The sequence below is a fragment of the Gymnoscopelus braueri genome (assembly GCF_963280865.1).
Source record: "Gymnoscopelus braueri genome assembly, contig: SCAFFOLD_82, whole genome shotgun sequence".
Taxonomy (NCBI): Eukaryota; Metazoa; Chordata; class Actinopteri; order Myctophiformes; family Myctophidae; genus Gymnoscopelus; species Gymnoscopelus braueri.
Window position 1 is genome coordinate 12,094 of NW_027660740.1, and position 72,089 is coordinate 84,182.

Consider the following 72,089-nt stretch of genomic DNA (forward strand, 5'->3'; position numbering starts at 1 on the left):
ATAATTGCATAGTGGAGGAAAAGTACAATATTTGCCTCTGAGTTGTAGTGGAGTAGTAAAAGTACAGAACATTGGAAGTACTCCAGTAAAGTAAAAAATACCTCAAAATTGTACTTAAGTACAGTACTTAAGTAAATGTACTTAGTTACTTTACACCAGTGCTGCATATAGGCTAATTTCACCCGGCTCTCAACTTATTTTTATATAAACATAGTCTATACTAATTAAGTTATACTTAAGATGCATTCATTTTGTTGTATGTAAACTGAACACAACTTGACAATCTGGAATAGACTTGAGTCCAAAAGTAATCAAACATCAAAACATGAAGTATCATAGATGCATATGACTTGATTAACACAATTTAAATCACATTTTCTCATGATATTTTTAATAATAGGATAAAAGCATGTCATCACTAATATTGATTTAATCCCCTCGCATAAACATGTGATTATATGTTTGATGTCACATCGTCCTCTCTGAGCAACCTAAACATAAATAAATACAAATGAAGAAGCTAATAGCCTGATACAATTATATAAATCGTATCAGCTTAAAAAAAAACAAGTTAATTTAACTGTGAGGATGTCACATGACCCCAAATGGACCATTAGTGACACCTGATCAGAGTTAAATGAACCTTATATGAGAAACCCAGAGCTTAATACTCTTCGTCATGCAATAGGCCACCATTTCCCAAAAGTGGGACGGGGCCCATATGTGGGTCGCGGACCTATTTGTAAGGGTCGCGAGGAAAATACCCCTTTATTTTATTTTGTTACTACTTTTTTTGTTTTTCCCTATCATTTTTTCAAAAATATTTATCATTACAGTTAAAAACTAATTCAAACATGTTTTCAAAATAATTCTATAAAACAAAATGTAAAGAAAATCCAATAATTAGAGGGTGGGGGGATACTTTTAAGAAGAAGAAGTGAAAATAGCAGATCTACAAGCTCACAACACGTCGCATCGCGACATATTGTGAGCTTGTAGATCTGCTATTTTCACTAGTTTGGGTCCTGGGCAGACATATAGCCTGGGACCAGACGAATCTGCAGTGCAAAAAAAGAATTGCCCTCGGCGTGATATAGTCTGGCTACTGGAGGCTAGGGCCAACAAAAAGTATAGGCCCATATGTCAATTAAATGATCCCAAATCACCAATTATTACATTATATGACAAATGATTATTATACAGTATTATAACTAAATGCCATAGAGGAGAACATTCTCTCTATACTGCTACAACATAACATTAGATTATAGAATGGCAGTCAGTTCATGACTACCAGTGGAAAGTAACTAAGTACATTTACTCAAATACTGTACTTAAGTAGCCTATTTGAGGTACTTTTACTTTACTTGAATAATTATGCCAATTTTCAATACTTTAGTTTATAGGACGCTTTTATACCACAATGCAACTCAGAGGTAAATATCGTAGTCTATACGTTTTACTCCTCTATAATAACTTGACATCTTTAATTACTATTTACTTAGCGTTTCAATTTCAATTATACTTACAAACATACAAATTATATTATATGTAAACTATATTTTATACTTAATCGATACAATAACCGCCGATCTACAAGCTCACGTCATGATGCATAGTGAGCTTGTAGCTTAGTTATTATAACATACAAAAAATATATATATAATAATTGTGTAGCCTATATGTGTGTATGTTGATGACAATACCTCTACGCTACTTTTCTCAAGGCAAATGTTGAATACAGGCCTATTAGTAACACAGTGTACCAGTGGTGGAAAGTAACTAAGTACATGTACTCAAGTAAAGTTTTCAGGTAGGCCCCTACTTTTACTTTACTTCCGATTTTTTTTTACTTCTACTCCACTACATCGCAGAAGCAAAATATTGTACTTTTACTCCACTACAACTAAGAACTTTAGTAGTTACTAGTTACTTTGTAGATTTGGATTATTATTACAAAACATACATTAACTACTTCAGCCCTAATTCGACTTTATTTGAAAACAGCCGATCTACAAGCTCACAACACTTGAGCTTGTATCTGCTATTTTCAAAATATTTTTTATACATTTCAGACATAATGATAACTTGTGAAACGGGACATTCTGCACAAAGAGTACTTTTACTTTCGGTACTTTAAGTATATTTTGATGACAATACTTCTGCACTTTTACTCAAGTAAATGTTGAATTCCCAGACCTTTACTTGTAAACAAAAGTGTTTCTACCTTGCCGTATTGATACTTTTACTTAAGTAAGAAATGTGAGTACTTTCTTTCTTTTTTTTACCATATACTTTTACTTGAGTAAATCAAACCGCCGTCTCTCCTCCCCACGGCAGAGCCCTGCGCTCTGATTGGCTGCTGCTCTTCCAGGCTGATTAGGAGTCCATATAAACGTGGGGCCTGGTCTCTCCAGAGGGTCAAGTTTCTACTGCCTTAAACACCAGACCTATAGAACCAAACCAGAGGACTTACAGATCGTTCAGATCCGGACTGGAGTTATATTACCTTTTTTATTTCTTCTTCTTGGAGTTGCCACCAGAATGCCGACTTTGCAGAAAACGTGACCCATGTGTAGATCTGCTATTTCAATCTGAATACATTTGAATACATATATGATACCTTGTGAAATGGGACATATTATTATTATTGCATAATGAGTACTTTTACTTTTGGTGCTTTAAGTATATTTTGATGCCAATACTTTTTGTAGTTTTAAGTGCATTGTCCTCATCGGGGGATTTAATCGATGCATAATTATACATGCTGTATAATATAATATTTACATTATCGGATGACTGATAAAGAAAAAAGAAAAACGCGAGTGGCGGATGATTCTCTGCAGGATCAGTTCGTTTCTGGGGCGGAGAGACAGAGAGAGAGAAGCAGATCCATCCTATCCTCCTCTATTCAGGCTTCTTTGAGAACTTCTTATAAAGCAGGACCGGCCGGGATTGGAACTTAAAAAAAGAAAAAAAAAGCATCGATCGGATCACCACTTAAAAAGCATCGATCACCAATAATCAATCAAGTCAAAGCCGAGCAGTTTTTCTGGGGCTGAGAGAGAGAGAGAGAGAGAGAGAGAATTCCCATCTCTTCGGGCTTGCGGGAGAACTTCCTAAATACAAGGCAGAGGAGGACCGGCTTGGATTGGAACATTAACAGCATCGATCGCCATAAATAATCAATCAAATCGAAGCCAAAACGTATTATAAAGACAGGACCGGCTGGTATTGGAACTAAAAAAAAAAAAGCATCGATCGCCAATAATTAATCGATCAAATCAAAGCCAAGCAGTGAGAGAGAGAGAGAGAGAGAGAGAGAGAGAGAGAGAGAAGCCCGATCCATCCCGTCTCTTCAGGCATGGAGAAGTTCTTCTAACGCAGGGGAGGAGGACCGGCTTGGATTGGAACTTTAACAGCATCGATTGCCAATAAATAATCGATCAAATCAAAGCCAAACATATTATAAAGGCAGCAGACTCGGCCGGGATTGGAACTTAATCATCGATCACCAATACTAATAATAATCGAATCAAATCGAAATAATAATCGAATCGAAGCCAAAAACCATGAACCTGATCGGGAGCTACCAGCACCACCACCTCATGCACGACACCTTCCCGTTCGTGCAGGCCCGCTGCCACCCGGGGGCCGCCGGCCATCAGGACCACAGCCCGGCCTCCTACTTCCAGAGCTGGGTGGCGGTGTCCAACCAGACACAGGCCGACTTCCACCACCTCCAGGGGCCGGCCGGAGGAGCCTCCTACCCGGCCGAGTTCGGAGGAGGGGTCGGCGGAGCCCCGGGAGTGGGCGCGCAGCACGGTAAAGGCTGTGTGTGTGTGTGTGTGTGTGTGTGTGTGTGTGTGTGTGTGTGTGTGTGTGTGTGTGTGTGTGTGTGTGTGTGTGTGTGTGTGTGTGGTTCGAAAAACCTTTTCATGTCAAGGACCCCCAAAAAATGTATGTATTTGGGCCGCGGACCCCCATCTCAAAATATTTTGTTCCAGGAGCAAGAGGTTTGAGTTACAAATGTTCGCTTTAAACATATATATATTCAAAGATTTGCACAAAGTTTCAAGATTTTTTCAAAAATAGCAGATGTACAAGCTCATGAGCTCATGATTAAACTCCAATACATTTCTATAGGAAGGGACTCTTTGGACTCAAACCAGTCTAGTCTAGGTTTTTTTCAGAGGGTATACCGTAATTAGTATTGCGTCGTAAACTTACAAAAACATAACCATATAAATTAAGCTCTTTAAGCCATATATTTAAATAGTGAAAATAGATACTATAGATATAAAAGCTCACGACGCCTGAGCTTTTTAGATCTGCTGTTTTCACTATTCTTTTTTAAATTTCAATACAGCGATGCATGGCTATTAAAAAGTAAATGCTCTTGGCAATTTGTACCTTTGAATATAATCTATAGTGTTTACTTATGGGTATTATATTACTTTTGTCCAGCCACCATATATTTTTTCTTTTTTAATTTTCTTGTTCGTTTTTTTCTCTCCATTTTGACAGTTTTTCAGCTTTTCTTTGTTTTGTTAAAGGGTAGGCGAACCTTTTTGGTCAGAAATGTGGTTATTTTTTTGTACACTTGTTTTTATTTTATTTTTGTATATTATATGAAATTGTAACTATGTTACCACAAAATTGACTGAAATTAACTAAATTAAACTAAACTATACATAGGCTTGGACACGGATGATGCAAATGCAAATCATGATTTGGGGCTTTTTTTAAACGGGGCGGTGTTCTAAATCTCAATACAGCAATGCCTCACTAGTAAATGAAATGCACTTAGTAATGTGTACCTTTGAATAAATAGCATTTTCTTAGCCTATAACACTGTTTCCCAAAGAGTGGGTCGGGACCCATGTGTGGGTCACGGACCCATGTATGGGTCACAAGTAATTGGTCACTGTACAATTATGTGTTTTATTATTTAAAAATATTTCCTCAAAGAAAAAGAAATTCATAAAATACAAAGAAATGTCAAACATTTTTTCAAGAGAATTTCACAACAACAAAAATAACACAAACATAAATAAATAAATACACTTTTTAAGAAGTATAGTGAAAAAAATAGTAGATCGACAAGCTCACAGGCGTCGATCATCCGCCTATTAGAATGTCAGTCAGTTTATGATTACCAGTGGAAAGTAACTAAGTACACTTACTCAAATACTGTAGGCTACTTGTCTTAAGTACACATATTTATTATAATACTTGTGTCCAATGTCCATCCACCATATAGCCTAATATAGGCTTGGACGACGGGAAAGCATGTGTCATTTTAGATTTGAGCTAAAAAAGCATTATTTTACATGTGGCTATTCAAAAATAGCAGATATACAAGCTCTAGCTTGTAGATCTGCTATTTTTTGTGCATATCTTTGCAATTATTATTTTAATGCGAACATTTTTAAATCTTTGCTTCTGGAACAAAATAATGAGTGATCGGGGTCCACGGCCAAATACATATTGTTAGGGGTTCTTGACATAAAAACGTTTGAGCAGCAGCACTGATATAGCAACTTATGTGTAGAATCGGCCTCAGGTCCGAATGGGAGAGTCTGCTAAATGTTCAGATGGATGCAGCAGCACGGCGGTGGAACAACTGCTGTTTTCAATCTAAATTTCAATAAAGCACTGCATCAACACTAAAAGAAAAATGCACGTAGCAATTTGTACCTTTGAATATTTAGAATTTTCTCACTTGGGTATAGCCACTGTTTCCAAATGGTAAGGCTCGTGAGTAAATAGGACCTTTTTTCCCCCACGTTTCCTACATTTAAATAAGAAAATATATTATATAAATAAATAAAAAGTTTAAACCAAAACAAATGACAAATTTTTATCAATTAAAAACATTTCCTTCATTATTCAAAAGTATTTCATCATGAAATAAAATGAAAACATAATTTCCAAAAATAAATAAATACAAAGTTGAAGAGGGACTTTTATTGAAACAGAGTATACTTCCACATCGCAGTATTATGATACTTTCACTTAAGTAAAAAATGAATAGGTTTTCCACCACTGCCTAATATAATAAATAACACATGTGTGTCCATCCTCATCCATCCCATAATCACATCCAGGCATGGACGACGGGCTGTCCTCGCGGATGATGCACGGCGGTAACCACGGCAACAACAACAGCAACAACAACAACAACAAGCGTCGCTCGGCGTCCGGCGGGCCGAAGAAGGAGCGCAAGCGCACCGAGAGCATCAACACGGCGTTCAGCGAGCTGAGGGAGTGCATCCCCAACGTGCCCGCGGACACCAAGCTGTCCAAGATCAAGACCCTCCGCCTGGCCACCTCCTACATCTCCTACCTGATGGAGGTGCTGGCCAAGGACAGCACGGGGGACGGGGGTCTGTCCACCGAGGGCTTCAAGGCCGAGATCAAGAAGTACGACAACCGGGACATGAAGAGGAAAAGGGAGATGGTAAGAGGGGAGTTTACTAGACTTTTTTGTTCTTTCTTTAAAAAAAAAAAAAATTCTAATGATTTTGTTGATGGTAAAAGGACACTTTTTCATGCCAGGGACCCCCAAATTGATATATATTTGGCCGCGGACCCCCATCTGAAAATATGTTGTGCTAGGGACTCCCAGAAGCAAAAGATTTGTGTTAAAATGTTCGCTTTAAAATAAATGTATTCAAAGATTTGTACAAATCTTCAAGATTTTTCAAAAATAGCAGATCTACAAGCTCATAGCGCGGGACCGCGCAATGAGCTTGTATATCTGCTATTTTTGAATAGCCAAAGTATAAAAGGTTAAAATTATTGTGATGCTATAATCACACATTTTGCTGGGGACCCCCTGGAACCCCCTCAAGAACCCCTGGGGGTCCCGCCTGGACCCCACTCTGAGAACCAATGGTTTACTACATTGGTTCTCAGGGAATCCTTGAGCAGTGGTGGAAAAAAAGTACTCAAATGTTTTACTTAAGTAAAAGTATCAATACTGCGATGTTAAAGTACTCTGTCTCTGTTACAAGTAAAAAAAAAGTCCGTAATTCAAAGTTTACTTGAGTAAAAGTACAAAAGGATTGGTATCAACGTGTACGTATACCAAAAGTAAAAGTACTCAAATATTTGGGGAGAAAAATGGAAATTGGAAATACTCAAGTAAAATATAAATACCTCAAAATGGTACTTAAGTTCAGTACTTAATTAAATGTACTTAGTTACTTTCCACCACTGGTTCTCAAAGACTCCGGCGACCCCCCCCCCCCCCCCCAGGCAGTGGTGTGTTCTAGTTTTTTTTCCGGAGGTACGATGATAACGGTCTATACGGGGCTATACGCTTATATGCAAATGTTCTGCAGGTCACACTCACACTACGGTCCATTTGGTTCCATGTGTACTCTCTCTGAGCTATAAATGGATAGATTAACACTGAGGATTTTACTATAGATGTAAAAAAAAAAGAATATTTGAAAAATGGTGTTAAGTAATGTAATGTATATGATGTGATGTGAACATGCACTGTACATCATTATCACACTTCATTTTATCCTTCAACTTCGTGTTAATGCCCCCAACATGACTGGATACATTTTGTAGCAAATTGTAGAAATATTAGACGTTAATTGTCTAATGTTTAAGCATGTTCTAATCATGTTTACTGCAGGCCTTTTTTACTGTACTTAGGTTTACTAAAAAAAAACATTAATATAATAGCCCATTTTACACCGAGGTGCCCAGATGTCCCGTTTCCGATGTATTTGCCATAGATTGACTCGATACAACATTTATGATAGTCTTGATCCAAGGCTATTTGTTTACAGTCGTGGGAAAGAAACTGTTAGTCAATTTACTCAAGTAGGTTACTGGACGATTTTGAGGTGTATAGGGTGTATACTTTTACTTCATTTGAGTACTTCTACTCCACTACATCTCAGAGTGAAATGCTGCTTTTTACTCCCACATGCTGTCATTATTTGAACACTTTAATTACTCGTTACTTTGGCGGATTTAGATTATTATTATTATTATTATAACATGTAGCCACTTACCACTTAAGACTGGCCGTTCAAAATAGCCAGTCTACAAACTCAATACAATAACAGAGATATGAAAACGGTCTTTTGTTTAAACATTCATTCGTGTATTCCTTTATTTATATGATTTATTTCACTGTGTAGCTTCATGAGAAAACTGTGTATTCAAATACCGGTAGGCCTAATCTTAGTCATTATTAAGATAACCGTGATGCAGTCTTTGAAAAGTTTAAAATAAATATTATATATAAAACGAGTAACAATAAAAGTAAAATGAGATGAAATATTCTAGGTAAATAAATGTTACTGGAGGTTTTTATATTCAGAGCAGTGGATCAGTCATTTGGGAGCTCATTACCTTCATAAGAGAAGCATTTTAATCTGACACACTGCAAGAATCTATCATTTTAGGCTGATTAGATCATTTGATTAGCGATATGGCTTTAGGATAATATGGTTATAAACAGTAAATGACCGCATTAGCAATGTTTGGATGAAAACATGTCAATGTTGGTCTAAAAACAACTGTAATCGGCTATAGTTAAATCGTTTAAAAGTAGTAATTATAGCATATCCTTAAACTTCAGATACCTAAGAAAAAATATGACACATGGCATATTATTCTATTTGTATTTGACAATAATAATATAAATAGGACACTTTTGTTTAGTATATAGACTCATTGATGTTTACATTGATATTTATTTGGGTATATGTTTTTAATTTTCACTCTAATTCTGCATGATGTTGACAAACTGTATCATTTAAAAGAACGTGCAAAATGACACAAGCGTTGGTCCTACATATTTACAATTAGGTCTATAATAATATATGTTATATCGTACTTCCCGTGTAGAATGACCCATCAGGTAATATCACTATTATTAATGTGGTGAACATAGCTGACTGTAGTCAAATGAATGAATGAATAAATTTAAAAAAAAAATGATTATAAGTGATTATTTTAATAATGGGTCTCGAGCTGAAAACGTTTGTGAACCAATGGCTCGTATGTGTAACAATGATATTAATATTAATATTTAAAATATTAATATTAACAATTATCATTATTGTTATTTTTATTTGTATTTTTATACTTATTATTGTTATTGTTATATGTGATGTTTTTCCGTCCATGAGAGTGAAGGTTTATGTGTAATATTAATAATAGTAATAATATATAATGTGTAAGGGTTCACACCAGTGGTTCTCAAACTTTTTCATGTCAAGGACCCCCAAATTGACACTTATTAGCCCGCGGACCCCCATTTGAAAGATATGCCAGGGACCCCCATAAGAGAAGATTTTGACGGCTCATAGCCGTAAAAATCAATTGTATCAAGGACCCCCAGTTTGACATGCATTAGGCTACGGACCCCCATTTAATGGAATTTCTATCCCTGGGACCCCAATTTGTATAGTAAAATCAATGTTAATTTAACTCTGAGAGTGTACAAATGGAACCAAATGGACCCGTTAGGGTCCATTTGGTTCCTCAGAGTTACAGACCCATAAGGGTCCATTTGGTTCCTATCCATCATTTAGCTGGGGATCCCCTGGAACCCCCTCAAGTACCCCTGGGGGTCCCCGGACCCCACTTTGAGAACCAATGGTTTACACTACATCCATAATATTAATAATATTGTTCCATCCACAGAATGAAGGCCTACAGGAGTCTCTGGGGAACGAGAAGAAGTTTAAAGGACGGACAGGCTGGCCTCAGCAGGTCTGGGCTCTGGAGCTCAACCAATGAATGAAGAGGAAATAGATGTATATATTATATAAATATGTATGATAATAATAATAATAATAATAAAACCAAGCAACAAACATTCAGAGAATCTGTTGTTGTTGCTGCTGCCTGAGGAGGAATATAAAGATCTTTCTTTTTGAAAAAAACATTCTATATACGAAAAACGTGCAATTCCGCGCAGAGCGCATTTCCCCACATCGGAGCCGTTATAGAAGAAAGCGCTGGTCAGCGCCAGGACAGACAGGAGATCCTAGGAGCAGATGGTACCAGAGGTAGGTGAGCACTATGAGGGACATCTGGGCACCTTCATGTCAAACTGGCTATTTTGTCCGAAATGTTAAAAGATAAAATATTTGGAAAATGTATAAAGTAAAGTATACATGATTAGAGCATGCTTAAACATTCGACAATTAAAGGAGTAGTTCACCCAAAAAATGACTTGTTTTCTATCAAATTCACACCCAATGAAGCCTTGATTTCATGGAGATTTTTAGTTTTTGTCGCATTCCTGAGAAAATAATTTGATACATTTGAAATCTCCATGAATTCAAGTCTTCATGGGTTGTGTAATTGATAGAAAAGAAAATAGTACTTTTCATTCACATTTTTTTTTAGAAAATAAGTACTTTTTTTTTCTTTTTACATTGCTTAAGACCATTTTTTTAAATATTCTATTTTGTAACATTTTGGACAAAAATAGCCAATGTTACATGGAGATGCCCAGATGTCCCTATCAGTGCCCACCTATATCCTGTATATCCGACCAGATGGGAACCATTTATGGAGCAATGGACCCATGCAGGACCCCCGTGGACCCGTGGGAACGGCGTGGTGGGGGGGAGGGGGTCCGCCGTCCTCGGGAACTTTTGGAACGGTTATATGGACCGTTATCTGAACAAAGTTACAACGGAACCCTGAGACCAAGTATACTTAATATGGTTCTGGATGGCACACACACGCAAGCGCACACACACACACACACACACACACACACACACACACACACACACACACACACACACACACACACACACACACACACACACACACACACACACACACACACACACACACACACACACACACACACACACACACACACACACACACACACACACACACACACACACACACGCACCCACACAGCACACATGTCACTCACACAGATGCAAGGTGAAGTAATCCAAATGAATGTGTGTGTGTTTGTGTTGCTATACTTGTGAGGACTTCAACATTCGAGGACAGCGATTTTATGAATGGCATTTTTAATACACTTTACCATTTCTATCTGCCATTTTTTATAGCAGATCTATAGCTTGTAGATCTGCTATTTCTCGGTGCATAGACATGCACTGGCACGAAGCTATAAGCATAAATCATGTTTAACTGTAATTCCAAACCCCTAAACCTATACAACCTGAACTCATAATCTTAATCCTATAACCTGAATAGTTTATTTCTAATTGTAAACGTATCTCTAAAAATCTGTTTTAACCATGACACCATTTCTCTTGTGTTCCTCACAAGTACAGTAACTCACAGTGGCGGAAAAAAGTACTCAAATGTTTTGCTTAAGTAAAAGTATCAATACTGCAATGTAGAACAAGTAAAAGTCCGGAATTCTAAATTTACTTGAGTAAAAGTACAAAAGTATTGGTATCAAAATGTGATTAAAGTACCAAAAGTAGAAAGTACTGAGATGCTTGAGAATAGCAGATCTACAAGCTCACAAGGAGTCGCAACACATTGTGAGCTTGTAGATCTGCTATTTTCAAATTTCCTTGGTATAAAATAGGGCTAAATGGTTAATGTGTGTTTCATAATATAAACATTTATATCAGCAAAGAAAACTTGTAACTAAAGTTTTCAAATAATTGTAGTGGAGTAAAAGTACAATATTTGCCTCTGAGATGTAGTGGAGTAGAAGTAAAAGTACTGATAATTGGAATTACTCCAGGTAAAGTAAAAGTACTTTAGTGCATACTTGAGCAAATGTACTTTACACCGCTGGTAACACACACGCATACGCGCGCACACACACACACACACACACACACACACACACACACACACACACACACACAGTGTAGTGGTGTTTTGGTTGTATATTTGTTTGTTGTTTGTGTTTTTCTTCACATTGTCATGTCAGTTCGGCACTATACATGTTCCCCTCTCCGCTTATTAGAATAATTATTATATAATGTAGGGAAATTATATTACAAATCCAGATGTATACTTCGCCGCACGCCGGTGTCCTGGCCGCGCGACACCGTCCTACGGCAAAGCATTCGTCGGGTTTTGACGCTGAATCTACCTCAAGTGTTTGGTCACTGTTCTGTTTGAGATGAGAAATAAAATGAAACTTTAACCCCGTGTAAAGAATAAGATTATTATTATTATCATTATTATTATTATTATCATTATTATTTATCCTTAATATTATTATTATTATTAATAAAATTATTTATAATCAGTATTATTATTATTATTATTAATATTAGTATCATGATTATTATTATTATCATCATTATTATTATCATCATAATCATTATTATTATTTATAATCAGTATTATTATCATTATTACATATATTAGTATCATGATTATTATTATTATTATTATTATTATCATAATCAGTATTATTATTTATAATCAGTATTATCATTATTATTAATATTAGTATCATTATTATTATTATCATCATTATTATTATTATTATTATCCTCATCATCATCATGATGATCATCTTCAAGCCAAAGCACCCTGCAGTACTTGAGTACATGTACTTGGTTACTTTCCACCACTGCTAAAATGTAAATTGTGGGCTTTCATTTTTCACCCCAAAACAAATGAAACATCTTCCCTTGGTGTAGAAATGGTCCAACTGCGCCATCAAGTGGTAGATAGATGACACTACAACCTATTTAGTGGGAGGATTTCATGTTGTGCTTTATTTATTATTATGGACCCCAAAGGGTTATTATGGACCCCAAAGGGACTTTTAAATATACTGTAGGCTACACACAGCAGCAAAATCCATTTGTTGAGAAATATGTCTTAGCATTATGGTTTGTCTTGTATTTAAAAGGTAGGGTAAGTGATTTATGTTGTTAAAATAAGTGTTAAATACGTGTTAAATAGCTCTATATTCTGAGCATAATCATTGCTATAGACTAGAGTGTGTGTTCAGTAACAGAAGTCTCCATGTCTCTCCTGCTCTTTAGTAAACAGAAAATGCATCTACAGGTCGGGATACCCATTTGATCCAATCAGGAGAGAGAACTCTCCTACATGAATACATAAACAAGTGGAATTGTAAGTAATGACACCATTGGAAATGGAACACTATACAATTGAAGCTGATAAATGGGTCTCCTTCCTGATTGGCTGGATACAACATTTCAACCCAACATTTTCTGTTCATTAAAGAGCAGTGGTGGAAAAAGTACTCAAATTCTTTACTTAAGTAAAAGTATCAATACTGCAATATAGAAATACTCCTGTTACAAGTAAAAGTCCAGAATTCAAAATGTACTTGAGTAAAAGTACAAAAGTATTGGCATCAAAAAATACTTAAAGTACCAAAAGTGAAAGTACTAAAATGTTTGAAAATAGCAGATCTACAAGCTCACAAGATCGGCTATTTTCAAACAGCCTAGGTATAAATAATATAAAATAGGGCTAAAGTGGTTAATGTATGTTTTATAATGCAATAATGTATATCTGCAAAGTAACTAAAGTTTTCAAATAATTGTAGTGGAGTAAAAGTACAATATTTGCCTCTGAGATGTAGTGGAGTAGAAGTAAAAGTACAGCAAATTGGAAATACTCCAGTAAAGTAAAAGTAGGCTAAATCAAAAATTTACTTAAGTACAGTACTTGAGTAAATGTACTTAGTTACTTTACACCACTGGTTTTAACCAAATAAAATATCACTTACACTACCTTTAACTACTTTCAACCTGGACATTTATACCATCCGTATTTTGGTCAATTATACATTAAAAAAAATAGCAAATATAGGCTATACAGGAAATTCAAGTAGCAGATCTACAAGTATTTCTGAAATATATCAAATAAAACAGGGCTTCAGATGTTAGGCTATACAGGTGACAGTAGATGATAACTGGGCACTATAGGAAAGTCACAGTTTGATGCAAATGTTCTATGACTGCGTATGACACAGTAACCCTTACCTGCACCACTGGTATGATTCCCATCTAAGACAGTGTTGAGCGCCACACTATACCGGCTTTTGATTGGCTCCCACCACTATACTCTGGAGATTACTATACCTATACCAGTCTCACCAAAGTCCCTAAAATATACGTACAGTAAAATCCTCAGTGTTCATTTAACTCAAAGGGTGTACAAATGGAATCACATACAAATGCAGTAAACTATAGGATCACAGGCGAACCAAGAACCTAGCATCTGTCTAAACAAAACATCAAGAAATAATAATCTGCACATTGAAACTATCGGATGACAAGCTAATCAAATGAACCTGGAATCTGTCTAAATAACATGCTATGTGAATTACATTTGTATGAGGACTGCAAGGTCGTCAAGAGTATGTCAAATTCTATGGGCTAAGGTCAAGGTGGAGTCTCTAGAGTCAAGAGTTAGGTCTTTTGATAACGGCGGAAAGTTGGGAGTGAGTCTGCAGTTCTAACTGCAATAGACCATATTCACACGGCGGCCATGTTTCTATGAAGTCAATGAAAGTAGCCACCCCGGGTGGCGGCACTTTCAATGTTAAATTCCAATATGGCCGCCGTGTGAATATGGTCTATGGGGAGTTTTGTTCCACTGTTTGGGAGCCAGGAGGAGGGAGAAGAGTCTGGGACGTGTGGAGCGTTGTCCCATATGTTTTAGGGGAAGGTTCTCTACAAGATCTCAATGAGATCTTGCAGCATTGTGAGCTTGTAGATCGGTTCAAATAGCCGAAGAATGTGTATATATATATATATATATATATATATATATAGGGCTGAAGTGGTTAGGGTGCGTTTTGTAATAATAATCTAAATCTACAAAGTAACTGAAGTTTTCAAATAATTGTAGTGGAGTAAAATGTACTTAGTTACTTCTTTCACCACTGGATATGGGGGTGCAATGCCTTTGGTTGCTTTGTAGGCCAACATCAGTGTTTGTGTGAAATGTATGGGTAAAATGAAGCACATCTCAAACACGTCGCTCCTTGTACTTGTACGTTTATTAATAAGCAGCCATATTTAAATATGTATATTCTAGTACATCAATAAGGTTAATGCAGCATGGCCTAATATGGTAACAGAGGCGGGGTGTCTACATGGCACTAAAAAAAAATAATCTACAAGCAAAAACAAAGTGAACAGACTGCACTGATGATGGCGCATCAATAAAGGTCTGACAGACAGAAGTTACATTAAAACAACTCATACAAACAAAAACCAATCGACGAGAAAACGGAATAAAAACAACCTCGGTGGACAAATTCATGTCGCCGCCGCTAGAAAACACAGTCGTCGGCGTAAAGACCCAACAAATACCACTTTGTGATTGGTTGACAGAGCCAGAGGTCTCCTCCCATCGTCACCTACAGGTGTTGACCACTTCTACCCTGGCGTCATTTATAGGGGGGGGGGGGGGGGGCAAAAAGTTTCCAAATTCTCAAGCAGAAGAATAAAACGGTTTAAATAGTTGACGGTGCATTGATCCACATTAACGCCTTTGTATGGTTGTCTACAGGTCACAGGGGTGAATAAATCCATGACTTCCTCTCTTTGCCACTTTTAGTATTTTAAAAATACCAAGTGTTCTTTCGTTTCGTTTTGTTTGTTTTAAGAATAGCAGACCTAAAGATAAACAACTCTGTCCAAAACGGGTGTGGAAATAAAACTGTATCGTCCACAAACAAACAAACACGTCCCCAGCGGTCGGAGGGCGTTAAATTAGGACTCTCTGGTGGATGAAACAAAGTACATTAAATTATGACTCGACCGGTGAGACATGATTACCAAAAAGATTCAGATTTGTCTTTTTTTAAATGTATTCACATACAGGGCTTCTGAAAGGCAGGGTTTGAGGTCACACCGTCTGCTGTACTGTAGCAGAAAACACACACACCCAGGTCAGTGTGGTTCAACATGTTTACAACTAGAACCAAACACCTTTAAAATGCACTTACACTCTGAACGTTCTCAAGAGCTCAGTGACATGAACCACATGAATTAGCGGCCCTATTTTAGGGCCAACATCAAGACGAAAATAGCACATCTACAAGCTCACGTGTCACATTTTGCGATATATTGTGAGCTTGTAGATCTGTTTTTTTTTGTCAGATGTTCACACCAGAATGGGACGGAGGCTTAGAGTGGTGGTTTGACATGTTAAATTAATTCCTGAATCCTATTGATACCAATTCAGTCGCGTTGGGTTCTAAGTCACATTGTGACATGTGGAGCTGAAGTCAGGAGGGACAGCGGAAGGTCTACGGTTCGACTTCCAGCTCCTCCTCACATAGTAGTGCCCCTGAGCAAGACACTGCAGATCATTACAATATTTTAGAAGATTCTCCTTTAGTTAAACACACTATTGCACAGGAGGGGTGTTTGAAAAAGCAGGAATATTGAATTTATGATCCAAAGTTTATAATATAAAAATATGTAATATTGAAGTTATAATCCAAGTTTATAATATGATGAAAATATGGAATATTGAAGTTATAATCCAAGTTTATAACCTGAAGAAAACGTTTCTTGTTCATAACAAGAGGTTGTCAATTAATCCTCTGAATATGGAGATGATTTGAACCTTTTATTAATTGGTTGTGTCCCGCTTGTTGAAACACGACTCCTGTAGACAACACAACGTCACTGTCGGGTCAGGAAAGCTAAAATGTTTGCATGTATTTTGAGCAAAAGAAGTGGAAAAAAACGGAATCTACAAGCTCACAATGTGTGGCATCATTCCTCCATTCAGTGAGGGGCCCACTGCAAAAAAAACAGCTTCTCCTGCACTAATAGACGTACAAGACATACATGTATATATATATCATTGCTGTCGGGCAGAAACCGCTTAACTCCATATTATAACTTTGTGTTTTTTCGTAAATTAGTGCTCTACTTGATCACACAAAAATATCAGAAGTAGCAGATCTACAAAAAAATATGAATATTTCTTCCTGTATTGACATGCCCAGAATAGGGAGAGCAGGTTGAAAGTTGTTTAAGTCTGAGTTTCTTTTTTAGACAATTAAAAGTATTATGAGCTTGTGACTTATATTTTCCCGTTTCAAGAAAAGTAATGCTTGTGGACGTACATGGTTTCCACTTGACAGTGACGATGTTTAAAAAGCAGACCTGGTCTAAGAATCCACAGATCTGGCACTTCTACCGTTTAATGGAGGACCAAAGACATCTTAAATAATATCATTAAAATGGTGCTTTCACTTTTACAGCCTGCTAATACACTTTCATTTCAGTTTCAGACAATGAAAAGAAAATCATAAACAAAAAAACATTCTACAGACAACTTTCCTTTTACTGTACAGTAAAGGACAAACTAAAGACAATTCCAACAAAAAGCGGTAGAATATTGGACCGGTGAGAGCCAACAGTTGTAAAATCGATAGTGATGGACGACTAAATGTGGGTGTTTGCAGTTGAACCTGACTGGACGCTGTAGTTTACAGCTGCATATTTTGTGTGTGTGTGTGTGTGTGTGTGTGTGTGTGTGTGTGTGTGTGTGTGTGTGTGTGTGTGTGTGTGTGTGTCTCTCTCTCAAGGGTTTCAGGTAAGCTGACAAGGAATTCAAATCAGGAAGTGGTTTGCCTTTTCGAGTTGAAAACAGGCGACTGTCATTACAATAAATTATTGAGAATAATTGCCTTAAAAATGTGTGAATTATGATGAGTCATCTTTCACCACAAGGTTCTGATACTCGCCAGTTATTTAAAAATGAAAGGCTTTAGTATGCGTTTGTGTATATTAATATTAACAAGAGTTGTCATTTAAATTTCAAGCTGAAGTAAATGTACGTCTTAAACCCTGACGCCCCAGGTTTGATATTAGAGAACCTCTCCAAATAAGAGCCCAATTGGGGATAGTCTGTATATCAATTACCGTTGTTTTTGACATTTCATTAAAAAATAAGTTATTTTAGTTAGTCCTATTCAACAATTTCAACAATAGCCGATCTACAAGTGTGTAGATGTGTTATTTTCATGAAAGTTTTACAAAAGACATTAAAAACTTTTGAAAATGTTCGCCTATAAGCTGCCCACCATAGGGACACTATAATTGAAAGTGTCTCTCGGGACAAACCGCCTGCATGACTGCAGGTAAGCGATAGTCAAAAAATGAACGTCAAATAACGGCCGATATGGGAGGGGCTCTGCTCACAAACCGTTTTCAACAAGCCGCTCATTCAACGAGTAAAACAGAAATACAATCAATCCCCGTCTGGCATTCACAAACTGTGCTTTGGCACACGCATTCTCCTCCCCAAAACCAAACGGAACAGACGACTCTGCAAAGACCAAAAAAAATACGAAACTAAAGTAAACCTAAAAGTATCCACAGAAGAAAAAAAAGAAAAAGAAAAGTACATTTTCTTTTTCTTAAGGCAATCATCATACATTGCATTCGACCAGCTACTTACAGTAGATCATACATCTGATATATTTGTACATATGTGCACTCCGAGTGTGTGAGAGTCAACTCGTGGGTTGTGGACTGTCTTGAGGACTGGGTTGTGGACTGTCTTTAGGACTGGGTTGTGGACTGTCTTGAGGACTGGGTTGTGGACTGTCTTGAGGACTGGGTTGTGGACTGTCTTGAGGACTGGGTTGTGGACTGTCTTGAGGACTGGGTTGTGAACTGTCTTGAGGACTGGGTTGTGAACTGTCTTTAGGACTGGGTTGTGAACTGTCTTTAGGACTGGGTTGTGAACTGTCTTGAGGACTGGGTTGTGAACTGTCTTGAGGACTGGGTTGTGAACTGTCTTTAGGACTGGGTTGTGAACAGTCTTTAGGACTGGGTTGTGGACTGTCTTTAGGACTGGGTTGTGGACTGTCTTGAGGACTGGGTTGTGGACTGGGTTGTGGACTGTCTTGAGGACTGGGTTGTGGACTGTCTTGAGGACTGGGTTGTGGACTGTCTTGAGGACTGGGTTGTGGACTGTCTTTAGGACTGGGTTGTGAACCGTCTTTAGGACTGGGTTGTGGACTGTCTTGAGGACTGGGTTGTGGACTGTCTTTAGGACTGGGTTGTGGACTGTCTTGAGGACTGGGTTGTGGACTGTCTTGAGGACTGGGTTGTGGACTGTCTTGAGGACTGGGTTGTGGACTGTCTTGAGGACTGGGTTGTGGACTGTCTTTAGGACTGGGGTGTGGACTGTCTTGAGGACTGGGTTGTGGACTGTCTTTAGGACTGGGTTGTGGACTGGGTTGTGAACTGTCTTTAGGACTGGGTTGTGGACTGTCTTTAGGACTGGGTTGTGAACTGTCTTTAGGACTGGGTTGTGAACTGTCTTTAGGACTGGGTTGTGAACTGTCTTTAGGACTGGGTTGTGAACTGTCTTTAGGACTGGGTTGTGGACTGTCTTTAGGACTGGGTTGTGGACTGTCTTGAGGACTGGGTTGTGGACTGTCTTGAGGGGGGGGGGGTGGTTAGGGTTAGAGAAGAAACCGCCACAGAACTTAAAAAGGAGGTGTAGTAGGAAACACGTGCTTAACCGTGTGTTTTGACAAAGCAGTGCAACACGAGAGTTCACGTGGCGCGAGTACGACGCACACAGATGAATGCATCGCGACCCAAACGCTATAGCCTCCTGTGACACTTTTGTCCTCCCGAGTCACATGATGTGTCCCTGGGCTCCTGCTGTCAGACTGGTGGAGGAGGACAGCAGGGGGACAGGTGACCTCTTGTGGTGGTGGCTGTCGCATATTATTATTGTCATAGTTGTGTGGCTGCCGTTTGTCCGTAACTACTTTAAGCCTGGTGGCTCCATCTTTAAACCCTGGTGGCTCTATTCTGGGCGTGTTATAGGTGAAAAGAGCAAAACATTTCTTGGGGTTTTCTGAAGGAAAAGAAAATGGGGCATACGTGGATAATCACATGTGCCCTATGCACTCTGTTGAAACGACAAATATCCAAAACAATGCATGCCGTCGTGTTCTGCTTGTAGATCTGCTATTTAAAAACAATAATTTAGTTGAATGTTTGAAAGATATGTTTTCCTTTCTATGAAAGTGTTCACCTATAACGCCTAAAATAAGGGAGGTCAGTGTTAACGTGGTGAATTGACGATGGTTTTGTTTGTCAGATTGTGTCGGTGCGGTCCTTGTGGGGCTTTGTACAGGTGCAGTTTTTGGTTACTGTTGTGGTGGCTGGTGGGTGGGTGGGTGGGTGTTGTAGTTTTTTTTTGGTTACTGTCATGGGCGGAGGTTGTAGTTTTTTTGGTAGCTGTGGCGTTGGGAGGAGGAGGTCGTCTAGTCCAGCTGTTTGCTGCCGTCTGCTTTCTGGTCCAACCGGCTCTTGCTGCTCTTCACCATATAAATAAAATACGTCAGGGTCTCCTTCTCGTTCACCGGAATGTTCCTGAAATGACGACTCACCGTCTGAGAGAGAGAGAGAGAAAATAATGACTAATTAATGTCAATCTTTCAGAGGTCCGACATCTTTGTGTAGAACGTAGGGCTGGGTAATATGGGCAAAATCATTTTCTACCGACATTGTGATAACCTTTAGTTTTCCACTATTGTGTGATGCTTTTTACACACATTTCACTGCCAGGGGCTTTCTAATGCTGGCAGGTAGCTTCTGCCAGCATTTTTAAGCATTCTGACACATTTTTCAAGAACCACAAAATATTTATCTCCAGTATGATCGATCCCCTGATGGTCGCTAATCACGGAGGAAATCCAAAAAAATGTCATCGTGACCTCCCGTTCTCTCCCGTTCTCTTGTTATACCCACTTGAAAATGGCATGTTTCGCCAAAAATACATAGTAAAACACAGGAGCCGAGATACAGAATTTTAAAGTAATAAGTTAACCATGAAGTGAATGAAGTAGTAAATCTTCGGATCACGTTATCTTGGGTTCTAGACGTTTTTCCCCAAAGTCAATGGCGGTGAACGGGTGGATTTTAAATGCAATGCAATGTTACTTTATTCAAAATGAAAAATCACAAACAAATCCATGGTTAAGGTGGCCACCGATATTTATATTTAACGGCCAATTAAGATTTGAATGGGATAATGGGCGGTATGTAGAGGTGTGCATTGGCACTGCCCTCATGATTCAATTCAATTACGATTAACCAGGTAACGATTCGATTACAATTAACCTTGTAATAATTCGATTCGATTCGACGATGCATCGCGATGCATCACACTTTTCTATATTACTGCACAACATGGAAACTTTTTCATCAGTCAATACAAGCAGTCAGATATACTGAACGACATAATTCTGCCTGCTTCTCTGTGCAATTAGCAACATGATTAAAAAACAAAACAAATATATATATATAAAAATTAAATAAAAAAAAAAATTTTCTTTTTCAAAATCGATTATTCGATTAATCGACTATTGACATTTGTGAATCGATTCATAATTGTCCATGTCCGCATTGCAATTAATCGATTATTCGATTATTTTTGACACCACTAGCGGTATGTACCTGCTAACGGAAACCTTGGACTGAATACACAATCACATCTCCTGTGTGCACAGGGTCCTCTAACTGTCTAACAACAATAATCCACTGAGATGTCTCTTGTAGGCAGTGGTGTAAAGTATGAGTATTTCCAATTTCCTTTTACTTCTACTCCACCACGTCTCAGAGGCAAATATTGTACTTTTACTCCACTACAATTATTTGAAAACTTTAGTTACTAGTTACTTTTCAGATATAAATTATGATATTATAAAACATACATTAACCACTTCAGCCCTATTTTATACCTAGGCTATTTGAAAATAGCAGATCTACAAGCTCACAACGCGTCGCGATTCGACGCGTTGTGAGCTTGTAGATCTGCTATTTTCAAATATTTTAGTACTTTTACTTTTGGTACTTTAAGTATATTTTGATGCCAATACTTTTGCACTTTTACTTAAGTATTTTTTTTTATTCTGGACTTTTACTTGTAACAGAGTATTTCTATATTGCAGTATTTTCTACTTAAGTAAAGAATTTGAGTACTTTTTCCACCACTGCTTGTAGGTCAGCTGCACTATCCACTAATACAAGTAGACATTACGTTTCCTTGCAATGTGTGTGAACAAGCCAACATCAGAATGCTATTTGCAGCAACATGGGGTGTAGGGAAAAGACTTCAGACTGGAGTTGTGTGTGGTGTCTGTTAACACTACAGAAAGTATGCTCTAATGTTGCTGGCTCTTAAACCATACAGGTCTGTGCCTTATCATTGATATATACTGTAGCACTCGTCGCCTTAACCACTTAAAACACTGGTTTAAGCTGGTTTTAAATGCTGATTAATCTATAATGATGCCGTGGTCAAAATGTTAGGAGTAAGCCTGAGAACATTTAGGATATAATTACTAGTCAGGGAAACGAGTTAGAAGTGGCCTCCTGTTATAAATAGCCTGGCGTTTGGCTTGATGACCGCCTTTCCTTTCAACATCAGTTTAATCATCATCTTAAAAACGAAGAAGCTAGGGTTTTTAATTCAGAAACATGTCCCGTTTCTCCTTTGAGGCCTTGTTGTAACATTCATACTGGAAGGTGATTATGGTTGAACATTAGTTTATCTGCACATTGCATGAACATGTTAACCCATTCAATCCGGGGACGCATTTCTGTCATTTTAGATTTCTTTGGCTATTCAAAAATTGCAGATCTACAAGCTCATAGCGCGGCTATGAGCTTGTAGATCTGCTATTTATTTTAAACCGTGAACATTTGTGCAAATATTTGAATATATATATATACATTTTTTTAAAGGGAACATTTTTGACTCAAATCTTTGCTTCTGGGGGTCCACGGCCAAATACATATAATTTTGGGAGTCCTTGACATGAAAAAGCTTGAAAACCACTGATATAGAAACATACTTAAAAAGTAGAAGACATTTGTAGAACCCTCAGAAGCAAAGATCTGAGTTAAAAAAAAAATCATACGTTAAAAAGTATCTACAAGCTCGTATTGCGGCACTCGGTGCCGCAATATGAACTTGTAGATCTGCTATTTTTGAATAGCCAAAGAAATAAAAAATGACAGAGATGCGTCCCCGGATATAATGGGTTAAGATACTGCATGTCACACTTGGTCACACAGCACTGAGATCTATTTGTACTCTTGACTCCACGGCTGCTCATCCATGTCTGACATTTGCAAGAACATTGGTGCTTGTTAATTTATACAGCCACTCTACGTAAACTGAGATCATACCTTTGCATTTTGATTGCACAGAAATGTGACTGCAGTTATGCAGGGACTGCGGGTGGAAATTATCCTTAGGCCAAGTCCGGCATGTTTACATGAGATCATGTTCAGTTAGATTGAATTCACGTTCATGCATTGAATGTTCATTAACGTGCATTGTCCCGTCTAAATAAACTAATAAAGTTAAGTATAAACTGAGATCACAAGATGTAGTCTCGTCTCTTCCAAGTGTAAGAACCAAACTGGGAGCGTGAAGCTTCTATGTGCTTCGCTCTGCGAGACTTCAACACGACTTGAAACTAAGGAAAGTAGACTCTCTGCCTAGTTTTAAAATAAATGTAGGGAACACTTTGATCCCTTATTATTTTGAGTTTTCATGAACTGTGTACATACTGCTAACAAAAACTGCTCAAAAGAATTAACACATTGTGTGCCAAAAACGGTCCGGACCGTTTTTGAGAAGCTATGCGTTATGTGCCATAAACGGTCCGGACCGTTATTGGCCCATTTAAATATACTTTTCCCACGTGGGGCGCTCTAACGAAACTTTGGGATCATCCAAGGAGTCTCTAAGAAGGAGAGGCCGGATGTGGATCCATGTCAAAAATGCTTCCGTTCGTCCGCTCCAATGTTAACTCCTTGACTAAAAGCTTAATATCACCCATTTCTTCTTAACGTGGTGGAAGTGAGCCGTTTTCGATCGGCGATCACTCTGCAATGGAGGATCGCGTTAGAAATATTACTGTTCCAGGCGTTAGTCGGGACCCTCCGCCGTCTCGCACGCAGGCTTCGTTTACATGCACGTCCGCGTCGGGGCTTCTACAGCACGCAACATATCAGCGTAAGTGGATGGAAGATATGCTGGTAATAAACCTTTGGCACACAATGTGTTAAGTGGTTGATCAGACTAGTCATAAAATGTTTTGATTTTATGACAAGATTATTTGATTAGTAGAAAATGTTATTGATATAATTGCTCTTAAAATAAATGTCTAGTTGCGGCCCTAATGTGAATGTACACGGGGTTATAATCATTAAGTCATGGACACATTCATTCTCATGTGCAACTTTTAAATCAGTGTCTCAGTAGAACGGGAGTTTGTGGTCCCAATTATTTTTCAGTGCGCTTTTCCTAAAGATTACGCCGGGACCGTCGGGTCTATAATTCACGTTTTCCAAAGTGCATTTGGTCATTTTCCTGTGTGAGGTGTGGCCGGGCTCTTTTCAGCTCAGGCCCTTTGGTTCATAACTATCCCTTCGTTTACGGGCTGTGATATATTTGGTGTGGCGGGGGCCGGCCATTCTGCGGTAATTGGTCATGGGGGTGATCGTTAGGCGAAGCCACCTAATCGACAGGTGGGCTCAATGTAATCTCACAGCTGGCTCCCCCGGCCCCAACGCTCACAAATGCCCCTTCTATGCTGCGCTGCCAACACGGGACGGGACGGGGGGGTTGGTGGACGCTAACTAGAGTTGGGCTAGCTAGCCAGCTGGCTAAACGGTGGGAAATGAATGAAAGCGAGGCTGTAAGTTGAATGTTTCCCCAGGCTTTCAGGAGAGGTTCAGGCCCCCTATTAATGAGCCTTACACATCATTAATAAACCCACCAGTCAACAGCTTCCAACCAATTACCGCCGAGCGCCATTCAGTAGAGCTGCCAGCTCCTTAAGTAGAGGTGTGTGTGTTTCCTTCGTTCCCCCCTCCACGGTTGTTGTTATAAATCAAACGAGCCAGTGTTTGGGGTTCAGCTCGGGGTTATTAAATGTCTCCTCTGGGAGGATTCAGAGTGAGTCCAGTGCATTTAATGGTTCTCCGGGCGTAATCCCCTTTATCTCTTTATGTTGGTACAAGAGATGATGGAAGATTTGAGTCTGAGTGACTTCAGTTTTTTGCTCTTTGAGGTTGTTGAGAAGTTTGCGACGGGAACAAAGTGTGAAATGGAAGGGGAAAAACATGCTAAGTCCCTGTACGCAGATGATCTCTTACGTAGCCATAGGCTCAATGGAATTTCACGTGATACTTGTGAAGAATCTCTTCCCCAATTGTATGCTTTTAATGTATACCTTCAAGATGTACATTACACGTGTAAAAATAATAAAATCAAGTACCAACCGACGAATTCAATGCTATTTACACTGCTCAAAATAATTAAGGGAACACTTTGATCCCTTAAGCCCTAGTTGATACTTTGCACTATTTTATACTTTGCCGTACAAAAGGTGTTGCACAAAACTAGCGAGCCGATCTACAAACTGGTAAATGGTGCATTTATGTAGCACCTTTATCCAAAGCTGGAACGCAACTCTTGTCATTCCAGATTTCTTTGGCTATTCAAAAATAGTAGATCTACAAGCTCATAGAACGCTATGACCATTTTTGCTAATCTTTGAATATATATATATTTTTTAAAGCGAACATTTAAACTAAAATCTTTGCTTTCTGGGGGTCCCTGGAACAACATATTTTGAGATGGGGGTCAAATACATGTCATTTTGGGGGTCCTTGACATGAAAAGGTTTGAGCACCACTGATATAGCAACAATAGTTTTTTCAGAAACAATAAGACATTTGTTGAGACATTTGACAGTAACAAATGTTCACTTTAAAAATATATATATATTCAAAGACTCAAATTTTCACTTTTTTTTTTCAAAAATAGCAGATCTACAAGCTCATAGCACGTATGCTTGTATATATGCTATTTTTGAATAGCCAAAGAAATCCAAAATGACAGCGATGCGTTATCGGATTGAATGGGTTAAGTAAGAGTCTTGCTCAAGGACATCTCGACAGCAACACTAGGGGAAGTGGTCGCTCTACCTCCTGAGCCGTCAGAAAAACACACCACTATAACACAACGTAGTTCTGTGTTCCATGATATATGTGACACTATTAAAACCCATCATCATTATTTAAAGTTTTTATCATGATCTGACCATGTCAGTGTGGGTTCATTCCTGACAGCCTGATGGTGCTGCTGTGTGTCTCACAGCGCTGCAGTTATCCCATAGTTCAGCCTATTCTTCGTACCACGGTGTTGCGCGCTGAAAATATCAGACCTACAAGCTCACAACACGTCGCAACGCGACGCGTTGTGAGCTTGTATGTCTGCTATTTTCGATACGCAACACCACCGTCATACGGCGAAGCACAAATGAAGCTAAACACAGCTGCATCTCCTCCTAATCAGCGCTGCGTACGGGTGGTTCGCTCGGGTGTAATGATAAACAGAACCGGGGTCCCGAAGTGATAGAATATGAACCAAGCCGGACCCACTTGACGATAATAAAACCCGTCAAAACCAGAACTCGTATGGGTCGTGGATATTATACAAGCGAGCACAGTGACTGTCTGTCTGCAATGGATAAGTGGTAAAAGTTGGTGACACACATTGCAGGCAACTAAGGCAAGTAATCAACCTCCCTTGCGCCATCATTCATGTATAACATTAACAAAAACTAAACACAAGCTGTAGGTTTTGCATATTAAGGTTTGAAGAGATGTTAAGGCCAAAACATATATTAATTTGTTTAAACTGATGTGCGATGTAGGCTACGGCGTCGCGCAGCAGTTCACTCATGATTATCTTCTTTTTTTTCCACCGCGGGTCGAGTCGTTGATTTATATATCGTTTTGCGGCGCGGGTTGAGGCGGGTTCGGTTCCGTGGCGGGGTGGGTCAGGTCATGAAAAAACCTGACCGCGTATCAATACATTGAGATCTTACATAAATATTGAGGTATGCAAACGTTCTTTGCAAACCCAGTGCACGCACGCACACACGTGCACTTCCCTCCAGTAGCACGCCTAGACTATGCTTTGTCGATTTCTCTGATTAACGGTTGTACCCCTAGCCCACGTATGGGCAAAAAGTGGCCTGTCTTGTTGTCAGCTGTCCAGGTGGTGTTACCTCTGCAAGCTGGGCCTTGTTGAGACCAGGCCTGGTCTGAAGCTTGTAGTGTCTCTTATAACGCCTCAATGTGTTCACCTGCAACTGGAACAGATCCACCTGAAACACACACACACACACACACACACACACACACACACACAAATCAGTCACGTCGACAGCAACACAAAAGGCAGAATATAACAGATAGCAGGAATGGCTGCAAACCAATCAACAACTACATTAAAAACTCAAGACGCATGTTCTCCCTGTGTCCCCTCGGGTAGGTACCCTCACAAAAAACATGCAGTAATCCTGGTCTTATATACTGCCTCCCCCTGGTCAGCCGGGGTGCCTGATGGAGGGGAAAGGAAACTGGTTGGAATAACGCGTTCCTTCCACACGCTACGTCCTAACGGGGAAACTCCCCCCTGTCAGGTGATAATCACTACTCATGCATTGAAGGAAGCATGAGCTCAGTTTGGGGCTCCCCAAGGCTGGCAGAGGGAGAGTAGCGCCCATGATTACAGCTTAGCAATTGGGTGAAAAAATGGGTTACAAAAATCGTGGAAAAAACGAACAAAAAAACCTCAAAGACTCAATAAAAGCCCCTGCCCCTAGAAAAAGAAAAAAACTGAAGACGTTTCTCCCTGAGTAAGAAGCAGGAAGCACTGCCTTCCGTTTTTAATGTAGTTCTTGTTCTGATATATGTATACTGTATGCATACTATTAATGGTCAAATTATGAAATGAGTGATGTGACTTTTCTGCTCTAGTGGAGGACACTGTTCATGTTTATGTCGCAAATGAAGATGGACTGAATTAATGAATCTCAACCCTTTTCTGCATCTGTGGACAGTAACCACACTATGGCAGTGCTAATAGCTTTCGCAGCAACCAGAGGCAAAGGCATTTAGAGTTTGCCACAAAGTCGACGCATAGTTTTAACCACATGAGCCCTAGCGTCCCTATCCTGAGCATTGGCATCATAGTATAGGCGCTCATTCTGTGAAGAGATAAAGTGTGGAGGGAAAAAAGGAGGAGGACTTGAAGGCTGTGTGGATATATCTTTGCGCCTGATGGCAATGACTGAACACAAGTGGATCACAACGTCACAACGTCTTTTTGAGTTGTCGTTGGAAGCTGCTTACTGCATTAAGGACTTTTCAGATGGCGCCTAGTAATTTATTTGGAACAAGAGGCAACCCTGCAGGTAGGAGGAATGAGCAGCTACTGTCTGTATGGGAGAAGTGTGCGCACACACACACACACACACACCCCGACCGGCCGTGCCAAAGTTGTACTGTATTTTCAGCAACATATGCAAAGAGAGACAGGGGGGTGGTTTTTCTTTGGAACTGGCTAAAATAACGGGGATGTTTATACGCTGTTTTTTTTTCTGTAGCCTGCATCAGCTTTTGCAATGCTGTTGTCTGTCACTGAAACTAAAAGTAACTTCAACTGCATGGACCGTCTGAGAAGCCTGGTGACGCACTTACTGCCTTTAAATTCTCAGTGATTGACGGACCGACAGTCACGGCATTGACTAGGCTATAACGGGGTCATCCCTATGTTCCCCGGGTTCTATGTTCCCCCACTAAGGTTAGGGTTAGGGTTAGGTTTAGGTTAGGTCCTATGTTCCCTGCTCTCCCTAGGAAAGCTGGGAACATAGGACCCGGGGAACATAGGTACGGTCCCGCTATAACTGCACGCAGCATTATGAGTATAATATATTCCATAACATATATATTCGATATATGTATCCTTATATTTCAAAGGTAATCAGCACCATCTGTAGGCTGTCACTATAGGCTACTTGCTAATGTTTACCGAGTCGACTCGCACGACTTGATCATCGTGCTGTTGCTGCGCTGTGCCCATACAATTTGACCGGCATAAAAATCGGAATTTATGACAGTGACCGGCCGGTCACCGATGCGGCTGGTTTGATATAAAACCGGCTACTTTGATCGGCGGCCGATTGATCGGTGCATCTCTACTCAAAACGCTTTCTGACACGGACCCTAATTCTTGATTCATACTCAGACATAAAGATGGTGTCACTTCCTGAAAATAGCAGATCTACAATCTACATTACAATGTGTCACTGCTATACGGGTCACGACAAAGTATGAATAAGGCATTTATTTTGGTGGGGGCGTACCTCTGGAACCTCTACGTCGTGGTCAGGAGACTCTCCTCCATCGTCACTGGTCTTCCTCTTCCTCTTGTTGCGGACACTCTGGATGAAGTTCTTGTGGAAGTCACAGATGTACAGATGACGCACCTGCAACAACAACACACACAACAAACTAATCATACACCCATACATAAAAACACACCAAACTAATCATACACCCCTTCATAAAACACATCTTTGCTCAATGCATGTACAGTGAGACATGTACAGTGTATAACATTGGTTGATGAATGAATTGTACCCAGGTTATGTACTATAACATGTATTAAAGCTTCCAATTTCTCATTGTAGAGTTTTGCCTTGTATTTATGAGTCGCTTGACCTGAGACCCCTAACACCCAACTAGGTTCTTCACACAGACAGTGTCCGTAACGGCTGGAAGACCAGGTCAGACCCGATGCTGCAATGCTCCGTGTTGTGCTACTGAAGAGCACGACGACACCTGAGAGAGACCAACGCAAGGAACGTTCCGTGACCTTCTAATGGTCAACTTCAGAACCTACAAGCACGTGGGTTGATATGGACAGACCATAATACTCAACTGGACTTGGTCAGAACTGTGTATGCAAACATTACCGACACACACGACTGACAGAACAGAAGTGACAAGTATATACACTAACCCTCACAGACAGGGGCGCGCAAACCAAGGCCACAGATTCAGTGCAATAGGCTCTGTGTGCATGTGAGCCTGTCAACAGGCTGGACATAGAGAAAGAGAGATCAACCAGGTGTTCAAAGAAAGTTTAAAAAAACGTAGATTCGTGCTTCTAGGATCAACAGGAACCATGACTTGAAGGCTGGACATAGACTTTAATTTTCCAGTGAATCTACCATGTCTATATTTACCTGTGAATGTTAGTTGTGGACTATGTGGTTCAGGCTGACAAATACGTTGATAATCTGTTTGCACTTTATCAGTACAATGGGCTGACACTCTTTGCACCTTATGTCTGACCTCATGTACATATACCTGCTGCTAAGTGGACCTACCTTATGTCTAACCTCATGTACATATACCTGCTGCTATATGGACCTACCTTATGTCTAACCTCATGTACATATACCTGCTGCTATGTGGATCTACCTTATGTCTAACCTCATGTACATACTGCTGCTATATGGACCTACCTTATGTCTAAACTCATACATACCTGCTGCTATATGGACCACATGTTAAGTTCTCTTTTTCTCCTTGCTCTCCCTGCCCCTCTAACAAAAATGATGGAGCTTGCACAAAAACAATTTTCACCCTCTTCTTTACACCTGTAAACCTGTGATGTGACAATAAAGGTGGTTCCCATTGTGTGGTCCAGGGTTCTCAGAAGAAGGTGGCATTACCCATTTCAGGCTGTTCCAGTTTCTCACAGCCGAGTTTAATTGGCTCATATCAAGTTTCCAGTTCAAACCTGCTGCTGAGCCAATCAAACTTAAGCAACGGGAGAATGAACCGGAACCAGCTGGATATGCCACCTTCTACCTGGGACTGTGGTAATGCACAGTGCCGATTCTAACAGTACAACAGACTAGGACTATGCACCCCAAACTGCACCGGAGGTCGGAGCAGGCCTGTGCCTTTCATGGCTGCCTCTGCAGTCTGTGTGTGAGTGAATGAATGTGTTGATGTAATACATACATGCACGATAACAAGCTTTGTATATAGGGCCACGGCGCTATATAAACGCAGTAGCAACAGAAAGATCTGCACACAACAAAAGGCAAATTAAAAATCCTTTCACAGGCCATTTGGTGTGCTGATTTGTTTATTTTTCTATCGTCTTTATTGTCACGTCAGAGGTTTGCAGGTGTCAAGAAGTGTGCTGCTCCACCATTTGTAGTTTTCGTTGAGGAGAGAGAGGCTAAAGGTAGGATAGAGCAGGAGAGACACAGGCCAAACACAGGCCAAATAATCAAAGATACTGTATGTACTGTACACATATACAGATATATTCTAGGTCACTACTAAGTGTATTTGGATCCAACACCCAATCCGTTTGGCTTTGGGATATGCATGTCCGTTTTAATCGCAACATAAATGCAGGCCATTCACAAAGTAGAGCACTAGCGCATGAATCTGTCATGGTGACATCGCTACGGGCACATAAACGCTCCAGTACTGAAATCAAGTACAAAGCAGGCTGACACACACATGGTTCAGGGACAACACTGCCTCCTATTCAACACAACGGGCCGGTGCACTCACTGCTATTTTTAAAACTGCTACAGAGAATCAAACACTTCATTGCGACCTCAATTAACTCCTGATAGAACACGCTTCTTCAGCCGGTGGGGATTATCGCAGCCACACAACGTAGAAACCTCTCTGTGAGCCGTCTATTCTAATACCATCTGAAAGACTCATAATTAAGACCGTTGTGGGGGGCATTAGGACATACAATGTGCTCAACCTCTTCCAGTACGAGACGAGGAAACAAGACAAAGGGGGAAAAATGGGGGCAGTCATCATTTTACATCTGTAAGCTTTGTTTTAACCACTTTGCAAGCTTGTAGCTCTGCTATTTTCGGGGGAAGATTTTAGTTTCGTCCAAAATGTGGATGGCCGGGCTGAAAGTGGTTAAATGTATTTATTGCCATGAGATATATTCCAGGTCTCATGCACATCTAGCATCCGCTCAAAAAAAGCATTCCAGTAAATGTTGCATTTACAAATGTTATAAAAACATTCTTCCCTTCGCTTCCAACAAATGCACAACAGGGTTCCACGGTATCGCCAGCTGACAGCAGTGTTTTAAACCACCAGGATCTCTCTCTCTTTGCCTCCGAATCATTTCTCAGAACTCCTGCAGCCAGTCATGCTCTCTCTCTCACAATATGTGCACAATCACGTTGCATCTCTCTGGCACACAAGCAGGGACTGAAAGAAACACCATGTCAAACTGAGTGAACAACCACGATGACGGGACACAAAGTACAGCTCAGCACATATCTCACACACAAAGTTGTGTTTATTCAAGTGACAGTCGGTTACTTTTCCCCTCAACATCGAATCACCTTTGTTGGCTTCCTTGGCAACAGCCATTTTAAAGGGGGGCAGAGACTAGATCCCATGGCGCGGAAGAGCAGTCGAGCTGCTGCGATTGGCTGTCCCGGTTGTCGCAGCAACGCTGGAACCAACACGGAAGAGCTTCTCAAAAGTGATTCAAGAAAAGGCAAGCTAATGATTCTAAATGACTCGAGGTGTGTGTAAATGACCATTACATTAACCCAAACTCTACACGGTACGCGGTACACGGCTGCCTACAGAGTGGATTAATACACTTTTGGGGCATTGTTGTTGCATTGAGAGTCAACTAACCAATCACAGCGCACGTCACCCGTCCGGGCTATGGGATGTAGACTACCATTTTACCGACAACAGGCTCTTGCTTAACTGTAAACACACACACACACACACACACACAACACTACAAAACAAATACACACTACAACAACACACTTCAGCTCAGCGACAGACCGTCGTGTATTAAACCGTCCAGATATAAAAGTAAAAAAAAACGGCCACTACAGGTTTGTCTTCCTGGCCGTGTGGCTGACATGTTAGCTAGAGTTAACCAGCTGACTGCTGGAAGAAAGGAGAGAAATGTGTCCTTTTAGAGCAAAACGGTTTTCCATCTCATTTGTTTGGGAGAGGGGCGTTGAAACGCAACACACACACACACACACACACACACACACACGAATGTCAAACCTTCGATCCAACAACACATGCAAAAACAAAAAAGGATCAGAAGTAACTGTAACGCCAGGCTAGTAGCGAGTACTAGATAACCAAGGATTACATGTAGCGTCATGTTTATTAGTAACCAACCAGAAGACAATCTGATGAAGAACACTAACATCAACCAGTGTGTGTGTGTGTGTGTGTGTGTGTGAGAGAGAGACTGTGATCACTCCGTAGTGCGGACAGCGGCTCTCAGTGACAAAAGAGAAGCCGACCTGCTAAAGCACAAAGTGCGACGCCGTCGCTCGCCGTCAAAGAGCCGCCAACAACCCGCCGTGGTGGGACGCGATCATAGAGGCTCCCTTTCGGCGAGCGACACGATGTCGCTCGACCGAGAAGTCAAGATCAGAAGCTTACAACATTAGCAGCCCGGTGGTGACAGGTCCCGGGCTTGTCCTCTTTCCCCCTCCTCCCCCCTCCTCGGCCTGGTGTGATCAACATGACAATGCCCCCCCCCCCCCACACAGCCCCACAAGAAGATCTAACTGCTCTTTTGTGTTAGATCTCGTTAAAAATGTGCCCCCGGTTGTCGGCAAGCGACGGCCAATCGTTACGATAGCAGCAAACACCTTAGCTCCATAAAGAACCTCTCACTCCGCTATACAGCTCCGAGATGAGGTTCTATGTCGTTCTTATCCAGAATCGGGTGAACGTCCACCAAGGCTCCGCTGTTTACCCTTTTGTATACGTCGTATCCCAAAACTAATGGTAGATTCCAAGCCACACGGATGTTTAAGGTTTGGTTCGGCGCATAACATTTTAGGAACGGAGCGAAACTACCCGTTTAAATCGCTTATTTAGTCAGCCTGTGGCCATGTTTCCCATGTAGCCAAACCGGGAGCAGTACTGGCAGCGGACGTAGGGGGGTTTTCCGGGTTGAATGGGAAACATGGCCACAGGCTGACTAAATGAGCGATTTAAACGTGTAGTTTCGCTCCGTTCCTAAAATGTTATGCGCCGAACCAAACTTTAAACATCCGTGCGGCTTGGAATCTACCATTAGTTTTGGGATACGACGTATACAAAAGGGTAAACAGCGGAGCCTTGGCGGACGTTCACCCGATTCTGGAAGGTAACGACATAGAACCTCATCTCGGAGCTGTATAGCGGAGTGAGAGGTTCTTTATGGAGCTAGGCTCACACACACAAACACACAAACACACACACTAATAAAGACTCTTGTTTTCTCTCACGCTCTTGTCGATGTCCAGCTTGAGCTTCTTCTGGCTGATGCTCTTCTGGATCCTCTTGCTGAAGGAGGCGTTCCCCGCGGATCGGCCGCAGCGCTCGCCGTCCTCGATGAGGCAGCAGCTCTGGCCGTAGAACGGCGGCGGCGGACCCCCCCCCGACGGGGGTCCGCCGTCGTGGCTGTCCTCCTCCGTGCTGAACCCGTTGTTCATTATTATTTTATAGCCGATCTGATCTTATTATATATAACTAATCGATCGGAGCCGATATTGCACCGAATAACGACTCGATCAGAACCGTATCTTTACACCGAATCGATCAGAACCCGATCTTATGCCAGATATATAACTAATTCGAGTAAAATGGTTCAATCGGGAAGGTTTTCCTGGAGTTTTCCACCTTCCCAACCTGAACCCAAACCCAGCCCTCCTCCCTCGTTGTTGCTTCCTCCTCCTGGAAGACTTGGGTTCAACTTTAGCCTGTTTTTAGCAACTTTTAGCCGCGTTTCTACCGTAATTCAGCCCCGAGGCTTTCAGATTTCAGTAGATAAACGGACAAATAACTCGGTAATGAAGCACTTTTGTTGTTCTTTTCCTCTCCCACCCCGGTGTGAATCTGTGTCACATCATCCAACAAAACAGCATTCTTCTCCCCCCAGAGCCAAGACGGTGACTTGAGCTCGAGCTGCTTAGCTTCGATGCTAATGCTAACGCCGCCGCCGCAGTGATGAATTCCTATGGTGACACAAACACAACGTGCGTTTAAAACACTATAAAAAACACACACGTCCGCGTTACACTGGAAGAAGCACCGGCTTGGATAAAAGAACAGCGGTGTGAAGGTTATCTTTAAAAAATAACGAACAGTTTTAAAGGACGTTTTAAATGAAACGCAGCTCCTTCGTTGTTTGAAACAATCAGAACAGCTTGTACAATGAACGACCCGACCAGTGTTGCCAGGGTTGCGCGAGAGAAGCAAGCAACCGGGTCTATGAAAACATGAGCCAGCTTTGAAAATGTGATAATATTCACCTGTTTCCTAGGCTTTTCACTTCCTGTGTGGGTTCCACTTCCTGTCGATTTGATCCAATGAAACTGGTCAGATGACTAATGATATCCCGTGGTGGAAAAAGTACTCAAATTCTTTACTTAAGTAAAAGTACCAATACTGCAATATAAAAATACTCTGTTACAAGTAAAAGCCCAGAATTCAAAAATTACTTTGAGTAAAAGTACAAAAGTATTGGCATCAAAATGTACTTAAAGTACCAAAAGTAAAAGTACAAAATATTTGAAAATAGCAGATCTACAAGCTCACAACGCGTCGCTATGCGACGCGTTGTGAGCTTGTAGATCGGCTATTTTCAAATAGCCTAGGTATAAAATAGGGCTAAAGTGGTTAATGTATGTTTCATAATATCATAATTTATATCTGAAAAGTAACTAGTAACTTAAGTGTTCAAGTAAATGTAGTGGAGTAAAAGTACAATATTTGCCTCTGAGATGTAGTGGAGTAGAAGTAAAAGTATTGGAAATTGGAAATACTCAAGTAAAGTACAAATACCTAAAAATTGTACTTAAGTAAATGTACTTAGTTACTTTCCACCACTGAAAATGTGATAATATAAACAATAAAATATGGAATATTTGGGAACATTTTTTTTAAAACATTCTAACAACACAAATCTGGCATGCGGGGCTCCCTGGCACAAAACATGTTCAGATGGGGTTTAGCTGGGACAAGATCATTGTGAAACAATCCTAAATAAGCAACTATACTTAACAACACAAATCTTGTATGGGGGGTCGTTGGCACAAAATATTTTCAGATAAAGTTCCGTGGACAAATACATGTTAATCTGGGGGTCCTTGACATGAAAAAACAACATTAGAACCCAAATAAGCAAATGCACCCGCAACTGTCTACCAATATTTACAAGCAACTTTACAAGTTAGTGACACCCACAGCCACGAAACTAGAGGGAGTGTAAACAACAATCTGGTACCACCCACCCATAAAACAAACATGGGCAAATTCTCCTTCTATAGCACAGCCACCAAGGAATGGAATAGTCTAACCCCATCCCTCAAAAAATGCAGTTCGCTGGGCTCATTCAAAACAGCCCTAAAAACCCATCTTTCTGGAGGCCGAAAGAGGAGCTAGTACCAGTTTCCCTGTAGACAGACGACCCCCCCCCTCCTCTTTTTGTACATATTTTGTATTTCCTCATGCTTTTTTTGTATATAATTTTTGTTTTTCCATGCTTCCCCCCCCCTTTTTTTTGTACATAGTGGTACTTTTTCCGTATTATCTGTATTTTCATGTTGATTTTTGAACTGTTTGGTTGCTACTATATATGTCTATGAAATTAACTCAAGGACCCCAACGAAAACAAGTCCGCAAGGACTTTTTTGGCCGGACCTTTTAGACAAAAGCATTATAAATGTAACTGTGTTGTTTTACATTCTTTTGCCTAATACAAATTTCAATCAATCAAAAAACAGTAAAACAAGACCAACGCCGCTTATAAGTAAGCAGACATGGCAACACTTGGCTGCAACACAGTCCCTCCCCCCTTCAAAAGGCGGAAGCCTTAGCACACAGTCCCTGGTCGACCATTGGTAGGTGTTTGAAAGAAGGCGGGGCCCGTGTGCGCACCTCGAGTTGTGATTGGCTGGATGAGATGGCAATCTGACGTTTTTGTCGCTTCCTGGATCCCCTGCCCTGCCGTGACTTGGGTTGAAAGACGCCAAGGATGAGAGAGTGACGTCACGGTCAATCAGGAAGTGTGCGTACTATTTTGATTCACAACAAGACAAAAAAAAACACGTAAAAGTGTCGCTCTACATAAATGACGTCACTAGGGGAAAGGTGTTGGGTCGCGACGTTCTTGCCAGTAGAAAAAACTAACAACAAAAAAGACATTTTGTTGAATAAAAAAGCTCGCGCGGTAAAAACCCTTCCACTGGAAGGTGTGACGTCACCCTCGTATCCTTGGTATCTTTGGATCACGTTGCGTCATAGTTGTTTTGTGCCCAAAATAGTAGATCTAAAAGCCCACAATGCGTTGTAGACGTGCGGCGTTGTGAGCTAGTAGATCTGCTATCTGTCACGTCCAGAATTCCCATACTGTAGTTGTAGAGAGAACAGTGAAACAGGTATTTTCAAGATGGGTAAAAATAGAAATAAACACGCACTGTAAATGCGTGTTTATTTACAATACTGAAGTCATGCTGCCTGCAGCTGCTGTGTTGACTTACTACACACCAGTGGTGTAAAGTAACTAAGTACATTTACTCAAGTACTGTACTTAAGTACAATTCTGAGGTATTTTTTACTTTGCTGGAGTATTTCCATTTTTCTGTACTTTTACTTCTACTCTACATCTAACAAAAATATTATACTTTTACTCCACTATTTGAAAACTTTAGTTACTAGTTACTTTGTAGATTTTGATTATTAAAACATACATTAACCACATTTCGGCCATTTCCAAAATACTGGACCTACATTTGAAAACCTGTGAAATGGGACATTCTGCATAATGAGTACTTTTACTTGTACTTTAAGTATATTTTGATACCAATACCTTTGTACTTTTACTCAAGTAAATTCCGGACTTTTCTTGTAACACAGTATTTCTACATTGCAGTATTGATGATAGCCTACTTACTAAAGTAAAACATTTGAGTACTTTTTCCACCACTGCTACACATGTGATAAATGAAGCATAGGCCTAACTAGACTGCGGGTTACCAGGCCTAGCTGCTTAAAATAAGAAGACGTCCAGAGTCCATGTTCAGAATCATTATCTGGTTTATTCAGCATTCAGCAACAAGTACAAACAGCATCATAGCAGCTTGGAGCCCTCTCCTGGCTCCAGCCCTTTGGCTGGAGAGTGGGACCATATACTAACACATTTCAGCACCTTTATTTAAACACAGTACTTCACATTAAAATAAGAGGAGGTTCATGTGGGTGGGGGTCAGTGAGAATCCCCCCCACCTAGACGAAGATCAGGGAACATCTGTTGATTTGATTTGCAAGTGCCTGAAGGAAGGGAGTGGAGACAATGGCCCAGATTATTATTGTTTTCATTATTATTAGTAGTTGTATTACAATGATTATGATTGTAATTATTTAGTCCCCACATTATAATATTTGCACAGTGAAATTAGTCCTCACACACACACACACACACACACACACACACACACACGCACACACACACACACACACACACACACACACACACACACACACACACACACACACACACACACACACACACACACACACACACACACACACACACACACACACACACACACACACACACAGCAGTATTACATGGTGCTGCACTCTCCTGTCAATAAGTGATCATTCTAAACATATTATAGATTATGTCTTATTGTTGTACATTTACATTTTTATATTTGGTGAATTACTAACATAATATGTTGTGTTTATGAAAGCCATCAGGTTCATATGAGTTATCATCACTGTGTGTCTTATATAGAGACAGACAGTGAGGAAAACAAAATCCATTTCATAGGCTACAGCTGTTTAATTACTCAGTTAAACATTTGTGTTGGATCAATACATTGTGGAGTTTTTTTTGTTGTGTTTTTTTGTTCTTAGTTTTAATGTGGTCATTCCCTTCTGTGAGCAGTAGCCTAGATCAATGAATGTCTCCATCTAGTGGTGAAGTACATAATCTACATCTGCCTAGTACAGCCTACCTACAATATCCAATTTAGTATCTGTTTACCTAGCATATCTATTAGTCTACCAACCGTACCTATTTCCCTACAATATATATCCATGTATCTACTTATAAGCTGGTACGTTTTTCTATATGATCAAAGATTAAAGGTATATTGTGAGGGAGGAAGGTCAGCATAAGGAGGGATTTTGATGTTTGTCAACAGAGACTGGTGCCTGGAGCACTGTTGATTGTGTCGACTGAAACTATGACGAAAAATATTCCTCGAATACCTTTTTTCACTGATGAAAACTAAATAAAAACGACATAAAAACTAAGCTATGATGTCTAAAACTATATGACTAATATATTGACAATTTCATCAACAAATAAAAACTGGACTAAAATGTTAGTGAGGGACTAGTGGAGAAGAGATCCAGTAGAACCCTGGAACCCCCTCAAAGACCCCTAGGAGAACCGCAATGGCCTATGCTATGCTACCACACATCAGGTTCTGTGCGTGTGTGTATGATTGATTGATTGATTGATTGATTGATTAATTGAATACTTTATTTAGAAAGACATGGAAACAGTACATGGAAGTAGGCTACAATTCACAATACAAGGTCCTCTAAACTGGATCGCTCATAAAAGCACTTGGCTTATTTAAAATGAGATCCCCACGCACTCAAATCATGATGACATTTAAGAAGACCTACAGATATACACTACTATGCAGAACGTCATACAGTCAGCCTACAGGTTACTGGTATGAAAAACAAGAAATATGTACAATAGACAGTTTTAGGAGGAGGGGGGGGTTAGGTTAAGACTTTGACAGGGGCCAGTTTGGAATGTCAGCCTCCTGAAGGTGATTCTTTAGGGCAGTTTTGAAAGTGAGTAGGGTTTTACACTCCTTTACTCCTTTGGGTAGGGCATTCCACATTTTTGTTGTATAGCATGAGAAAGAGTTCATTCCCTTGTTTGTGCCAAATCTGGGTTGAACATGATCAGTGGAGCTGCCTCTGGTGTTATGATCGTGGACTTCATTTACGCTTTGGAAGTATTTTGACAAATACAGGGGGATCCCAATGTTGTGGTGTATCTTGTAAACCAGGCCCATAGCAAGTTGCTGTACTCTGTCCTCAACCCTGAGCCATCCAATCCTAGCAAAATGAGCAGAGGTTAGATGGGTTGTATGATTGAGGCCAAGAAGTAGCCTTACTAGTTTGGTTTTGGTTTGGGTTGTCTGGAGCCTTGTTTTTAAGGCCTTAGTGGTGTCGTGATACCATGAGAGGCATGCATAGTCGAAATGACCATTGTTTTGATCCTGACTGTGTGTGTGTGTGTGTGTGTGTGTGTGTGTGTGTGTGTGTGTGTGTGTGTGTGTGTGTGTGTGTGTGTGTGTGTGTGTGTGTGTGTGTGTGTGTGTGTGTAAAAAAAAGGTGCGTTGCTTCTCTAACAACAAAGCTTGGATGAACCAGAAATCTCTATCTGAGCTAGTGTTACGTAAATACACATTTTCACACGATTCATATCATATCACATTTTTTGGTGTAGATTTTGGTGTCTGTCTGTCTGTCTGTCTGTCTGTCTGTCTGTCTGTCTGCCTGTCTGTCTGTCTGTCTGTCTGTCTGTCTGTCTGTCTGTCTGTCTGTCTGTCTGTCTGTCTGTCTGTCTGTCTGTCTGTCTGTCTGTCTGTCTGTCTGTCTGTCTGTCTGTCTGCCTGTCTGCCTGCCTGCCTGCCTGCCTGCCTGCCTGCCTGCCTGTCTGACCAGGTTTCTCAATAGATCAGCTCAGGGCCTGATTCTGTCTAGTGCCCAGTTCTCTGGTTAACAGTTAATTTACTGCCTCAGTCTGGCCCTGTCTCTGTGTAAACTTGTAGGGTTTAATTGATTGACATTCATTCATTCATCCATTCATTGTTTCTCATGTATTTTATTCTTATTTGCATCATCAAGTAAACTAAAATAACAAGTATTTTTCAAAGCTTTGAATGTAACCACAAGAGGGCGACATGTATCACAACATAACACTGTGTGTGACATCTCTGGCCTTCATCCTCTCTGTCACACCAGCAGGCTCTGTACAGGATTCACTATTAGTCACTCGTTCACTAATGGTCACACATTTTCAAAAGCAAAATTAGCCGATCCACAAGCTCACCTTGCGATGCATTGTGAGCTTGTAGATCGGCTATCTTTGCTATTCATCGTATGTCAAAGTATAATACAGTATAGGGCTTAAATGGTTAATTCAGTACCCAGTGTCAGAGTGCATATCAGGGACCCCCTCTCAAAGAAATACAAAATAAATACTTTAAGTGCTATTTATCACCTTTTTTGACAGCTTCTATAACTTGAAAGCTGGAATTTCATCTTTTTAGTCCAATTAATTAGCCTTTGGTCTTGTAATTGTTTTGAGGTCACAATGGTCAAATGCCAGGACAACAAGGCTATCAAATAAAACAATGACATGAAGTCCACTGAAATACTTTAAGGGTTAAGAATGAATTTGTATTAAATACATATTATAACTAAAGGATTGGTATTGTGTCACGTACACAGTGTCTCAGAAGTCACACAGACTGTTGTCTTTGCTCCTGGTAGATGACCTTATATGTAAATACTTTTGATCATCCTCTTTGTCAGCCTTTTTGTCACCTTCTCAGCACGCTACGCTCTAATAAGGGCCTGGTTCAGTCCTTTCTGTCAGTGGTGGAAGAAGTACTCACATTTTTTACTTATAAGTAAAGTATCAATACTTTAATGTAGAAATATTCTGTTACAAGAAAAAGTCTGGTATTCCAAATTTACTTGAGTAAGAGTATAAAAGTATTCGCATCAAAATATACTTAAAGTACCAAGTAAAAGTACTCATTATGAATGTTTTGTATTAATAATCTAAATCTGCAAAGTAACTAGTAACTAAAGTTTTCAAATAATCGTAGTGGAGTAAAAAGTACAATATTTGCCTCTGAGATGGAGTAGAAGTAAAAGTACAGAAAATTTGAAATACTCCAGTAAAGTAAAGATACCTCAAAGTTGTACTTAAGTACAGTACTTGAGTGCATGTACTTAGTTATTTTCCACCACTGCTTTCTGTGAGCACAAGCGCTTCACGTCCGGTTCTACAGGAAGCAGGGTGTACGTAGTGTGTGAGTGAAGAATACAGGAAAGAGACAGAGGAGAAAATGATGAAATCAGCTGCATGGGGGCCAGTGGGCGGGGCATCAAAGCCACTGTGGCCTCAGAGTACTAATCCAGTGGTTCTCAAACTTTTTCATGTCAAGGACCCCCAAAATTATATGTATTTGGCCGCGGACCCCCATCTCAAATATGTTGTTCCAGGGACCCCCATGAAGCAAAGATCTGCTATTTTTGAATAGCCAAAGTATAAAAGATTAAAGTGGTTAAAGTTATTGTGATGCTATATTAACACATTTTGCTGGGGACCCCCTGGAACCCCCCACAGACCCCTGGGGGTCCCCGGACCCCACATTGAGAACCAATGTGCTAATCATCAACTCGATAACATTGGACCAGAGAGAGGCATATAGACCCTAATGATCAGGGTCTATGCCTCTCTGTGTTCCTACAATCAGCCCTGATGTGTCAAGTAGTATTTCCCCTCAAATCTATTAAACGGTAGTTTATGCTGTGGTGTCACCATTATCATCTTTAGGATGCTGTATTTTCAGTCACATGAATGAAAAACCAACAATTTCCTCCTTACATGTGAGGCTAACTTTCCCATCAGCATTATAAGGTCTGACCTGACTTGAGCTTTGACCATCCCAATGAGGGTTTTGTATTCTTTTTTAGTCATTTTTCCACCTGAAAGCAAAATACTAGAGCTAGCAGCTCTGTGTGTGTGTGTGTGTGTGTGTGTGTGTGTGTGTGTGTGTGTGTGTGTGTGTGTGTGTGTGTGTGTGTGTGTGTGTGTGTGTGTGTGTGTGTGTGTGTGTGTGTGTGTGTGTGGATGTATCTGTATGTGGTCATAGTAGCTTATAGATCAGCTCAAGTTTGAGGAAATGACAGGTGACACTTTCTAGCACTTTCTACACAACCCTCTGCCTTCCAAAGAACATGCCTTCTCTTTCTGCAAAAAGCCTGTCTCTGCAGGTCTCTGTGTAAACATAAACTGAACAAGTTTACAGATGCAAGATTTTTATTGTTGCATCTTATGCATATAATGAGTATATAAGAGTAAACATGAATTGCAATAATAAACCATAAAAAATAACTAAATACCATATGAAAGAATAATAAAAGAATAATTTCTGAAAACACATGACATGATGTGAAAGTGTGTATGTTGGCCCTCGCACACTTTGAGGTGCATGAATGCATGGTTCCTATTTCTAAAGAAGTTACATGTGTCAGTGTGTGTGCACTGTGTGGTAGTGGTTAGAACACACAAGCTGCCTCTGCACACAGGCAAGCAGTGTGTGTGTGTGTGTGTGTGTGTGTGTGTGTGTGTGTGTGTGTGTGTGTGTGTGTGTGTGTGTGTGTGTGTGTGTGTGTGTGTGTGTGTGTGTGTGTGTGTGTGTGTGTGTGTGTGTGTGTGTGTGTGTGTGTGTGTGTGTGTGTGTGTGTGTGGACCTTGTTTACGAGCCAAAGAACCACTTTTTGTGTATTTAGCAACATTTTAGTGTGAGATATCTACTGGGAAACACATGTCAATTGTCAACATGAAGTTGCTGATTCATTAACAGCTTCTGCAACTTGGTCATACTTCTGTTTTTATCTTTTATCATCAGTTTAGAGTGTGGGAAAAAGTGAATAGTGTCAAATATCAAACTGTCATGAAATAGTCTAGCATGTGCAGTACAACACTGTATGGCTTGTAAAACAGACATCATGCTGGGGCCCTGTAGTTATTGGTGGTAGGCTACTCACATGTTTTACCTAAGTAAAAGTATCAATACCACATAGAAATACTCTGTTACAAGTAAAAGTCCGGTATTCAACATTTACTTGAGTAAAAGTACAAAAGTTATGGCATCAAAATATACTTAAAGTACCAAAAGTAAAAGTACTCATTATGCAGAATGTCACATTTCACAGCTTTACAGCTTTAAAAATAATTTCAAAATAGCCAATCTGCAAGCTCACAACGCGTCGCACTGTGACGCGTTTTGAGCTTGTATATAATCTCGTTGTACTTTGTAGATAATCTCAATCTACAAAGTAACTAGTCTTCATATAATTATAGTGGGGTAAAAGTACAATATTTGCCTCTGAGATGTAGTGGAGTAGAAGTAAAAGTTATGAAAATTGGAAATACTCCAAAATTAATGTACAAAATTGTAATTATGTATTTGAGTAAATGTACTTAGTTAATTTACACCACTGCCTTTAGTTAGTATTCACTTGATACACCAATCGATCAGCTGATTGTGCTTTCACTACTCATTGTTTGATATAACAATAACCCATACATTATGCAGGCTTCCTTAATTTACATTCCCAGGCTGATCTTCTGACATGACCCGCCTGACCACTTCTCTAACTTAGTCATACTTCTCTCTTTCTTATCTATTGTCTCCACCAGGCCGAAGGCAAAACCTTTACTCCTACAGATTTTGTCCAAACATCACGCAAATCGGTACACAGTATGTCTCTATAGGCATGTGATCAACACAGATCTGTCAGATTTTTCATGTTCCATCCTGATTGGCTAAGTTTGCAGGAGTGGTCCGTTTTAAACAAAATGCCATATATCATGAACACAGCGTGCAATTTCCGGGAAATTTTGCACTTACATTCCCAGTAGGCATGGTTTTGGGCACTGGGGGTGTGTCTTCTCCTCTGCGTCATCAGCGCCCATACCCTAGGTGGGGTTGGCGAAAGGGCCTGCTCTGTGTGGAGTTTGCATGTTCTCCTCGTGTCTCCTAGGGTAGTTAATACCCTCACAAAAACATGTAGTAATCCTGGTCGCTATACCGCCTCCCCTATGACAGCCGGGGCGCCTGATGGAGGGGAAGGGAACTGGTTGGAATAACGTGTTCCTTCCACGCGCTACGTCCAACCAGGGAAACAATCCCCTGTCAGGTGACAAGAAGATCAGTTGGCTCTCATGCATTGAAGGAGGCATGCTCCGAGGAGCACCTTTTTCTAGATTGTCATCAGTTTCCTGTCATACAGTGAAAAGATCTTTAGTAGCCCTTTTAGTTTGTATTTATGTAATACCCTGACTGATCAGCTGATTGATATGCTTTCACTACTTTATTATTGTAATATATAATAATAACACATGGGGGCCACTGTAATTGAAAATTAGATTTGTTTTATTTATATAATTATGTTTTGGAGGGCTTTTCTGCCTTCATTGATAGTACCGTGGAGATTTGACGGGAAACGTGGAAAGAGTCGGGGAGTGACACGCATTAAAGGTTCGTCGGGTTCAGGAATCAAACGCGGGACTCTGTCAGGCTGCATCATAGTCTATATAAATGATATGCTACATGTGTGTTTTGTGTTTGAAGGTTTTTATTATTCAGTCAGATGTCACAACAGACCCAGTCACCCCACTGACATTAGTACATGCACATGTTATTAACATGTTATCAACACTCATACACATGTTATTAACATGTTATCAACACTCATACACATGTTATTAACATGTTATCAACACTCATACACATGTTATTAACATGTTATCAACACTCATACACATGTTATTAACACTATATGAACTTAGACATGTTTTATATTCTATATTATTATACTTTATATGAATGTGTTATTAATGTTGTTCTCAGGTAGCCTGTCCTCCAGACTCCACCTACCAGACTGTCAATCCACACTTCATGGATGACAGCACAACCTACTCTACTATTACACCTAGACACACTTAAATACACACACACGCGCGCGCACACACACACACACACACACACACACACACACACACACACACACACACACACACACACACACACACACACACACACACACACACACACACACACACACACACACACACACACACACCTCTGCTTTTGATATTTTTTACCTTCTATGTTTTTTTATTTTATCTTCACACTCTGCAAAAAAATATTTTAAGAAATAAAATACAAATAAATCTAACATTTTCCAGGATTGTAAATGTTTTGTGATTATTTCATGATGTATGTTCGTACGTTCGGGGCAAACACCACATTTCTCTTTTTGGGTCAAAGTTAACTGTAATTTTGAACTCTGTCTGATGACCTTATGTCCTGTAACTGTTGGCCCAACAGAGTGTGCATGATTAGTGCATCACGTTCAAGTTCAATTATTGCCACAATTTGAACACAGATAGAAATCAGTCTCCCCAATATTACCCCAGTGGAGTGACTGAGGTTTGAGTTGCAGGATATAGATTGGGAGAAGATCTTCAGGGCACACGGTGATGACATAGACAGATAGATCACAGATTACATCAGGTTCTATGAGAGCGTGTGTGTCCTTTTGTGCAGTGGTGGAAAAAGTACTCACATGTATTACTTAAGTAAAAGTATCAATACTGCAATATAGAAATACTCCAAGTAAAAGTCCGGAATTCAAATTGTACTTGAGTAAAAGTTAAAAAGTATTGGCATCAAAATGTACTTAAACTACCAAAAGTAAAAGTACTCATTTTGCAGAATGTCCCATTTCAAGTTTTCAAATGTATAAAAATCTTTTGAAAATAGCAGATCTACAAGCTCACAATGCGTCGCATCGCGACACATTGTTAGCTTGTAGATCGTCTATTTTCAAATGGCTGAAATGTATATAGGGCTGAAGTGGTTAATGTCTGTTTTGTAATAACAAATCAAAATCTTGAAAGTAACTAGTAAGTAACTAGTAACTAAAGTGTTCAAATAATTGTAACAATATTTGCCTCTGAGATGTAGTGGAAAAAAGTATTGGAAATTGGGGATTCAAGTAAAGTACAAATACCTCAACAGGTAGGGTAAGTGATATTTTTGCGGGTTTTTGTTTTTGTTAAAAGGTTAAAGTACTATATTGTGATAGTAATCATTGCTACAGAGCGTGTGTTCGGTCACAGGGGTTTCTCCAGCTCTTTAGTAAACACAATATAGTACATTTTCAGGTAGGTGACAAAATGTAAGCCAATCAGGAGAGAGCACTGAAATGCATTTTCTGTTTAATAAAGAGCTGGAGAGACATGGAGACTCCTTCTACTGAACAAACACTCTATAGTAATGATTACTACAATATAGAGCTATTTAACACTGTTACTGAACAAACACTATATATAGCAATGAGTACAGTCAGAATATAGAGCTATTTAACACTTATTTTAACCAAAGTAAATTTCTTACCCTACCTTTAAGTACAGTACTTAAAGGAGAAATTTGGACTAAGTTTTTCTTACCTTTTCTATGATGTTATGATATCTTAGGATGAATGGTACAGTAGAAAAATGTCAGAACTCCATCCCGGGTCCACCACAGCTTAAAAGGTGCGTGGATAGGCCTTGCGCTAGATCGCATATTTTAATAGGGTTTTTATTTTATTTTATTTTTTTTAGATCTGACGTTCATAGTGACAGAACACTATGAAAAAAAACAGAAGTCTCGCTAGACGAGATTGAAATCTCGAGATTTCAATCTCGAGATTTCAATCTCGTCTAGCGAGACTTCTGTTTGTTTTTTTTTGGACAGTGTTCTGTCACTATGAAAAAAAATTAAAAAATAGCTATTAAAATATGTGATCTAGCGCAAGGCTTTAAGCTGTGGTGGACCTGGGATGGAGTTATGAAATGTTTCTACTGTACCATTCATCCTAAGATGTCATAACATCATAGAAAAGGTAAGAAAAACTTAGTCCAAAATTCTCCTTTAAGGAAATGTACTTAGGTACTTTAAACCACAGCTTTTGTGTTGTGTGCTGTTTACCTAAAAAACTAACCCTGGGTGAACCAGAAATCTGTATCAGAGCGAGTGTTGCGTAAATATATTTTCACAATTGCATGATTCATATTAGTCTACATTTTTGGTGTACGACATTCACTGTTATTCATTCGTTTGGTAAAGTATGAACAACATCTGTCTGTCTGTCTGTCTGTCTGTCTGTCTGTCTGTCTGTCTGTCTGTCTGTTAGGATCCATTACGGAGAGTAAAACTCATCAGTAAATATAAATATAGATATAAATGTAAAAGTAGCTGCACTGAATGTTAACAATATACCTCATTGTTCATGAGAGATTAGAAATGGTTTCTAAAATGTAAAACAGGGAATGGGCCCAGTTCTCCTCCAAAACAGTTCCCAGTTCTCACACAAAAACAGGACCCATTTTCTCAAGTGCCCAGTTCTCTGGTTACCCAGTTCATTGACCGCCTCAGTCTGGCCCTGTCCCTGTGGAAAAAGTACTCACATTTTTACATAAGTAAAAGTATCAATACCGCAATGTAGAAATACTCTGTTACAAGTAAAAGTCCGGAATTCAAAATGTACTTAGGATATCGTCAATTCAATTGACTGACATTCATTCATTCATCCATTCATTGTTTCTCAAATACGTTATATATTTCATTCATCAAGTAGGCCTAAACTAAAACAGACAGTATTTTCCTCAAAGATTTGAATGTAACCACAAGGGGGCAACATGGTTATTCTATTTCAGTATCACAGAACATCACAAATTGTGTGTGACATCTCTGCCCACCATCATCCTCTCTGTTAATAAACCGATCTACAAGCTCACAACATGTCACGTCACAAAGCATTGTGAGCTTGTAGATCAGCTGTCAAAGTATATACAGTATAAGGGCTTAAGTGGTTAAAACAGTGTCAGAGTGCATATCAGGGCCGAATCCTGAGTCCATCTCCCTTGGTGCTTTAAACTATTAGAGGTTCCTCTAGGTTATAAGCCAAAGAAACACTTTAAGTGCTATTTATCACCTTTTTTGTTTAGTGTGGGATTATGATTTACTGGACAGCACATTTCAACATGAAGTTGCTGATGAAATTGACAGCTTCTATAACTTGGAAGCTGGAATTTCATCTTTTAGGGGCAAATCCAATTAGCCTTTGGTCTTGTAATTGTTTTGAGGTCAAAGGTCAAATGCCAGGACAACAAGGCCATCAAATAAAACAATGACATCAAGTCCACTGAAATACTTTAAGGGTTAAGAATGAATTTGTATTAAATACATATTATAACTCAGTGAAATAAATAAAGGATTGGTATTGTGTTTGTCACATACACAGTGTCTCAGAAGTCACATAGACTGTTGTCTTTGCTCCTGGTAGATGACCTTATATGTAAATACTTTTGATCATCCTCTTTGTCAGCCTTTTTGTCACCTTCTCAGCACGCTACGCTCTAATAAGGGCTTAGTTCAGTCCTTTTTGTCACCTTCTCAGCACGCTACGCTCTTATAAGGGCCTGGTTCAGTTCTATGTGTCAGTGGTGGAAGAAGTACTCACATGTTTTACTTAAGTAAAATTATCAATACCACAATGTAGAAATACTCTGTTACAAGTAAAAGTCCGGTATTCCAAATTGACTTACGTACAAAAGTATTGCCATCAAAATATACTTAAAGTACCAAGTAAAAGTACTCATTATGTATGTGTTGTAATAATAATCTCAATCTGCAAAGTAACTAAAGTTTTCAAATAATTGTAGTGGAGTAAAAGTACAATATTTGTCTCTGAGATGTAGTGGAGTAGAAGTCAAAGTACAGAAAATTTGAAATACTGCAGTAAAGTAAAGATACCTCAAAGTTGTACTTAAGTACAGTACTTGAGTGCATGTACTTAGTTATTTTCCACCACTGCTTTCTGTGAGCACAAGCGCTTCACGTCCGGTTCTACAGGAAGCAGGGTGTACGTAGTGTGTGAGTGAAGAATACAGGAAAGAGACAGAGGAGAAAATGATGAAATCAGCTGCATGGGGGCCAGTGGGCGGGGCATCAAAGCCACTGTGGCCTCAGAGTACTAATCCAGTGGTTCTCAAACTTTTTCATGTCAAGGACCCCCAAAATTATATGTATTTGGCCGCGGACCCCCATCTCAAATATGTTGTTCCAGGGACCCCCATGAAGCAAAGATCTGCTATTTTTGAATAGCCAAAGTATAAAAGATTAAAGTGGTTAAAGTTATTGTGATGCTATATTAACACATTTTGCTGGGGACCCCCTGGAAACCCCCACGGACCCCTGGGGGTCCCCGGACCCCACATTGAGAACCAATGTGCTAATCATCAACTCGATAACATTGGACCAGAGAGAGGCATATAGACCCTAATGATCAGGGTCTATGCCTCTCTGTGTTCCTACAATCAGCCCTGATGTGTCAAGTAGTATTTCCCCTCAAATCTATTAAACGGTAGTTTATGCTGTGGTGTCACCATTATCATCTTTAGGATGGTGTATTTTCAGTCACATGAATGAAAAACCAACAATTTCCTCCCCACATGTGAAGCTAACTTTCCCATCAGCATTATAAGGTCTGACCTGACTTGAGCTTTGACCATCCCAATGAGGTTTTGTATTCTTTTTTAGTCATTTTTCCACCTGAAAGCAAAATACTAGAGCTAGCAGCTCTGTGTGTGTGTGTGTGTGTGTGTGTGTGTGTGTGTGTGTGTGTGTGTGTGTGTGTGTGTGTGTGTGTGTGTGTGTGTGTGTGTGTGTGTGTGTGTGTGTGTGTGGATGTATCTGTATGTGGTCATAGTAGCTTATAGATCAGCTCATGTTTGAGGTAATGACAGGTGACACTTTCTAGCACTTTCTACACAACCCTCTGCCTTCCAAAGAACATGCCTTCTCTTTCTGCAAAAAGCCTGTCTCTGCAGGTCTCTGTGTAAACATAAACTGAACAAGTTTACAGATGCAAGATTTTTATTGTTGCATCTTATGCATATAATGAGTATATAAGAGTAAAAATGAATTGCAATAATAAACCATAAAAAATAACTAAATACCATATGAAAGAATAATAAAAGAATAATTTCTGAAAACACATGACATGATGTGAAAGTGTGTATGTTGGCCCTCGCACACTTTGAGGTGCATGAATGCATGGTTCCTATTTCTAAAGAAGTTACATGTGTCAGTGTGTGTGCACTGTGTGGTAGTGGTTAGAACACACAAGCTGCCTCTGCACACAGGCAAGCAGTGTGTGTGTGTGTGTGTGTGTGTGTGTGTGTGTGTGTGTGTGTGTGTGTGTGTGTGTGTGTGTGTGTGTGTGTGTGTGTGTGTGTGTGTGTGTGTGTGTGTGTGTGTGTGTGTGTGTGTGTGTGTGTGTGTGTGTGTGTGTGTGTGGACCTTGTTTACGAGCCAAAGAACCACTTTTTGTGTATTTAGCAACATTTTAGTGTGAGATATCTACTGGGAAACACATGTCAATTGTCAACATGAAGTTGCTGATTCATTAACAGCTTCTGCAACTTGGTCATACTTCTGTTTTTATCTTTTATCATCAGTTTAGAGTGTGGGAAAAAGTGAATAGTGTCAAATATCAAACTGTCATGAAATAGTCTAGCATGTGCAGTACAACACTGTATGGCTTGTAAAACAGACATCATGCTGGGGCCCTGTAGTTATTGGTGGTAGGCTACTCACATGTTTTACCTAAGTAAAAGTATCAATACCACATAGAAATACTCTGTTACAAGTAAAAGTCCGGTATTCAACATTTACTTGAGTAAAAGTACAAAAGTTATGGCATCAAAATATACTTAAAGTACCAAAAGTAAAAGTACTCATTATGCAGAATGTCACATTTCACAGCTTTACAGCTTTAAAAATAATTTCAAAATAGCCAATCTGCAAGCTCACAACGCGTCGCACTGTGACGCGTTTTGAGCTTGTATATAATCTCGTTGTACTTTGTAGATAATCTCAATCTACAAAGTAACTAGTCTTCATATAATTATAGTGGGGTAAAAGTACAATATTTGCCTCTGAGATGTAGTGGAGTAGAAGTAAAAGTTATGAAAATTGGAAATACTCCAAAATTAATGTACAAAATTGTAATTATGTATTTGAGTAAATGTACTTAGTTAATTTACACCACTGCCTTTAGTTAGTATTTACTTGATACACCAATCGATCAGCTGATTGTGCTTTCACTACTCATTGTTTGATATAACAATAACCCATACATTATGCAGGCTTCCTTAATTTACATTCCCAGGCTGATCTTCTGACATGACCCGCCTGACCACTTCTCTAACTTAGTAATACTTCTCTCTTTCTTATCTATTGTCTCCACCAGGCCGAAGGCAAAACCTTTACTCCTACAGATTTTGTCCAAACATCACGCAAATCGGTACACAGTATGTCTCTATAGGCATGTGATCAACACAGATCTGTCAGATTTTTCATGTTCCATCCTGATTGGCTAAGTTTGCAGGAGTGGTCCGTTTTAAACAAAATGCCATATATCATGAACACAGCGTGCAATTTCCGGGAAATTTTGCACTTACATTCCCAGTAGGCCTGGTTTTGGGCACTGGGGGTGTGTCTTCTCCTCTGCGTCATCAGCGCCCATACCCTAGGTGGGGTTGGCGAAAGGGCCTGCTCTGTGTGGAGTTTGCATGTTCTCCTCGTGTCTCCTAGGGTAGTTAATACCCTCACAAAAACATGTAGTAATCCTGGTCGCTATACCGCCTCCCCTATGACAGCCGGGGCGCCTGATGGAGGGGAAGGGAACTGGTTGGAATAACGTGTTCCTTCCACGCGCTACGTCCTACCGGGGAAACTCTCCCCTGTCAGGTGACAAGAAGATCAGTTGGCTCTCATGCATTGAAGGAGGCATGCTCCGAGGAGCACCTTTTTCTAGATTGTCATCAGTTTCCTGTCATACAGTGAAAAGATCTTTAGTAGCCCTTTTAGTTTGTATTTATGTAATACCCTGACTGATCAGCTGATTGATATGCTTTCACTACTTTATTATTGTAATATATAATAATAACACATGGGGGCCACTGTAATTGAAAATTAGATTTGTTTTATTTATATATGTTTTGGAGGGCTTTTCTGCCTTCATTGATAGTACCGTGGAGATTTGACGGGAAACGTGGAAAGAGTCGGGGAGTGACACGCATTAAAGGTTCGTCGGGTTCAGGAATCAAACGCGGGACTCTGTCAGGCTGCATCATAGTCTATATAAATGATATGCTACATGTGTGTTTTGTGTTTGAAGGTTTTTATTATTCAGTCAGATGTCACAACAGACCCAGTCACCCCACTGATGTTAGTACATGCACATGTTATTAACATGTTATCAACACCCATACACATGTTTCATACACATGTTATTAACATGTTATCAACACTCATACACATGTTATTAACACTATATGAACATAGACATGTTTTATATTCTATATTATTATACTTTATATGAATGTGTTATTAATGTTGTTCTCAGGTAGCCTGTCCTCCAGACTCCACCTACCAGACTGTCAATCCACACTTCATGGATGACAGCACAACCTACTCTACTATTACACCTAGACACACTTAAATACACACACGTGCGCGCACACACACACACACACACACACACACACACACACACACACACACACACACACACACACACACACACACACACACACACACACACACACACACACACACACACACACACACACACACACACACACACACACACACACACACACACCTCTGCTTTTGATATTTTTTCCCTTCAATGTTTTTTTATTTTATCTTCACACTCTGCAAAAAGAATATTTTAAGAAATAAAATACAAATAAATCTAACATTTTCCAGGATTGTAAATGTTTTGTGATTATTTCATGATGTATGTTCGTACGTTCGGGGCAAACACCACATTTCTCTTTTTGGGTCAAAGTTAACTGTAATTTTGAACTCTGTCTGATGACCTTATGTCCTGTAACTGTTGGCCCAACAGAGTGTGCATGATTAGTGCATCACGTTCGAGTTCAATTATTGCCACAATTTGAACACAGATAGAAATCAGTCTCCCCAATATTACCCCAGTGGAGTGACTGAGGTTTGAGTTGCAGGATATAGATTGGGAGAAGATCTTCAGGGCACACGGTGATGACATAGACAGATAGATCACAGATTACATCAGGTTCTATGAGAGCGTGTGTGTCCTTTTGTGCAGTGGTGGAAAAAGTACTCACATGTATTACTTAAGTAAAAGTATCAATACCGCAATATAGAAATACTCCAAGTAAAAGTCCGGAATTCAAATTGTACTTGAGTAAAAGTTAAAAAGTATTGGCATCAAAATGTACTTAAACTACCAAAAGTAAAAGTACTCATTTTGCAGAATGTCCCATTTCAAGTTTTCAAATGTATAAAAATCTTTTGAAAATAGCAGATCTACAAGCTCACATTGCGTCGCATCGCGACACATTGTTAGCTTGTAGATCGTCTATTTTCAAATGGCTGAAATGTATATAGGGCTGAAGTGGTTAATGTCTGTTTTGTAATAACAAATCAAAATCTTGAAAGTAACTAGTAAGTAACTAGTAACTAAAGTGTTCAAATAATTGTAACAATATTTGCCTCTGAGATGTAGTGGAAAAAAGTATTGGAAATTGGGGATTCAAGTAAAGTACAAATACCTCAACAGGTAGGGTAAGTGATATTTTTGCGGGTTTTTGTTTTTGTTAAAAGGTTAAAGTACTATATTGTGATAGTAATCATTGCTACAGAGCGTGTGTTCGGTCACAGGGGTTTCTCCAGCTCTTTAGTAAACACAATATAGTACATTTTCAGGTAGGTGACAAAATGTAAGCCAATCAGGAGAGAGCACTGAAATGCATTTTCTGTTTAATAAAGAGCTGGAGAGACATGGAGACTCCTTCTACTGAACAAACACTCTATAGTAATGATTACTACAATATAGAGCTATTTAACACTGTTACTGAACAAACACTATATATAGCAATGAGTACAGTCAGAATATAGAGCTATTTAACACTTATTACAGGGTTTTTTTTTTTTTTTTTTTTTTTTAGATCTGACGTTCATAGTGACAGAACACTATGAAAAAAAAACAGAAGTCTCGCTAGACGAGATTGAAATCTCGAGATTTCAATCTCGTCTAGCGAGACTTCTGTTTTTTTTTTTTGGGACAGTGTTCTGTCACTATGAAAAAAAATTAAAAAATAGCTATTAAAATATGTGATCTAGCGCAAGGCTTTAAGCTGTGGTGGACCTGGGATGGAGTTATGAAATGTTTCTACTGTACCATTCATCCTAAGATGTCATAACATCATAGAAAAGGTAAGAAAAACTTAGTCCAAAATTCTCCTTTAAGGAAATGTACTTAGGTACTTTAAACCACAGCTTTTGTGTTGTGTGCTGTTTACCTAAAAAACTAACCCTGGGTGAACCAGAAATCTGTATCAGAGCGAGTGTTGCGTAAATATATTTTCACAATTGCATGATTCATATTAGTCTACATTTTTGGTGTACGACATTCACTGTTATTCATTCGTTTGGTAAAGTATGAACAACATCTGTCTGTCTGTCTGTCTGTCTGTCTGTCTGTCTGTCTGTTAGGATCCATTACGGAGAGTAAAACTCATCAGTAAATATAAATATAGATATAAATGTAAAAGTAGCTGCACTGAATGTTAACAATATACCTCATTGTTCATGAGAGATTAGAAATGGTTTCTAAAATGTAAAACAGGGAATGGGCCCAGTTCTCCTCCAAAACAGTTCCCAGTTCTCACACAAAAACAGGACCCATTTTCTCAAGTGCCCAGTTCTCTGGTTACCCAGTTCATTGACCGCCTCAGTCTGGCCCTGTCCCTGTGGAAAAAGTACTCACATTTTTACATAAGTAAAAGTATCAATACCGCAATGTAGAAATACTCTGTTACAAGTAAAAGTCCGGAATTCAAAATGTACTTAGGATATCGTCAATTCAATTGACTGACATTCATTCATTCATCCATTCATTGTTTCTCAAATACGTTATATATTTCATTCATCAAGTAGGCCTAAACTAAAACAGACAGTATTTTCCTCAAAGATTTGAATGTAACCACAAGGGGGCAACATGGTTATTCTATTTCAGTATCACAGAACATCACAAATTGTGTGTGACATCTCTGCCCACCATCATCCTCTCTGTTAATAAACCGATCTACAAGCTCACAACATGTCACGTCACAAAGCATTGTGAGCTTGTAGATCAGCTGTCAAAGTATATACAGTATAAGGGCTTAAGTGGTTAAAACAGTGTCAGAGTGCATATCAGGGCCGAATCCTGAGTCCATCTCCCTTGGTGCTTTAAACTATTAGAGGTTCCTCTAGGTTATAAGCCAAAAAAACACTTTAAGTGCTATTTATCACCTTTTTTGTTTAGTGTGGGAGTATGATTTACCGGACAGCACATTTCAACATGAAGTTGCTGATGAAATTGACAGCTTCTATAACTTGGAAGCTGGAATTTCATCTTTTAGGGGCAAATCCAATTAGCCTTTGGTCTTGTAATTGTGTTGAGGTCACAAAGGTCAAATGCCAGGACAACAAGGCCATCAAATAAAACAATGACATCAAGTCCACTGAAATACTTTAAGGGTTAAGAATGAATTTATATTAAATACATATTATAACTCAGTGAAATAAATAAAGGATTGGTATTGTGTTTGTCACATACACAGTGTCTCAGAAGTCACATAGACTGTTGTCTTTGCTCCTGGCAGATGACCTTATATGTAACTACTTTTGATCATCCTCTTTGTTAGCCTTTTTGTCACCTTCTCAGCACGCTACGCTCTTATAAGGGCTTAGTTCAGTCCTTTTTGTCACCTTCTCAGCACGCTACGCTCTTATAAGGGCCTGGTTCAGTTCTATGTGTCCTTTCTGTCAGTGGTGGAAGAAGTATTCACATTCTTTACTTAAGTAAAAGTATCAATATATAATGTTGAAATATTCTGTTACAAGTAAAAGTCTGGTATTCCAAATTTACTTGAGTACAAGTAGGAAATATTGGCATCAAAATGCACGTAAAGTACCAAGTAAAAGTACTCATTATGCAGAATGTACCATTTCACAAGTTTTCAAATGTATAAAAATCCTTTGAAAATAGCAGACTTACAAGGTCTCAACGCGTCACGTTGCGACACGTTGTGAGCTTGTAGATCTGCTATTTTCAAATATAATATAAGTTTAAATAGGGTTTAAGATGAGATCCCCATGCACACAAATCATGATGACATATAAGAGACAGACAGATATACACACTACTATACAGAACGTCATACAATCAGCTTACAGGTTACTGGTATGAAGAGTGAAAAAAATGTACAAGAGAAGGAAAATAAATAGGGGGGGGGTAGGGGGGGGTTAAGACTTAGACAGGGGCCATTTTCGAATTCTGTTATAAGCTTGATCAAAAATGATTTTTTTTTTGTCTGCCTCACAGATCAAAACTGAGAGATGGTTCCACAGTAGAAGTAGGCTTTTCACAATTATTACATAATTGCCTAATCACAATTATTTTTGTATAATCGTCATAATCGTATCCGTGTTGAAAAATGTTCAAACATTTTCAAACATTGTGTGGTAGTGGAGCACACAAGCTGCCTCTGCACACAGACAGGTAGTGTGTGACTGTGTGTGTGTGTGTGTGTGTGTGTGTGTGTGTGTGTGTGTGTGTTACCATGAAATGCTGACCTTGTTTACGAGCCAAATAATCACTTTTAGTGTATTTAGCACCATTTTAGTGCGAGATATCTACTGGGAAACAGCTTCTGCAACTTAGTCATACTTCTCTGTTTTTATCTTTTATAATCTAGAGTGTGAGTGTGAGAAAAAGCAAGTAATGTCAAATTGCAGGACCACAATAGAAAAAAGCCCCTTTGGGCTTTTTGTGTTAACAATCTTTGTAACCCCCCCACCCCCCCCCCCCCCCCCCCCCCTGCTGCAAGCAACATGTGGATAATACATTCTGAGACTGACAGTAAAGGGAAGTGCAGTCACACACGTCTGTGCAACGCCCATGTGCTGCAGTAGATTTGTTAACCGGTGTGTTGCCTAAGAGGTGAGTGGAGCATCATTCTTTTTTTTTTCCAAAAATGAAGTGCAATCAGTTACACATTTGCAATGTATTTAATTGCAATTGAATTGAGAAATATAGGCATAGTTTTCTTTGCAAACTAGTGGGTTGGGCCTAATATCCAGCAGCTGCTGTTCATAGCAATGTAAAAGAAGATAAGGAGTCGGACAAATGTAGGTCATGGTATATGGTTCTCACACGTTTTCGTGTCGACGATGTATTTGGCCGCGTTTTTTGCCAGGGACCCCCCGCCAAAAGACAATATTTTTGATAAAGAAAACAACATTTAAAAAAAATGTTCAAAAATAGCAGATGTACAATCTTCGTGCCGTGCTGTGAGCTTGTACATCTGCTATTTTTAGGAACCACTGGCACAGGTGCTTTCCCGGTTTTAATGGGTTAACCCATTAAGACCTGATTCTACAGTACAAATGCCTTCTAAAAAGTTTTCAAAACAAAACAAAATAACACATTCTAAACATTATTTTAACAAAACTGAAAACATTGGATAAATTAACAAATCTAAGAGACTGTACAAAAACAGAGAGCAAAAGGAAATTAAATAAGTTTCACTAATTATGAATTTGATAATTATTCATATAATTGTATTTTATTCACATAAAATGTATTCATTCATATAATTCATTCATTTAATTCATTCATATAATTATATTGCCGTATAACTGTAATTTGTTACAATGCTTCACCAAACTATGTGGCTTATTTACCGCAGAATATGGTTCTAGTTCTACACACAGATATTACATTACATACATTACAGTCATTTAGCAGACGCTTTTATCCAAAGCATTCAACATAGGTAGGGAACACAACTACAGATACATACATATACTTACACACCCAAGCACATACACTTAAACCATGCTTACACACATATACACAAACATACGGCACATACACACACATAAGCATATAAAGTCATATAAAGAGAAGTTCAATATACTGTACGTACATAATAAATAGATACATATACATGCACATGCACACATACTATTCATTATGTCCAAAGCTGCATGGTGCCAAGTTTGGGTTAAACAAATTAATACACCTATTACTCATTAATAATAAATGCATTCATCTATGTATTAAGCTATTAGGACTACTTTATCTAGTATATGTTGATGTATTCAATTATTACTAACTGTTGGAATACTTTATCATAATATTGTTTTATTATTATTTATTTATTTAATACCTTATTTTTGAACATCTTTTTGAGTTTGGTGACAGCTGTGCACTATATGAAGTGAGGGCTATGTAATAGTTTAACTTATTATTTTGTAAATGCGCTTATGATGTGGAGCACTTTTTATCAGCTTATCAGTCTAATCATGACTGTATACAACATGCAGAGCTGTATGGAGCTGAAGGTCTGTTTATTCCCCGCTGTCAGCCTCAGCCACGGAGGCACTCCACTAGACCAGTGGTCCTCCAACATTTTCAGGCCGCGAAACACCAAAATAGAGAGTGGTGCCTTTCATGAGTTCATTTCATTAAGCTATTTTTAGCTTAGACTGCTTTAAAATAACTTTATATTGGCAGAAACATCTTTAAAATATTTTAACTCTCTTTTATGTACTTAAAGTATGTTTACTCAAATTGTAGATCGATCGTTTTAGTATGTGTGTGTGTGTGTGTGGGGGGAGGGGGGGGGGGTGCGCGAGTGAATGTGCGTGCGCAAGTATTTTTACTCAATTTATTAACTTTCAAGTGCTTTACTTAAATTAGTTACTTTTTACAGACTTTGATGACTTTAAAGTATTGTTACTAATTTTAAGTACTTTAAAATGTTTTTACTGACTTTTACGTGTTTTTACTAATTTTAACATCTTTTACGTATTTTTACTCATTTTAAGTATTTTTACTCAGTTTAGGAACTTTAAGGTATTTGTACTCATCGTTAAGTATTTTTACTCATCTTAAGTATTTTTACTCATTTTAAGTATTTTTACTCAAAAGTGTGTGTGTGTGTGTGTGTGTGTGTGTGTGTGTGTGTGTGTGTGTGTGTGTGTGTGTGTGTGTGTGTGTTGAGGCCAGACACAAACATGTTGAGGGCCGTCCACAAACATACGGACGGACGGACAGACACACAGACAAAGTCAGTCCTTGGAGTGGCTAGCACCACTCAAAGAAGTATATACCATTAAAAAAGAAAGAAAACAAAAATCACAAAAAAATTATACATTGCAAAGTCCACCCAAAATACTATAGTCTTACGTATGAAAAAAGTACTAAAACTATAAGGATATTTTCTATATGATTTGAAATTATTTTAAGTATTTTTGTTAAACACACAATACCGTTTTAGTTATTCATCTTCTCTTCTTTTTTTTCTTCTGAAGCCTCATTTTTATTCATTGTTTTTATCACCCCCCTCGTTATCTTTGACTATAATAACCTTGCCGTGTTAAACCACAGCACCTGTGAAATATAGAGAAGAAAAGAGGGCATGAACACAACTATGGGGAGTTGTTTGGGGGTGCAGGGTGTAGAGTTCAAGTACACATGTTGCAATATATTATCACACACACAATACATAACCGTTTTGGTGCACGGCAGTCCATCAGAACATAATACATGTAGCCTATTAGTCACAGAAGTGTATTTTAAGAATATTTATTTTCTAGAATAGCAGAGGCCTATTCTCTTTTATTTGCCACAAATAAGTTGCCAGTATGATTTGCAGTGAGGGGATTCATTTGTGGACACGGGATATGTTACAAATATTGTTAAAGCAATGTTGATATTTAATGATTAAGTATAGATATGCTTTAAAAAAAAGTTTGAATCAGCATGGACTAGGAAAGTCCAAAAATTGTTATTTTGGAACATAATATTTTGTATTATGGTCTGCAGTTGGTTTGATTGAATGATTGGTTGATTGAATAGTTTGCAAATCGTACAGAGGTTTACAAAGATTGTTAACACAAAAAGCCCAAAAAGGCTTTTTTCCATTTTGGTCATGTAAGGCAAGGGTGTCAGTGTTGATTTTGACAGCAAATATTGATTTAGTTTTAGTCGTAGTCTTTTGAATCAAATTCCATTTAGTTTAAGTCATATTTTAGTCATCTGAGATGTTTTGTTTTTGTCTAGTTTAGTCGACTAAATATCATTAGATTAGTCTACTAAATCTGCAGTTGATTTAGTCGACTAAAATGTATTGTGGCGGTGCCTTGATGGTGTCGTAACGGCTGATTTTACACTTGGTTGCATGCTAAAATAGCTGATCTACAAGCTCACAGCGCATTGCAGAGCGACACGTTTTGAGCTTGTAGATCTGCTATTTTCGGAGCACAACACCTGCGCTCAACCAAACATAAAATGACTTGTCTTTTAGTTCTACTGGATCTCTTCTCCACTAGATTTTGTTAGATTTTATTTGTTGAAATCGTCAATATATTTAGTCTTAGTTTTAGTCGTCGTAGCTTAGTTTTTCATTTCATTTAGTTTTCGTCAGTGAAAAAAGGTAGTCGACGAACATTTTCCTTCATAGTTTTAGTCTACAAAATCAACACTGGTGTGTGTGTGTGTGTGTGTGTGTGTGTGTGTGTGTGTGTGTGTGTGTGTGTGTGTGTGTGTGTGTGTGTGTGTGTGTGTGTGTGTGTGTGTGTGTGTGTGTGTGTGTGTGTGTGACTGGAATACCTTTTGAATACTTGTTTGAATACTTAAAAAAAAAAGAAAATGTAACGGATCACTGTGATCGAGGAAATAATTCTGAATTATACTGAAGTAAGTTGGTTGACTTGTTTCATTGATTAGGCTAAAAGTTACAACAATCATTATCCTCCACCCACATGATCTTAATAATACAAATGAAGAGGCACAAATTAATTAATTATGCGTGTTATTTAAAGACAATCATTAGCGTCCTGTCTTGGTCTCGTGCACATAGGCTACAGCAGTGGTTCTCACCCTGTGTGTCGGGACCCCCAGGGGAGTCCCCACATGATGGGGGGGGGGCGAGGGGGGGTTCAAAAATGATTATTGATGATCTACACTGTCTAGGTGTCGCGCATTTGTACACATTTTGCTTTAACACATATATTTTTTAACTTTCCCAAAAGTAGTGGAAGAACACCTCTCATCTGCCAGTAGACTGGTAATGACTGGTAATGGTCAATGGCTGTGTACAAATGCAGATCAATTGCTCCAGCCACTGAGGAGAACCGGGTAGAAGAGATTTTGGGCACAGACAGACAGACAGACAGACAGACAGACAGACAAACACACACACACACACACACACACACACACAGAGCCAGAGAGCTTTGCTGATATTGATTTTAAGTATGATTTTTTTGTTTATGTATAAACTAGTATGAGGTTGCAATATGTTCTTGTAGTTTAAAGTGACAGTTGTGCCTGTAGCTATGAAACTGGAGCTAACAGCTCTGTGTGTGGGGGTGTAAACAGCACTAGAGAGAACGATGTGGTCATAGTAGCCTAGATCAAAGCTCATGTTTGGGGAAATGACAGTTGGCACTTTAAACCTAAATACACAAACCTCAGCCTTCCAACGAACACTTCCGTTTCTGCAAAAAGCCCATCTCTGCACATCTCTGTATACAAAAATAAAAGTTTCAAGATTCAAGATTTGTATTGTTGCATCTTACATAATGTAATATATAAGAGTACAAATGAATTTGTTTTGGTTCCTCACACATTGCAGCAGCAATAATAAATCATAACAAAGAAATGAATAAAATAATAATTGCAGAAAACACATGACACACACACACACACACACGCACACGCACACGCACACGCACACGCACACACGCACATGCATACGCATACGCACACGCACACGCACGCACGGAATAGCCATAGAGTTATAATATATCTAGAGGGCGGATTGCCCCGCCCCCAGCTATTCATTTCTATTAAAGTGCTCAGTGGCGTTTTGAAGCACCCGGAAGTAAGAATAGGAACCAATATGAACCAATGGAATGGATCCATGGGTCGTGACGCGTCGTGAGCATGCGCACAAAACGGGAGACGCACTCGCAGTAGCATTTAAGTGCATTCTCAGATTTGACCACCAGGCCTGGCCGCTTCACTGTTCTACCGTAGTTCTGGGGGCTTGGGAATAGCCCCTTCAAAAGTCCCCTTGCGTCACGTTGCTCTGGTGGTGGTGGAACAAACTGCTGATTGGCTGAAGGGGAACAAACTGCTGATTGGCTGAAGGGGTTGTCAGTCAACGGTACTAATCCCGCCCAGCTCCCGGCCACAGTCAAAAAGCCAAACAGGCCCTCATGCCAGACTCACTACTGAAATCAAATACAAATGAGATTTCCGGAGGGAGGGGTTGTCTGGGAGAGATGAGGAGACCTTCATACTGGTCATATGCTGGGTTAAAGTCAGTAATCATGTGTAAGCCACTCCAAAGACAGCAATTTGCAAATGAGTTATTTTATTAACCACTTGAACCCTCTATACTTAGTCAACTTGTCTCATACAGGCGTGAGTAGGAATATAAAAAAATATTACAGTACTATAATTTTTATTTGAATAATACATAGTTATGATCATTTAATATTACTAGATTTTCAAATCTAGTATTATAATTCACTGATCAGAGTAATCGTCAACGAGTAATGGCAACTTGAAGAGTTAAACACTGCCGTGAGAAACGTTTTAAATGAGAAATACAATTTGCATCGACACTATACAGCTATGAGAATGTGCAGTGACTCTTTTATGTTTTTGTGTCTTTACGGGTTGCCGGCACCTCTAAATGATTGGTGTGCGTTGCACCTCTGTGAACTTTGTCGAACTCTAATTATGTCAGAGCCCACAGAAAAAGGCAATATATGAACAATTAAACATGGATTTTCATATATTTTCTAATCAAACCTAATTTCAAACCACACACACGCCCCCTCCTTTTTCTCGCTGATACTATAAAGTCATATACAAAACTGGAAGAGATGTGGCACTAGCAACAGCACGTCGGTGTCTTTCTGAAGACGTTAGTAGAGCATCAATTCCTTTTTCTAACATGTGAAAATGAAATGCATTTCATTATAGACTGCATACTTAATTGCAATTGAGAAATATAGGCATAGTTTGCTTTGCAAGCTTGGCTAGTAGCAGGGAACTAATGTTATTAGCAAGGCTGTGTCAAGTAGGTAAGGACATGTTCTGCGCCATAATAAATCAAATAAAAGTTTATTCTTAAGCTTGTCCACCTGGGTCTCACTGAATTCACTGCATTTCATCAAACTTCAGGCTCTGCCTCCCAGTGCATTTATGCCACATGCCATGGCGTAGAATTGTCTTTACAAAAAGAGGACGAAAGTAATTCACATTTTATATTTCCAGGCACAAAGGAAAATATAATTTATTTAAAAATACAGTACTGCTAGTATGTGATGTCTCATATGTACTTATGATGCTTCATATTGTATTTGAAAATACAACTATTACCATGTTGTTTCTTTCATCTGTGGTTTTATGTTCTCTAAATTAATTAGCATTTTGGATACAGTGTTTGTATGCAAATGTATTATTCCTACGCAGGGGTGTAGCACCAAATTCTGATTCACTGTAGGCCCCCCTATGAATGTTCTTTTTATTTTCTTTTTTTTTCTCATCGCAAATATTTTGGGGCTGTTCTGCCTAGAACACTTTGCGCTCTTATTACAATTAAGCATCAATATAAGGATACAACAAAAGTGGGCAATAAGGAAGAGTGTGTAAAATTTGCTATATTGTCCAAAATGTAAAAATGTATTAAGTAATGTTAAGTATACATGATTTGAACATGCACAGTACATCATTATCAGACTTAAATTGCCCCCTCAACTTAAGCCCCAACATGATTGGATATAAAGGTTTTGTAGCGATGTGTACCAACTGTAGAAATATTAGACCTAAATTGTGAAATGTTCAATCATGTTCTAATCATGAATACTTAACATTATTTAAGACCGTTTTCAAAATATTAGATTTTTTCACATTTTGGACCAAATAGCCAATTTCACATCTTAGTGCCCACTCTTCCTTGCTACCTTATAAAGATGTCTGATGATAATCTTCTCTTACATATGCCCCGACTCGTGCAGATCTACAACCTCACAATGTGTCGGTCAGATCGGCTATTTTCAGCGTGCAACGCCGTTGTACGACAAAGTACACATCTGGCTTTAGCTGTGCTCACTGGCTCCTCACCTTTCTTTTGGAAGAGATTAGTAATTTTTCATCACTTTCCTGTCTTTTCTTTTCTAAAAACCTGGTTCTCCTTTCTTGGGGAAAGACTTATTAATTATTTAGCCTACTCTGCAGGCTGTAGACTACACTACAGTATCAGCTGCTCTCTAGCTGCGTTTAGAGACTAGCAGACGTCTCGTCTCATTTGCTTTGAATGACAACATCGCGACGGCAGCTCTACAAAGCCTGCTTTCCATTTACTGTTCTGTGTTCATATCCGGTCTAGAGCCCGCCTATTATATCCACTTGTTTGCACACACACATGAATGCCTGCACACCGGCCGTTTCCGTATCTGCTCTAGACAGGAAGTGCAGTTGATTGGTCCCAATCAACTGCACCATTTTTTACTTTTGTAAGGGGTGAGAGGATCCACAGAGAGCCTCATTTATTAGTTTTAGATACTAAGTTCAGTCTCTCTCGATTTAATTCAGCCAATCTTAATTTAGTTATAGCAATAATTAGAAAATTAAAAATTAAATTCAACAAGAACATTTTCAATCCAGGCTTTTCGAGCACCCCCGGTCCGACGGCCTTGTTCCTAAGAGTTTGGGGTGAAGCAGGCAATATTTAGACTTTGTCAAGATATCAGAAGCTAGTAAATAAGTGAGTGCCATTTCAACAACCATAGTAACAGCACAAATACGTGACATTAAAATCTCTCAATAAATATAGATTATTTACCCTGATATAAAGTGGGAGATTACTGAGCTACAAAAAAATATTTAGTAAAGTTTTAAAATAATGGCAGTCAAACAGATCGCAAAGTCCTATTTCACTGTGCAATGTCAATAGTTATAGATTATATAGAAGACTATTTTGGGAAATCAATTGCTAATCAACAGAGTAACTATTGAAGATATCTTGCCAATATTTTCAGTTCAGTTCAGTTAATTTTTTTTTATTTTCGGATAATGGGCACAGACATAGTAACAAATAACATTTCATTATTATAATTCTTTTCTCAGCAGTGTCCAAGCTATTCCAAATATTTGGAGCTGCATCATGATAAAATGACTACCCAACCCAAAGAAAGATTAGAAAAGATTATTCATGCCTTTCTCTCCTTTCGCATGGACTACTGCAATTCACTTTTCACCTGCCTCAGTAAAATAACCATGGACCTCCTCCGACTAATGCTGCTGCCAGATTGTTCACCAGGTCCAGCAAAATGTGTCACATCACTCCGGTCCTGGCCTCCTTGCTCTGGCCTCCTGTCCATTTCAAGGTCATGGTGCTCACATATAGAGCTCTGCACGGTCAAGCACCAGCATATCTAACTGACCTACTAAAACTGTATGTGCCGAGCAGGACCCTAAGGTCAGCCGACCAGGGTCTGTTAGTCATCCCTCCTACCAGATATATAACAAACGGTGATAGAGCCTTTCAGGCTGTAGCTCCCACACTCTGGAATGCCCTTCCACAGGCCCTGAGAGCTGCAGCGTCTGTTGCATAGATTAATTGTACAGTTTTTGTTTCTGTTGTTTTTAATTATTTTAATTGTTGTATTTTTATTGTATGTAAAGCACTTTGTGAGTTCTCTCTTTGAGAAGTGCTATATAAATAAAATGTACTTACTTACATGGCATGATTGTTCCTTCCAAACACCTAGGCTTTTCTAGTAGCCTACAACCTTACTTTTACTGAACATCATTTTCATTATAGTTTACATTATAGAGGCTGTGTTGTATACAGATGAAGACAGATTAACACTTACACTTTACCCATGTACGTGCAGTTTGATTGACATCAAACAGTTCTGTGATGACAGCTGTCCCTGCTTTCTTCACAGCTCTGTGAAGAGTTCCTGTTGGCAGAAGCCAATATCTGGTGATGTGGCTCTGGTGGTGTCTAACAATCTGTTTCGCCGGTAAGTGAATTGGTCTAGTTCTAGTACATATTGTTGTTCATACTAACATGATAACATATACAGTACATATTGTTGTTCATATTAACATCACAACAGTATGTCTCCATTACAGTACACATTCCTGTTGCTGACTGTCTTTGGTTATACAGTAGATATAGTCTGCTAAATAGTCATTATTTCTGTGTGTGTGTGTGTGTGTGTGTGTGTGTGTGTGTGTGTGTGTGTGTGTGTGTGTGTGTGTGTGAGTAGTGTATTGTCAGGCGAGGGAGAGGATCAGTGGGTCTGAGGGTTCAGACATTTTGCTGCCCTGTAACTGTTTCTACAAACCTGCCATCGATGTCTACTGGCGCTACAAAGACAGTGTCAATGTCTGTGACATCGACTCCAGCAAGCCCGATCTGCTGGATCTCTCTTCTCAGCACCTGCTATTCAGAAACAGAACTCGTCCATTTCCTGAATTCTACAGCCAGGGGAACTTCTCTTTGCTTCTGACGAAAGTCAGTCTGACTGACGCCGGGCCCTACGACTGTGTTATACCCAAGTATGAGGTCAAACAACTACTTGAGCTCATCGTCACACCAGGTTGGTGTGTACGTGTGTGTGTGTGTGTGTGTGTGTGTGTGTGTGTGTGTGTGTGTGTGTGTGTGTGTGTGTGTGTGTGTGTGTGTGTGTGCGCGCACTACTTTACATGCAGGCATTTTTTTGTCAAATGGGCACCTCCCGCAACATTTAGAAGCCAATTGAAGCCAACTGAAATGTGAATGAGCTAGATACGGCACAGTATTCTGCCTAAATTCGACGGCTTCGTCAAAGACTAAACCCTTCCTAAAGCATAATAAATACTCCTAGATCAGAGATACCCCAGGTCGATTGTAACTGTGAAACTATGAGTATTCCTGTATGTCGTAGCTGTCGGGCAGAAACCAACTCCTTTTTGACGCTTTTGCATTTGCTTCCATAAATCAGTGCTATTGAACAACCTTTACATTTGTGTGTTGGTTAAACAAATATTGAACCAATGAAAGGTATTAAAAAGCACTTCTGACAAAACCAGCTAACTCCATTGGATCCTCAAACTTTCTGCTAAACCAGCTAACTCCACCATAAGGGGGGTGGAGTTAGCTGATTTAGCTGACTCCAGGCTCCACCCCCTTTTGACCTCCAACCTCATTGTGAGCTTGGAGGTCCATTTAGCTGTACTTATCAATGATGAACTAAACCTCCACTTTATTTTTATTTTATTTTTGAAAAATGAACATTTTAGAGTTAGCTGGTTTGTGCCCGACAGCAGAGATATGCAAACAGCCCCGCATACACACGTGCACAATCACCATGGTCCACGGAGAGAAATTGAACCCACAGGTCATGGAAGAATAAAAATAAAACCTTTTCGACTTCTCTCGTAGAAGAGGAGATTTATTTAAAACTAAAGCTAATCCAGGGTCTAAGCAATAGTGTAACATATAAAAAAGAAAAAGATAACATTTCTGGTAGGAAAGACAAGGACCCCCCAAGCTCTAATCTCTAATTCATCAATATGTGCTCGGCACAGTCATATAAAATATCCCCAGACAATGATTTAACCAAGACACAAGCTTTAGAATTATTGGTTACATTTTAAATCTGGATATATCTATCAATGCTGTCACTGTGCCCTGCACAGCCTTAGAGCAAAGATAGACAGAGACAGTTATTCAACTAAGAGATTGACCATGCCTAAATTCTCAGCTAAATCAGAAAATATCCATAAATGCCATGCATGGGCTCATAAGATAATTTGACCGAGCAACGTTAATGCTAGGAATTAGCAAGATTTTCTGTTTATTTATTTTTTTAAAGATGTTTATGGGGCCTTTTCTGCCTTTATTGATAGTACAGGAGTTAGACAGGAAACAGGGAGAGAGATACGCAGCAAAGGTCGTCGGGAACGGGAGTCGAACCCGCGACCCGTGGCATGCGCCTGGACCGCTAGGCCAACGGGCACCCCAAGATTTTCTGTTTATTTAACTAGATAATGGGCATAAAAAAATATATCATGGGGGAACCCTATAAAAAAGCAGCAAAATCTGTAAAAATTTTGGGTATCGTAAAAGAAATATTCCTTAAAAAAGAATGGAGCTGGGAACCTTTCCTTTGGTCCACCCATTCCTCTTACATGTGAGCCTTGTCCAGTGAAGTTACAGTCTAATTGCATCAGCTGACCATTGTGGGAGTATGGGATTTTCTTTTACCCTCTAACACTAACCATGGGTGAAATTCATCCGAAGACCACCCTGTAGAAAAAAACAGGGATGGGGTCAGGGAAACAAACCTACCTTCTATGACGTCAGTGAGCATCCTGAAGGTACACAAGGACCCGCCCACCTCAGACATCAGCAACATTATGAAGATCACTACAATTGTTCGGGTGAAATTCACCCATGGTGTGTTCTAGGATTAAGAGAAAGAAAACAAAAACCTCTACTCTGATACATTGATACATTGATACAACTTGTAGTACAGAAAGTACTCCTGCTTCATCTGCACTTAATGTTTTCCTGGCTCCAAGCCCACCCACTTTTAGCACATTTCTCACAAACTCTGCGGTCTACGGTACTAAGTGTAAAAGCCACAAAACATAGTGCAGTTTTGTAGCAATACTAACATATTGCTAAGAGCTGGCCTGCTTGCTCAGGGAATACATTTTATCTTGACCATCAGGTCAAAGTTCGTGTCAGATCCTGTGTCTAGGTGAAACATGACCTTTGACACGATCTAAATGTCTCAATAGAAGAGCAGGGAGACAATAAACCAATTGGGGTATTGGGGTTATAATAATTAACAAACTTAATTATTTTATTTAAGTTGTTCACGTGATGCGTTGTGACCTAGTGGATCGCCTATTTATGGAGAGCTACGCTGTATTCTCAGGACAACATGCAAAGTAGGCTTCATGGCACTATGTTAAAAAGGACCGTTATACCATACATGAAGCAGCTGCACGCACCCCAGCAGGCTAATTTTTACTTTAGAAAATGTTCTGTGTAAAATACTCACTGCCTAGCTTGAAATGTCCATGTCTGTATCATGTGATTTGTTCTATTCCTAATTAACGACTGCTGGATTATTAACATCTTTACTTTTGTTATTTGCAGGATTACTTAACATACTTAAAATATAACATATTGAAAGTTCTCTAAATGAATTGTTTATTAATCTAACAGTATCAAATATATATTTTTAAACTGTATACATGTTTATCACATGACTCCTTAGATAATGTGTAGCAATTTGTGTTAGTGTGGGACAAATTCTGTTGGAGGAGTAGCAAACAACGTGTTTTGAAGAAAATGCTAAATGGTGGAAAATGTTGTTATGTGGAAATGGGATTGGCTTGAAGGGCAAGACCACTTTGGTAGAGGTTTGGGTTGTGTAGTTACCTTGCCATGATGTAACTCCAAAGGTGGACAAGAAATCTAAAATAATTGCTCCATTGATTAGAAATTGATAATTCAAAATATGCTCCTTATTGACTTACATACAGTGAAACAGCTCTCAAAGTCACTCTTTTAGCATATAAATGAATGCAAACAAAGTTGATTCAGACAATAGAACATCACCAAACCCAGTACTGTTTTTTTTTTTTATATAAAAATGTTAACTTCCGGTTGATTTTACTATTTGAAGATTTGGATCCGGATCCACGGATCCAGTCCAGGTTTTAAAAATGGCAAAATCAACAGGAAGTTAACGTTTGTATATAATTAAAAAAAACAGTACTGGGTTTGGTGATGTTCTATATTGTCTGAAATTGTCTTTGTGTTCGTTTATGTGCTAAAAGAGTGTCTTTGAGCGCTGTTTCAGTGTACAATGTAAGTCAATGAGGAGCATTTTTTTAATTATCAATTTCTAATCACTGTAGCAATTATTTTTTATATCTTGTCCATCTTTGGAGTAAGTTACATCATGGCAAGGTAACTACACAACCCAAACCTCTACCAAAGTGGTCTTGCCCTTTAAATGGGGTCATTTTGAACACCCTACATTGAAGAGACCAAAAGAGAAAGCAAACTGGTTTAGCGCCACCATGAGGCCAATTTGAAAATACATTTTGCACTGATCGGCATAGTAGTCTGCAAGATTAGTTCCAGATACAGACAGGCTGACAGATATAGAGATAGACAGACAAACACACACACAGGCAAAGACATAATCTTTCGTTCCAGCGTGGCAGAGGTTTGAGCACTGTCAGATTTGTTAGTTATGGATGTTGTTTGTTTAATTTTTATGATGTGGGCAGGAGTGTGCCATGTGTGGCAGCTAATCAAGTTCTTAATGAAAAATGTAATAATCAAATTAGAATCACATAAATGAAGAACACACATAATTAACTGAACAGTACACTAAAGTATAAAACTGGGTTTCAGTAGTTTGTTCAAAGTTGTATAACTACATGGAACTTCTGCTGTTATACGAGGTGTACTGTCAACATGTTACGATAAATAACAACACCTCTTGTCAGACATTTGGAATTGCTAATCAAACCCTTTTTATTTTAAACATACAGAGAAACCCCCCGCTGAACCATCCGATGAAGTACCCACTGAAGCACCTGCTGACCAACCACGAGTCAATGGAGGCAGTGGAATCAAAACACACATGATGGTTATCACACATGTGATAATGGCTTACATGCTCTAATTGTCATGTTTAGTTTTTAGTTTAGCGCCGATTCGACCGATATGCCCATATCCTTCTCCCTTCTATGCCCAGTGGCGGAAATGTATAGATTGCCAAATACACTGCTCAAAATAATTAAGGGATCAAATGATTACATTTTCCTACATTTCTTTGAGCAGTATATATGTATTGTGTTCTTGTTGGCCTTCCATTCATTAGTCAGCAAGCTTTCTCAACAATGTGACTAATTCTAACTTGACGGCAGCTGTTAATTTTAACTGCTGACGGAGGCTTACTCCATAATGGAAGTTTCCGATGTTCAATATAAGATCCAGAGATCAAGAAGCTGCACACAGCAAACCCATGTTTAGGGATCAATCCATTATTTATCTGCAGTCATCAT

At 39.3% G+C, this 72,089-nt stretch overlaps 2 protein-coding genes and 1 long non-coding RNA gene across 3 annotated transcripts in view; 2 read left to right on the forward strand and 1 right to left on the reverse strand.

Moving 5' to 3' along the window:
• Nucleotides 1-3,572: 3,572 nt before the first annotated feature.
• Nucleotides 3,573-9,777, forward strand: LOC308081233 (heart- and neural crest derivatives-expressed protein 1-like; the record flags this gene model as incomplete). The annotated part of the gene is made up of 3 exons (XM_080457620.1): nucleotides 3,573-3,825; nucleotides 6,111-6,463; nucleotides 9,682-9,777. 3 exons carry the CDS (start codon nucleotides 3,573-3,575, stop codon nucleotides 9,775-9,777), a joined length of 702 nt encoding a protein of 233 aa, XP_080313746.1.
• A 9,510-nt stretch (nucleotides 9,778-19,287) lies between these two features.
• Nucleotides 19,288-35,107, reverse strand: LOC308081238 (histone deacetylase complex subunit SAP30L-like). Its single transcript, XM_080457621.1, has 4 exons — nucleotides 34,202-35,107; nucleotides 29,231-29,353; nucleotides 27,089-27,187; nucleotides 19,288-20,383 (listed from the first exon to the last, which is right to left on the reverse strand). Exons 1-4 carry the CDS (start codon nucleotides 34,406-34,408, stop codon nucleotides 20,255-20,257), a joined length of 558 nt encoding a protein of 185 aa, XP_080313747.1. The 5' UTR covers nucleotides 34,409-35,107; the 3' UTR covers nucleotides 19,288-20,254.
• A 31,853-nt stretch (nucleotides 35,108-66,960) lies between these two features.
• The window catches only part of LOC308081236, a 6,722-nt gene continuing 1,593 nt past the window's right edge, over nucleotides 66,961-72,089 (forward strand). Inside the window, exons 1-3 of the long non-coding RNA XR_013932815.1 lie at nucleotides 66,961-67,027; nucleotides 67,277-67,609; nucleotides 71,574-72,089. The exon at nucleotides 71,574-72,089 is cut by the window's right edge and continues 1,593 nt beyond it. This is a non-coding gene — a long non-coding RNA (uncharacterized lncRNA). The remainder of the gene's footprint in view (nucleotides 67,028-67,276; nucleotides 67,610-71,573) is intronic.

Bases quoted from the DNA above. Each gene is read 5' to 3' on its own strand.
- LOC308081238 (XM_080457621.1), bottom strand. From the start codon at position 34,408: ATGAACAACGGGTTCAGCACGGAGGAGGACAGCCACGACGGCGGACCC. The intron at 29,354-34,201 runs GTGAGAGAAAAC...TTGTTGTTGCAG, and splicing joins AGCTGGACATCGACAAGAGC to GTGCGTCATCTGTACATCTG. The intron at 27,188-29,230 runs GTACGCCCCCAC...TGTGTGTTTCAG, and splicing joins ACGACGTAGAGGTTCCAGAG to GTGGATCTGTTCCAGTTGCA.